The following is a 72,089-nucleotide window of genomic DNA, read 5'->3' as shown; positions in this document are numbered from 1 at the left end:
TCCACTTTCAGCAGCAATTTTTACTTCTGGGGTTCAAAGAAACATTTTGCATATATATTTAATTTAAAAAGAAAACAACAAAATGTAAATCCTACAGCATATTTTGCTCGTCCTCATTTCTCCATTCATACTCCTGTCCTGCTCTCCCTCTCCTACCAATTCTGTCAGCTCCCACCACTTATTATTGTGGTCTGCAAGCCACTGCTGACAGTGTAATCAACATAGCTGTGGTGGCCGGCTCATTATACTGGAGCTGTGCTGTGATTTGGACAAATTGCAATGAGATGTCTATGCTTCTCCAGGGGTAAATCATCAACAGTCAGAACACATGGAGCTGGATCAGGAATAAAAAATATAGTCTAGAAAAGGAAAGGAAATATTATATAATATATACAATAGAGAGTTTGATGTCTTTTAGACTTAATTTCTCGTGATTGTTGTAGAGAAGACATTTTCTATAAATTCCAGAAATCTATGTCTATTTGTCTGTCTGTAGAACAAATATCTCAAGAACCCTTTTTTTTAAATCTTCACACTTGCGTATTGTTAAGGGCTCAAGGAAGTGCAGTGTCCAATTCCAGTGTCCATGGAATTCAGGAGAATTCGGTGTGACAACACAGCAGGGAATCCCCACTGGATTTATCGTGAGCGATTGGGGGGGTGATGGCGCTTCTAAAACAGACAAAAATCTCCTGGTGAAAAGTGATCTCATTCATATATATATATATATATATATATATATATATATATATACAGTATATGTGATAAGAGCTGACACAATAAACATGATCACATGGACACGTATGTGCAGAGAGCCTCTCGCTGTGTTGTGCATGTGAGAAAGGCAGACTGATCTCCATAGCCAATTCTCCAGATTTTACTTGTAGGTCATGTTCGAAAATGATGATAAAAGGCACATTCCCAAAAGTGGCAATGAAAATTGTCTAGTTTGGGGTCTGTGTACTGAGTCAAGATTATCCTATCATACAATAAACAGGTGAACAGCTGTTTGCAGCAGTAATGGATCTGCCTCAGGTTTCTGGAGCTAACAGCAATTACTCTTTTTTAAAGAACTGAAACAAAGAATGAAAGATGTCTCCCATGATTGTTCCTTCAACTTAATTTAAAAATGTCGGAATTGCAAAGCAGAGTAATTTAACCCAGGAGTGGATGCTAATTGTATCCATTCCCATTGCAGACAAAAGGTAGATGTTGGTGGGTGTTAGTGGACAAGTGTGTATTTTTAGCGCTTTTCTACTCTTGATGACCACGCAAAGCGCTTTACAGTACAGTTTTACATTCACCCATATACATTGTATCTATTTGCAGCATGTTTCTCTATGAGAAAGGACAATTTTAGGTTCATTATCTTGACCAAGGACACTTCCGCATTCGGAACTGCTCTAACTCCTGAGCCACACACACAACTCAGGTTTTGTTATACCTTTTGTCTTTAATTAACTGGAATTTTCTGTGTATCTTCATTGAGATCTTTGCTGTGCTGTTGTCATTGTTATACGTAATTTGCTTCATAAGATACTGAGCCAAACTTGGGAGTGTAAGTGTTGGATAATTGCAGTTATATTGTGGCCTACATATAGTACAACATCCTGCTCACTATGATAAGGGTGTATAAAGCTATGGTGTAATGTCCTCAGCTGTTAGCGACAGTGTTCTGAAAACTTTGCCTGGTGTTTGCGTTTTCTCACCCAACATTACAGTTTTCAAAGATACATAGTTGGATGGAAAGTCATCCAGAGTGCAAAACAAATGTTGAATAAAAGGTTTGTGAAAGAATCCAGGGCTAAAAGTATTTTCCAGGCCAGGTCCATGATGTGGCCGATGCTGAAATCATAGGTTACAAATGGTCAGTTTGTGCTGGGCTCTTTGTGGACTGAACTCCACCCAACAAGCTTGGACACACCTCTGACCATAGCTCATCTGGCCAAGCGGCATTATCATCTTGGCTCACTCCTTTAAACACCAGATGTTACTGTGAAATATCAATTAATGTACAAACTTTAAGAATCATTCAAACCTGAAACCTGAACCTTTTTTTAAAACTTCTTTGATAGGCTACATCCACACCCTGTCAACTTCACTGAACTGCATTTTCTTAAATTAGTGGTTTTCAATTTCTATGTCTAGATTATATCATACCATGTATCAAAACATGCCTGTGGCTATAATACATTCTAGTTCACTGAGTTTGTGGTTTTCCTGATGGATGAAAATGTATTAGCCATGTCATAATAGCTCATGTTATCATATCAAAGTAACAGTTTTTCTCTTATTTATTATGTATGTTAAATGTCTGTAAGGGTGGGGACCTTTAACCTTTAATGGTCATGGACTTTTAAGAAATGATATCAGTTAATGGGGACTGAAAACAAACTATCAAATATCAAATAAACAACAATATTGTGACATTGTGTTGGTAGTTACATTCCAAGATTAAATTAGTCATTTGTGCTATTAACATTTTTAAAAAAGACTTGTTTGACTACAAATCTCTATAGACGAGTGTATACAAACAAGTCTGATTAGTCTGTTAGCTTACAATGACCCATAACAACACCACATAGTTTTTTCTGTCTACTTCTGTATATTTAAACAAGAGTGAAGCATCTGACATAGTGTAGTTTGTAGATACATTTCAAGGCCGTTAAGTCATTTGTGCTATAAAGAATTTCAATGCCTATTTCAAATGTATAAGAAAAGACATGTCAATAAAACAAAAGACATACAACTCTATAGGTGAGAGTATACTAACACGCCTGTTGTCAGTCTTATAGTGACCCATAGTTATATTGTTTATTATATTATATTGTAATTACAATGGTAATGAAGAAGAAAATCAGGTGGTCATATTAAGAGCAAAATGTTCACAAATCTCTGGACCACACACAACAATGGTGTTTGTTTACCATTTTAAACCAGTAAGCAACATTAACTACAACTACATTACATTAACTGCATGTTTATTATTATAACCATGATGACTATGCTGCTATGGGAAGCAGCTCTGATTCTGAGAGTTGGACACGAGAGGTTGGCACTCCAAATCTCTTTTACATTTGTCTTTTCTGAATTTAGCCGCAGAGTAACACGACATCCATTTCTCAAAAAACATGACAATGAAATTCCTCACATGACTAACATTATCTGGTCTAAAAGATAAGTACATTTGCATATCACCTGCATACAATGACAGGAGACTCGATCAAAATTACTGAATAAATGCTTCCTAAAGGAAGCATATAAAGGAAAAAAAAATTGTACCGTGAATAGAACCCTGTGGTGTCCCACACATCAGTGGCACTGACAATTAAATATGAATATTAGTGATTGCAGATTGCAATTATAACCAGACTCGTCGTTAATCCATAGGTCATAAAAATAACAATTCTGATTATTAGTCAATTCATTTCAATATGTAATTAAAACCAGCCTACTTAAGCGTAATATGTTACCATATTGTTACCAGAAGTGCCATGACTCATGTGTTTTGTCCTCTTATGAAAAGAGAGTTTTAATTTCTATTATTATTATTATATCTGTGTCTACCTGTGTATTTCTTATGTGTGGATTTGTGTGCTGAGTATTCAGTTTTATGTTGTAGCTTTGTTCCTGGTGTGTTTTCCTTGTCCCACACTGTTTCTCTCTCTGTGTCTCTCTGTGTCCCTCTGTGTCCCACCCTGTGTCCCACCCTGTGCTTCACCCTGTGCTTCACCCTTTGCTTCACCCTGTGCTTCTCTCTGTTTCCTGTTTTATTTTGTAGTTTCTGCTCCTTGTGTGTTTTCCACCTGGACTTCCTGCCCACGTCAGTCTCACCTGTTTCTGTGCCACCTGTCTCTAGTTTGTAATCAGTTCAGTGTGTATTTAAGTCTAATTTTACCAGAGGAGCCTGCAGCCAGGTGAGAAAGCAGAAACACACATTTCTGTATGAACTCACAGAGAGGTGTGAATTTGGAGATAAAAGGGATGAACACTAGAGCTGGGCAATAAAATTATAGTGGTAATTATCGGGATAACTTTTCCTCTGCAGAAATCTAAGACATGTCGATGTAACATAGATATGACTCATCTAATCCATGTTTTGACAGACAACACGAACAGCCAATAATAATGAGGCTGAAATAGAGTTACAGCCACCTCAAGTTCAGTTGAAGAACAGAGTGTAGGAGGAGCCGAACACATGCTAATGTTTGGGCATCGATGCAGTCATTGAACATAATCGATTCATATTTTCTGCTACATTCTGCCTCTGAATAATTATAACCACTGCTGCTTCTTAAGGATCAGAACAGACGCTAATTAAAGGTTCAGTCATCCTGTGTCAGAGTATCTGTTGGAGTCTTCTTCCTCCTCACTCCCCTTCTGACCTGCGCTCACTTTACTCTTAACAGATAAAAAACATCACTGATCACAAGTTATGAGAACACATACAGGACTGACATTTACTTTGTGTTTATTTGATTCTCTCTTGAGTTTATGAGACACATGTTTAAACCTGCTATACAACATGAGATGTAATGTGACACACACAGTCAGGGCATCAGGGTTAAAGTGACCGGAGCCATCAGGAATCATGATTCAACATCATCGATAAATAATTATTTTAGAATATAGGACTAAGTTGTGAATATCCCATGTGATTATCAGTTCATGTGTAAAGAGGGAGAGAGACGAGCGGACACAAACACAGTCCTGAAGACAGAAGTTCCTCCTGCAGATTATGACATAACATGGAGTTTTAACTTCATTGTTGCAGAAGAAGCGACATCCCATTTGTCCAGGACGATAAATATGAAATAAGCAGGTTTTTATAAAGATAGTTATAAATTTGAATGATTAGAAAAACGGAGCAGAGTCACTTGTTGACCTGATGAGTAATGGGCCTCAGTGCAGTGGCACTCATTTAAGATGAGATAAGATCAAATAAAACTGGATTAATCAACACAACAGGAAATGCAGTTGTTACAGCAGCAGGCATGTCAGAATAAGGTAGATAAGAGAATAAAAAAATATAAAAAAGCAAGAGAATAAAAATTTTAAATTTTAATGAAATAAAAAAAATGCTGAGTATGTACATTATATTCACCTCTTCACTGTAGTGGTTTGTATGAAATGTGAAGTGCAGAGGTACAGGATTATTGTACAAGCAAGTGAAATCTGTTTTGTGCATGAGAAAAAACATAACGTACATAATCAGAAAATAGTACTTAAACACAAATATGCAAAACATTTATTTTCTGGTTATTTGATTCATATCACGATATATATCGATATTGATTAATATGAATAAAAAGTATCATGATACAATTTTTTTTCCATATTTACCAGCCCTAACATACACATCCATAATAGACTGGTCATGGGCATCAGACCCAGGAGTTGTCTCAGAAGTTTCAGCTCACTACAGACCTCACGCTAGGTGCATCAGTCCAAGGAGGTCGCAAAGCAGATTAGTCTCCAGACCAACGCACCGGAGCTGCATGGGGCTAATGAGAATGCTGAAAGACGGCGAGGAGGGCTACATAGGAAAGTAAGCTAGGCATTAGGTTACATTACATTTCGCTGACACTTTTATCCAAAACGACTTAAAATATGTGCATTCAACCATGAGGGTACAAACCCCGAACAACAAGAATCAAGTAATCATTTGCTTCAAAAAAACTATGATACAAAGTGCTACATATAAGTGCAACTAAATTTTTTATTGAATTTATTATTTATAAATAAAAAAATATTCAAGGTGTAGTCAGAAGAGATGTTTCTTTAGTCTGCGGACGAAGGACATATTCTCCTGATGTTGTGCAGCATGTATCTACACAAGCGGGTTACTGCAGTAATGTTGGCAGTAAGGGAGAGTTGACTGGACATCCACTGAGAGATGTCAGTCAGACAGGCAAAGATTTGTGCTGCTAATTGTGTTTCAGATTAGGGAAAGGAGAGGATTAGTTGGGTGTCATCTGTGTAGCTGTGGTAGGAAAGGCCATGTGAGTGAATGAAAAGGCAGAGAGAGTTGGTGTACAGCGAGAAGAGTAGAGGACCCAGGACAGAACCTTGAGGGACCCCAGTAGTGAGAGGACAAGGTTCTACAAGATCCTTTCCAAGTTAACCAGTAAGTGGGGTCATGCAGGTAGGATGACAACAGGGAGAGAGTAGAGCCTGAGACACCCAGATCCTGAAGGGAGGAAATAAGGAACTGGTGATTCATCGTGTCAAATGCAGCAGAAAGGTTTAGAGCAGTGGTTGCCAACCCGTCAATCGCGATCTACCGGTTGATCTCGATAGTCTTCACTGTCGATCTCTGTAACTCTCTGGACTCACAGTCTGAGGTTGCGCAACGCAGATCAGCTGTGGGTCGGTTGTCTGTTGTTCACACTTGCTGTGTGTCCGCTACTGGCGGCGGAGCATCAGGTTTATATCCTGCATTTCCTTCAATACAAGTTGGATTATGCACTTAACTAAATTTCAGGACTCTACAGTATGAAGTCCTGCATCTTCTGGTCTGTTGAAAACAATCAAAGCCCTGTTAGGACAAATGAATGGATTCAGATGTGAAACGCTGGAGTGCTGTTACTTCGAAACAGGTTCAAGAAGTGTTGTAAATATGTTTGTAACATAGACAGATCAACTTTGTGTTTCACTGCAGAACAAAATGATCTTTCACCTGAGTTTGAATGTTTATCTGTTGAATTTATGTCACAAACACAAAAGAGAAGCACTCCAGCGTTTCTGTTGACCAAATCCATTCTTTTGTTTAAAAAGTTTTTTTATTGTGAAATAAGATGAAGATGCATGAATTCATACTAAAATAATAAATATGACCCTCCTAAGTGGGTTTTTTGCAAGACATCAGCGTGGTAGATCTTGGATTACGTTTTGAATTAAAAAGTGATCTTGTGCTTTAAAAGGTCCCTCCACTGGTCTGGAGCGAGGAGAGCGAGGCTCCTCTAGCAGTGTGAAATTGCTCAGAGAAAGCAAGGAGAGCAGTCTCAGTTGAGTGGCCTGCCTTGAAACCAGACTGGTGAGGATCAAGAAGGTTGTTATGGTGAAGATAGGAGGAGAGTTAATTAAAGATAGCTCACTTGAGAGCTTTGGAAAAAAAGGGAAGAAGAGAGACAGGTCTGTGGTTGATTACTTCAAATGGGTCGAGGGTGGGTTTCTTCCGGAGAGGGTTTACTCTTGCCTCCTTCAGAGAGTTAGGGAAACAGCCATTTGAAAGGAAGGTGTTAATGAGATGGGTTAGAAAAGGAAGAAGTCGGGAGTAATAAATTGGAGAATGTGAGAGTAGATGGAGTCAAGGGGGCAGGTGGATGGGCAGGCAGAGGTTACAGTGTAAGAACTTGGTTGGGAGACTGGGGAAAAAAGGAAAGAGAAGGGAATGAAGATGAAGTTGATGGAGATGTAATTACTAAGAAGTGGCTGTGGCCAAATCAGAAGTTGGTATTTTAAGCCTGACATAGATATGGGTTGATCAGAAGTTGTTATATTTATTGTTTATTAGAAAACTATAACCAGAACAGCTTTAGAATTGAGCTTCAGATCAATATTTTTGATCATAAGAGCACTATTCAGTTTTTTAAAAACAAAAAGAAAAGTACATTTAAACAGTGTGATGTCTATGTGTGTATTTTTTAGATTATAGGGTTAGGTAGGGTTGGTGAAGAAAGTGGATCATGTCAACGCTCTGTTTGGAACCAGCAGCTAATGACTGAACCTGTTAAAATCAGTCTCAAAGAAGATGCACAGCCATATGCAATGTTTACTGCCAGACAATTACCATTGCTACTAATGCCTCTCGTAAAGAATGCTGCAGCAGTTCGAAGAAGAGGGCATCATTGAAAAAGTGACATGGCCAACAAAGTGGTGTGCTGCTATGGTCCCTGTTTTAGAGGTTTGATGCTGCGCCGACCTGAGGAAAACTAAATCATACAGTGAAAAGAGAAAATTATGTGCTACCCACAATAGAGGAAATCATACCACAGCTCTCAGGGTCCAAAATGTTCACATCAGTATGTGCAGCCAGTTTATTTTATCAGATTCCCCTACACTAGTGAAGCTGCAAAATAACTACCTTCATCATTCCCTTTGGGATATATGCTTTTCGCAGACTTTCATTTGGGATAACAAGCGCAACAGAAATCTTCTAGAGAACAATGTCGGAGATGCTACAGGGGCTGGAAGGAAGAGAAGTCTACTATGAAGTGACACTCTAGTGCATGGAAAAACAGAGGAGATCCATGATAGATGTCTGGAACAGGTCCTCAAGGTGAACGAGACAGATAAATATCAGTTCAGACAGTGGCAGATTCGCTTCCTTGGGCACATCTTCACTGAGAGTCGGGTGAGACCAGACCTAGCGAAAGATGGTTGGATGGAAAAATTCCCACAACCTCAAAATGTGACAAAGCTCAAGCAATTCCTGGGAATGGTCATTTACATGGCCAACTTCATATCAGAGCTCTCTACAGCAGGACAACCACTCTATGAACTGCTAAAGACATAGGTGAAATGGACCGGCACAGCAGACCGTCTTGGCAACTGCACCTGTACTCTCCTTCTATGACGCTAACAAGCCCCCAGTAGTGTCAGCAGATGCCAAAGGTTATGGGCATAGAGGAGACCTGTTGGAGCAGTTTGGTGATGACTGGAAACCTGTGGCCTACTGCTCTTGGAGTCTCAGAGATGCAGAGACCAGGTACGCTCAAATTGAAAAAAGAGTGTTAGCAAGTCCCGGGCATGACAACATCTTCTGAAATATATCTGTTTCGATATGACAGTTTCCACCTAGCCACCAACCACAAGCCCCTGATACCCCGAATGAAAAGTAAACATTGACAATGTCCTGACTGATGCGCTTAAACGCAGAAGCTGTGTATGAGGCTGGAAAGACATAAGCTGATGCACTCTCCAGAGGCCCATGAAAAGTTTTGGAAACAAGATCTCTGGTGACACTGTGGCTTCACACATATGCTGTGTCCTGAGCCATGTTCACACAGAGGATGCAAGAGATTTAAGACCACACAGCCACAGACCCTCAGCTCAAGGTTATAAAACAGTTAATCAAGTCAGGTTGACCAGATTATGAAAAGAAAATACCAGACCAAGTTAGGGACTTCTATATAGCTGGAGGAGAGCTGTCAGTGATGGATGGGTAATAGTTAGAGGAAGTCCATTGTGATTCCCACCTCTGTGAGGACAGAGATACTAGAAAGGGTCCATGATGGTCATCAGGTTCTATTCCAGAGAGGGAGCCCACAAGGCTGTCTGGTTGCCAAGAATTTTGGAAGACTTAAAAGGTAACTCAGTGGAAGTTTTGCAGGGAGCACAAAAACACACAGAGGAAGGAACTTTTAATGCCTACAACACTACCTACCAGACCTTGACAAAAAGTAGATATAGACCTGTGTGAGGCTAAGAAACAATCTTAATAACACAAAACATCTTACTTCTAAATTCAGACAAAACTGAGGTCATTCTGATTGGCCCTAAACATCTCAGAGAAACACTGTCTGACCAGATAGTCACCTTGGATGGTGTCAGTTTGGCCTCCAGCTCCACTGTGAGGAACCTTGGAGTTTTGTTCAACAAGGACATATCATTTGACCCACATATAAAATGGGTCTCTAGAACAGCTTTCTTCCACCTGTGCAATATAGTAAAAATTAGAAACATCCTGTCTCAGAAGGATGCTGAGAAACTAGTCCATGCATTTGTTACCTCTAAACTGGATTACTGCAATTCTTTATTATCGGGACGTCCCAATGAGTCTGTAAAAAGCCTCCAGTTGGTCCTAAATGCTGCAGCACGAGTGCTGACAGGAACTAGAAGCAGAGATCATATTACTCCCGTCTTAACTTCTCTACATTGGCTCCATGTAAAATTCAGAATAGATTTCAAGATCCTGCTCCTCACATTCAAACCCCTTCATATATCAAAGAGCTCAAAACACCACATTATCCAAATAGATCACCTCGTTCCCAAAACACAGGCTCTCTTGTGATTCCGAGAGTCTGTAAGAGTAGAACAGGAGGTAGAGCATTCAGCTACCAGGCTCCTCTCCTGTGGAACCAGCTCCCACTCTGGGTTCAGGAGGCAGACACCATCTCTGCATTTAAAGTTAAACTTAAAATGTTCCTTTTTGATGAAGCCTATAGTTAGTTCTGGATCAGGTGAGTCCTGAACCATCCCTTAGTTATGCTGCTATAGGCCTAGACTGCTGGGGGAACTCCCATCATCCACTGAGCACTTCTCCACTTCTCTCTGTCTCTCTTCCCCCCCGCAGTCATTTATATATTTTAATACATGTCAATACCTATGTTTCTTTTTTCTCTCTTAGTCCCTCTCTCTCTCTTTCTCTCTCTCACTGCAGGAGAACTATTATTATTATTATTAACAACAATACTTGTTAAGTAATGAGTTACTATATGAATTGTTGCTGCTATCAATAATTATCAATAACTTCTTTACACTGTTATTGTTTTCATTTAAACTAGTCAGAGCTGAAACCTGATGGTGCACAAGTGATCCTGGTCTTTCTTGCCTCTCTCTCTCCCCCTCCTGACCCTCCCCACTATCTCTTCTCTCCCTTCTTTTTCACCCATCTCCCCTCTCCTCCCCATTTTCCTCTGCTCACCCCAACCATTCGAGGCAGATGACCGCCCACATTTGAGCCTGGTTCTAGAGGTTTCTCCCTGTTAATGAATGAGTTTTTCCTCTCCACAGTCGCCAAAGTGCTGCTCATTGTGGGGAATATTATTTTATACAAATAACATTGAATTGAATTGACAGGGGAAGCGAGGATGATGAGAATCAGAATTCCTTTATTGTCCTAAGATAGGGAAATTAGCAGCATTACAACAGCGAAAAAAAATTGATACGTTTATTAGTGGTATTTAAAAGGAATCTTGTACTGTGTTGGCTCCTTCATCAGCATCTCCCTTCACGAGAGGGATCTGAGTTGATGGAGGTGGTGAGTAGCTGGACAGTGCATGCCCCTTGTCTCCAGTTTGCAGTGAAGCTGACACCTGCTGCTGTTCCCAGTGAAGGTTTTGTGTCGGAGAATTGTTGTTTATATATAAAGGGGCGGCTGTGGCTGAGGAGGAGAACACCCTCATAGAAAAAAATGCTGCCCATAGATGCACTGTATGAATGTGTGTGTGAATTGCAAAACTGTACTGTAAAGTGCTTTGAGTGATCATCCATACTAGAAAATACAGACCATTTACCATGTTTAATATCTGGAATTAATTTTTTTGTTTTGCTTTATGAAAATAAAGTGTGGTTAGCAGGGAGTCTCAGTTGACTGGCTATTATTGGGAGAGCTCAGTGGCACTGGCAGAAGTCCCTTGCCACATTGTTGTTTTGAGTTAGATAGTCTTTCATATGCAAATAGTGGATTATCTATTATCTATCCAATGAAAGATGTTACAGGTAACCAAGTTCAGTTGGAGCAAGGCAAGTATGGAAGATACATTATTGATCAGAGAATTCAAAGGAACATTTTGAAGCACAACGTTAATTTAATCTGCTCCATGTGGTCACTGCTCACACAGGATGGGTTAAAGGCAGAGACTTAATTTCCAGCCATGTTGCATGTAGTTGTGTGCTGTGTGTTGCATGATTTGTGGGACAATAAAGCAATCTTAATCTTAATTTTAATTTAGCCTAATCAAGTCTGGACGTAACAAAGGCATAGACTCATTTTTCTGCATCTTTGTGAGACAGGAAATGCCTGATTTTTGAAATGTTAAGAATCCAGTCCTTGAAATTTGTTTTAAATAAAAATCCCAAATTAAGGCCAAAGATAACATCAAAATTCCTGACGGTTTCACTGGAAGCAAGGGCAATGCCATCTAGAGTAGCTATATTATTAGACAATGCATCGTTTTTTTAGGGCTGAATATTAGAAGCTCGGTTTTATCTGAGTTTAATAGGAGAAAATTTGGCCACAGGCAGATCCCTGAGGAGCCCTGTGATTAAATTTGGTACGAACAGATGACTTATCTTTAATTTTCACAATTTAAAATAGGATTTAAGACATCTTAGGGCAGTTACTTTAATGCCTATTAACTGTTCTCATCTCTCTAGTAAGATGTGATGATCGATAGTGTCGACAGAGACAAACTGAAGCTATGACAAGGTAATTTGTGACTTTTGTCAAGGAGACTTTTGTCTTCATCAAGGTCAACTTGTACACAATAAAAAAAGTGTACACAATAAGATGTTAAATTATTTGTATTTATATAAAGAGCTTTTTATTCACACACACATGCATACAGTGCATCTATGGGCAGCACAGTATCTTGCCCAAGGACACTCCGGCATGCAGATGAGGACTGGGGTTGAACTGGTGACCTTCTGGTTGAACGATGACCACTCTACCCCTAAGCCACTGCAGCCCCTCGCACATCTCAGGTAATCTGATGACCGAGGGAAAAAAAAGCTACTGCCCCCTCTGAGAATCTGACAGCCTAAGCCTTAGTAGGGTGGAATGGATTAATCTTTAAGATGGAATTCTCTCAACTAGTTATTACTGTTATATATAGATATGATTAACATATATATATATATATATATACATACACATATATTTTTTTTAATGTTTATTTTTCTTTTCAGCAATTGTGTAAAATATTTGCCTTTACATCTTTACAAATCAGTCCATTCATCCCTTAAAAAAAAGAGTAGCCTACAATAAGCTCACAATCTAAAAACCCAGACGTAATAATGATATAAGTGTGCATCTATCTCTCATTTAGCTGTCTAATTGCTGTATGGCGAAAATTACTTGCTGCACCTTAAAATTTGTGTTTTCTGCCGCAGTCTCTCTTAATTTGAGGTGGAGAGGATGAGTCGGATCATTGAGGATCTGATCTGCCTTTTTAAAACATATCCGGCAGTCTGCTGTAAACTTATTTTGTTTTCTAAGAAAGGACATCCTCTGTTGTAGTCTTTTAGACTCATCAATTTCCACTCCCAGATATTTATAAGTTGAGACCCGCTCAACTGATTCACCCTCAATCCTGGAAGGAATTATTGTCCTTTTTTTCCTAAAATTTATGACTGTCAGCACCACTGAATAAAACCGTGAATTTCCCTCTTGAAACCCTCCGTTGATTAATTGTCAGGTTTTAGGTCCCTGGCCACTGCTGTGTCATCAGCGTATTTAAAATATGCATGAGCTGGAGCAGACGCTTGTCAGTTATTGGTACACAGAGTGTATGATATGGGTGACAAAACGCACTCTTTGGGGGCACCTGTGTTAACTATTTTAGGGGATGCAACAACTGTTAAATAGTTGTATTGTTATTCGCTGAGGCAGACACTCAGGTCTCTCTTTTGAGCACTATTGGGGGATCTACCATTACAGGTAGTTGTGAATTGTTGACACTTGTTGAGATGAGGGACTAGTACACAATGAACTGCTGCAGGGTACAATGACTTCAAATAGGTTTTAATGTAAACTCCCTCTGCACAATAGAAGGGCCCAGGCTTGTCAAGTCACAGACACTAAAGGCCATCTTGGGTATTGAGCTGTGTATTGAACATTATTTGTTTTCAGGGTTTTGAGAGTAATAACTGAACAAGTTTGTTCCAAATTTTCAAGCAAAAGGACAGTGAATGGAGGGCCAGAGTCAGTGGTGTTGTTATGACCTGGGCTTGTTTAAACAGAGCAAAACTGCTCACCTCTATCCAACATACTGAATAATGGATTTAGGCAAACGGTTAAACTCTGAAGCCCATTCTCTTTAATTGTACAAGCAGCTTCTCAAGGTTTTACATAGAAACCCCAAGTCCTTACTGCAACATTCTTGGTAAATATGACATTCTTAGTTGGGAAAATGTTGAAACTAGATGCTAAATGGCAAGGCTCTACCACTGCTTAGCTCTTTTATCAGGCATAAAAATGCAAGCAGCAGACCTACTAGATCTGCTCAAAGAAGGGAATGTGAAATTCCTCTCTCCTTCACCCTATTATGCATCTTTGAAAGAGCATATAAATCATGGAACAACTTACCATTGAAATAAACTGTACTTCCTACCACACATTTAGTCATCGACTGCTGTTATTGTCATCCTACCAGTTGCCAACTTCTCCCATGTCTTCTGCCTGTGAAGAAGTGTCTGTTTTGGTTGGTATGTGTTATGGTTGCATCACTGCATTATTGTCTAGTGGTTTTACACTGCTGTTTTGGGCAACATAAATAAAATGGCTATGAAATCCACTGCTTTTTCGAGTCCAATATAAAGAGCCAACAAGAAGTTTTAAACATGTCACTAATGTCCTCTAGTGGCAGTTTCTGTCAAGTGCAGAAACACAAATTCCCTTTAAAACTCCTGTATGTACAAACTGTTTATCTATTTTTCATCAAGATCTGTGTAAACCAGTCTGCTGTAGGGAGTTTAATGTCAGAAGCTTCAAATCAGTTTTTTAAATTCTGGCCACAAATGACTGTATTATATTTTAATGATTTTTTTATTATTTGATTATTTGTTATTTTTCTTCTGGCCTATTTCACCTTGGACTTTTGTTAAGTTTATGGTAGGTGGTGGAACGTCCTGCATTACTTAAATGAGGGAATGTCAATAATATGCTACAGCACATTTGTTGTTATAACAAATCCTCCATACAGCAGCAAAGAGATTAAACATGTCCTCAAATGCACATGAGGATAGGATACCATTAAATAGTTAATTATCAACCTTTGAATAGCCTTACATTTCCACTTAAACCACACACACACACTGCTTTTTCACATCAAAGGCAACAGGTGGAAAATCACTATAACACTTACACATTGAGGAATGAAAGGCTGCAATCAACACGTGCTTGCCTTTAATGAGGTGAGAGTAAACGTGAATAGAGGAACACTCAGCAGAAACCAGCACAGCTCAAATGCTTATTGGCCATCTACATTAGCATACCACTATCTGTGGCGATGTCTGTAGCCCCAGGACAAGGCATTTGTGATTAACATTTACAACAGATCCAGGACTCCTACACTACCCCCACCTCATCTCTGTGAGAATGATATGGTGAAGTGGGATTTCAGCCTGTCTGATCTGTGAGCTGAGGAACCGTGGACAGTTGAGCAACAGTGGGTTATCTTTGGGGGCCCTTCTTACTTTTTTATGGATTTAATATATATATATATATATATATATACCAAAATCAAAATGCTGTACAAAAACTAAACTACATCCCAGTTTAAGTTACATCGCTTTTCCTACACATGCACACACACACACTAAACATCAAAAATCTCTTTCTCTTGTTTGAATGAACACACAAACACACCCATGGCATCCTTTTCTGTCACTTAAAATACAACTAATGTGCATTTAAAAGCTGTTTAAGTACACATATTTATATTATAACTTGCCTATTAAATATCAATAAATGAATAAAGTACCACAAAATTAAAACCAGGTTAAACCACAGCTATTGTAATGTCAGTTTCAATGTGAATGAATACAGTGCCGTAAAATTAAGGTACTGTAAAATCAATTCACCAACTGGGTTATCGCTCCTGAAGCTGACTGTCATAGATTAAGCTCATGAGCTGCAGAGTTGTCATCTTAGATGTCACTGATGTTCTGGATTTCCTCTGCCATTTCAGATCCACAGATGTCAGACTCTCCATTTCTGCTCAGCCCCTTCTTAGTTTTCATCTCCTTTTACCATTGGTTAACATTCCTTTTAAATCATTTAAGTTTGGCCTGTGACCCTTTACTTACGAGCTATGCCTACTCAAATGTGTAGACCCTTATACTTGTATGTCTATAAATTCTGCAGAATCATCTGCTATCTGCTTGCTCTGATTGATTGTTTTTTATAGGTTGGAAGAGATAAAACTGTACAGTATTGTTTAAGATAAAATGTTACACTAATTGTAAACCTGTAAACATAATACACATATGTTCTGACACTTTTCAGGGGATTTCTGGTCCGTATGGAGGTGTATTTATGTGAGGGGGAAATGTGCACAATGCAACAGAGCTGTCTGTGTAGCAGCATGGTGCCAAGAATAAAGAGAGGGTCGTAATAGCTCTGTCACAAAACACTTCCAGTCGGTAGCAGAGAAGTGCTACATTTATCAGCTATCTGCCAGAGCATTTACACATCAACACACACAATATATCAACAGCTCTGAGAGACAGAGGTTAGGACAGAGGTCAGCGCTAAGTACAGGTCTGAAGCATGGTCCGGATGTGACTTTTTGAGAGAGACACACAGAAAGAGACAGGTGTATGTTTGTATATGCAGTGCATTATAGCCTGACTTCATCATATCATATCAAGAAAAAACAAAATTCTTAAATCTGTAACCAACATGCTAAGGGAATATGAGAATAAATGTTTATTTTGATGCATTTGGGTGTGTGTACACATGTACTTAGTGCTGCTTACTTGTAATTGGATCAATCAGGATAGATTTTAATACCAGCTGTAACCTAGAGACATGAGGAAGCTGGAGTTTATGACCTGCTGGATTCAACCTAAATATTAATCTTCATATCCCTGTCCAGTTATGATGGAAGCCCTGATTATGACTCTGCCTCAAGGAAATCTATTCTTCTTGATGTGACGAGAATTGTAGCACATTATCAACAAAATATTGCATATAATTTCATGTTCTTTGATGAGTGATGCTGGGTAACTGATACTTTCTCTGAATTTTTTGCAGCTCAGGCTGTGTGTGTGTTTGTTCGTGTGAAAGGATGGCTTCATTAAAACTTTCCTGTGGAGTTTTAGACCTCTAATAAGACTATTTACGTATCTGTACATATTCAAGCAGATGCACATGCATGTGTGCCAGTGATGCACATAATTTAGGATTTACAACACTTACATTTAGTTTTGCAAATGATTTATGAGGGGGTTATTGCAATTGACAGTTGGACAGTTCCCTTTTTGACCACCAAGGGTCAGGAGTGAATCAGGGTTAATTTTGAAGGCACGTGCAAGAGAATTTCAGAGGTGTGATTTAATGTATTACATAACGCTTCAGGTAAACTGCTTTTAATCCATATTATCAGCCTCCAAACTGAGGCTTAAGCAGACATCAGGACAGCACTCTAGGAAAAGTACATTTGTATAAAATAAAGCATCTCTTATTTGATTTTTATATTACTATGTTTATACCTCACCTCTTTCTCGGGAGCTCTGTGACATTTGAATTAATAAAGGGGATTAATAAAGTACTTCAGAGCTGACCTCTGTTCAATTATTTTTATCATTTGGTGAGAAAGAAAGCACTGCTGGCAACTTGATGATGATGAACACAAGGCAACACAAAAATCTGTGGAGTGTTCAAGCAAAGGCAACATGCTACGGCCCCCCTAGGGTCAGATCGGAGAATAAAGTAATCTTATACTGTAAAGTGGTACAGATTGTTGGAGTGGCAAAAATAATGAAAACACAACTATATTATATAGTTAGAGTCTCTAATTTGATATACATTTTTCGTCATGATGCCTCTTACTATGCTCATATCAAATTTCATGTCCCTTTAATGCACAATGACTGAGAAAATTAAAGGGAAAGTCTGCAAAAATGACACAACATACGCATAATGAAATGAATGAAATTTGATGTGTTTCACAGTTATACAATATTAATTCAGTTATGTTATATTTCAAAAATGTAAAAAGGTTGCTGCACAAATGTATTCAAACAACTGGATTTTAGTTTTTGAATAGTGCACAGTACTCTGATACAGTGTGTAACATGACAATCATTACTTTTACTGCAATACACAGATGGTTAAAGATTTGTTTTGAAAAATTAAAAGGTTAGTTTATGCCTCATATTCATATGCCACAACCCCAGTAATGCTTACACCTCTTTGTAAATATATGTTGATGAAAAACTGCAGTTCAAATACCTGGAAATCGTGCAATTTATTAAAAGTGGATTTTATTTATGCATCTCTGACTGTCTTAATGTAACTACTATCGACATCAATCACAGTTTACAGACACGTGGAAGCAGTTATGAAAGCAAAAATAATGTCAGTTGAAGATTATTTATAGAGCTGTGTATGTCTCATCCATGTTCATTGTCAATGGGTAATTTTTCTATTGTTAACTGATGGCATACCCACTCTTAGGCTGCATCCACACTACTACATTTTAAGTTGCCATGTTTTCACCTGATAGTCCACACTACTCTGGAGTTTTCAAGCAACTAAAATGGAGAGGTTTGGAAACTCCAGGATTTGTTGTTGTATGGAAAGGCAAAAACGGAGAGGTTTGGAAACAATGACACCATCAGTCACATTGGTTTATAGTCATTTACCACTAACCTACCAATGGTGAAGGCAAAAGGTAAACACTTGCAGATGCACCTCATCATTTGTCCAATTAAAGAAAATCTGTGTCCTACTTCTTAAGATTGTTGTTTCTTTCTTGTATTCATGTAGTGTGATGCATGCCAACAAACGTCTTAGCGGTGAGACAGATTCTTTTATGATCTGGCCTATCCTTAATGATACTTTGAATGAGTGCAATGTTAATGATAAATATTTTTTGAAGAACAACAAAAATAACATCCAATTGTATCGGACATTGTTTGGTTTAATTTTAAAATGCCTATCCCTACATGGAAAACTAATTTCAATTGTTTATTAAAAAAAGATCTAGTTTATTACAACTTGGGCTGTCATTCCTATCAACTAAACATGGTACTCATCAAAGTAACAACAAAGATCTGGAAACATGGTGACATTGATACAATGCTGTTGCAAAAAAAAAAAAACAGCAATTTATCGAGATGAAAAGTAAACCAAGCTCTTAATTTGGAAGAAAAAATGTGCACATCTACGGGAAGTACAGGAAGTGGGCATGTAAACTGTGATGGGTTTTCTTTAGCTAACATGTTGTTTTGTTTCCAATCTGTCTGATGCTCTGATTGCTCCTTTGTCTTGTACTGTTGAACTTTAGCTATTACCTTGGTGAGTAATAATAATAATAATAATACATTTTATTTGGAGGCGCCTTTCACGTCACCCAAGGTCACCTTACAAAGCAAAGTAAAAGATTAAATATTCACAAACAATGTTAAAAAAAAAGAGAAAACATCAACATAAAAACATAAAAACAAGTGAATTGCAGTGTCAGGTTATAGGGAGTATGCCAGTTTAAACAGGTGGGTCTTGAGTTGGGACTTGAATGATGTGATGGAGTCTGACTGTGTTATGTGTGGGGGGAGGGAGTTCCAGAGCCTGGGTGCTGAGCAGCTGAAGGCTCTGGCACCCATGGTGGGTGGAGGGTCCGGGAGGGAGTGTATTCATGAAGGAGGTCGCAGAGATAAGTGGGGGCTAGGTAGTGGAGAGCTTTGTAGGTGAGGAGAAGGTTTTTGTAGTGGATACGGTATTGTACAGGGAGCCAGTGGAGTTGGATGAGAACAGGAGTGATCTGATGATTTGGTGCCGGTGATGATCCGGGCGGCCGAGTTCTGAATGATTTGCAGTCTGTTGATGAGTTTGGTGGGGAGTCCAGTGAGGAGGGCATTGCAGTAATTGATGCGTGATGTGACAAATGCGTGAACCAGGATTTCGGTGCTGGATTGGGTCAGTGATGGGCGGAGTCTGGAAATGCAGTCCGAGTGATGTTTTGAATATGGGGTGCAAGTGAAAGGGTGCTGTCCAGAATGATGCCGAGGCTCTTGACTTGGGGGATGAAGGGTACAGGGAATCCGTCGACGATGATGGGTGGAGCTGGGGTGCGTTGTGATTTGGTGAGAGTGGATTTGGAGCCGATGAGCAGGGCCTCGGTTTTATTGCTGTTCAGTTTCAGAAAGTTTCTGGTCATCCAGCTCCGGATGTCACCAAGGCAAGTGATGAGGGAAGTGGGAGGGATGGCAGCAGTGGGTTTGGAAGAGATGTAGACCTGTGTGTCATCGGCGTAGCAGTGAAAATGGACCCCGTGGTGACGGAGGAGTGAGCCCAGGAGGAGGAGGTAGATGGTGAAAAGAAGTGGATCCAAGACTGACCCTGGGGGACACCCAGTGAAACACCTGAACACCCAGACTTGTGGTTCCTTAGTTGCACGAATTGTTGGTGGTCAGTGAGGTAAGATGTGAAACAGGAGAGTGTAGCACCAGTGATCCCAATGCCAGCCAGGCGGTCCAGGAGCAGAGGGTGGAAGATGGTATCGAACGCTGCGCTGAGGTCGAGGAGGATGAAAATAGTGAGTAGTCCAGAGTCAGCTGCACAGAGGAGGTCGTTGGTGATTTTGACCAGGGCTGTTTCGGTGCTATGTTTTGGACGGAAGCCAGATTGGAAGGGTTCATGGAAGTTGTTTGGGTCGAGGTGGGACTGTAATTGTGCGGCAACCACCCTTTCAAGTGTTTTGGAGATGAAGGGGAGATTGGAGATGGGCCGGTAATTTGTAAGGACAGCTGGGTCAGCACCGGGTTTTTTCAGGATGGGTGTGATGGCAGCCAGTTTGAGAGTGGGGGGTACAGTACCAGTGATGAGGGAGGAGTTAATAATGTTGGTGATCATGGGGGAAATGGACGGCAGACAGGTTTTGACAAGGGAGGTGGGAATAGGATAGAGCTGACAGGTGGTCGTTTTGGCTTTTAGGATGAGTTCCGAGATGGTGTGCTCTGATACTGGGGTGAAGCTGGAGAGGGAGCTGATGAGAGGTTGGTCAATGGTTATCGTACAAGTTGGGTCGTTTGAGGGGGTGGAAGATGAGGCCAGTTGTTGGTGAATGGTGTTGATTTTGGAGTTGAAGAAGTCCAGGAAGGCAGTGCACTGATCGGTAGAAATGTCTGAAGGGAGGTTTTTAGGGGGCAACAGCGTAAAATAGAGTGTGACTACTACTGAGAGGAAGAGAAGCCTATGAAACATTTGAAAACAAAAAGGAAGATAAGATCAAATAACTGGTTTTGTTTTCCCAGTGAGAACATTGAGCTCAGCTAAGGTACAGAAGAGGAGCTGTCTAACTCCAGCGATGCATGTTTTACAATGCCATATCCATTCATTTTCTTCAGCTTCAGCTGGTCCCCATGGATAAGGCCTTGGGTCTCTAAGACTGCCTCCCTCTTAGAAAACATTCGACTGATCTCCATGAAGGTCTTGTTTTTGGTCTCTGGGATCATGATGTAGACATAGACAGCCACAGACACACAAACGGTGGCAAAAACCAAGTAGCAGTAAGATCCAGCAGACATCTGATCGGATGTAGCAGACAGATAAATCATTGGGAGGATAGAGAGAATAGGATAGAAACATTAGTGAGACAGTCTGAGACTAAAATAATATTTTATGAAAATGTTTATATCATTAATAAATGAATATGTTTATTCTTAAAGACATAACTGTGTCTGTATGTGTAATAACAAGACTAAGATAGGCAAATAATGAATCGCTCCGGGTCTTAATAGTGGTAGTAATAGTGCCTTGTATAAGCATGATCAACTGCATTTCACCTGTAAGAAGGGGAACATGAAGCCCACAGTAAAGTTGGACAGCCAGTTGAGTGATCCTCCAACAATGTAGGCAGCTGGGCGGTGGGACTGTTTAAACAGCTCTGCTGTGACCAGGAAGGGAACGCCCGCTGGAACAGGAAGAAAGCCAAACATATAAAAACATTATACAAATCATTCAATTTTGTTGAAGGATCTTGTGCCTAATTCACTGGTAATGGAATAGTCAAAATGGTAAATGTTAAATGTTTAGCAAGGTCAAAATATCCAGATTTTTAGTCCCCTGTATGGGATAATCTTAAAAAATAAGCGAATGCAACATGATAGTGTCTTTTTTTATGTCCACATCTTTTAATCAAAACTCCTCCAGTTTGTAATGGTGTATTCTTGAATTCAAAAATGAATTAATGCTGATGACACAACTAACATCACTAGAATTGGGTCATCATGAGGGTTATTGTGTTACAGTAATGATCAGGCTGAGCAGTTTCACTGGCTACCTATTTAAAAACATGACAAATAAAAACAGACACAGTAACCAAAACTAATTTGTTCATATAACTCTTCTGTTTATACTCTATCCACTACAAAAGATTAGGGGCCTCATTTATTTATTGCCTTCTTACAAAACAGGGTCTGCAAAAGGCGTAGGCAAGAGGAGCAATCCACTTCCCATTCAAACGTTGGGCTCTAGAAAAACAAATTTCTGGCCCATGATAATGAGTGCCTATTTAGCCAATTTTTATTCCATAGAGCTGAGGTATTGGGTCTAGTGCTGTCATGCACATTATTCTAATGAAAAATTGTATACAATATATCTGTTATGTGACAGATGTAAATCTTCAAAAGGCCCTCTAGGCCACACCTTTTGGCTTTGTCCTAAGATTGTACCCTTTCTGGCAGGATATTTTTAAATGGTGTTCTGAAATGTATGATTTATGGATTGAACCTGAAGCACTGGTTGCCCTGTTTGGCTGCTCTGTAGTTTCTCTTGCACTGCCACATACTGTACAGCAGACCCTTATGTTTGGTATGTTAGTTGCAAAGAGAATAATACTCAGCAAATGACCTAACCCTAACCCTAACCAGATCACGACTACCATAGACAGTGTCCGACAACACAACAAAAGAGCCTATTCAAATATTACAGTTTAAGTTTATATATTGATTTAATATTGGAAAAAAAAACCACATTTTTGCTACTCACTAAGCTTTGGAGTCACACAGAGACAAAGACACACAATCAAATTGTATTTGTATTATATATTCAGAAATCACAATTTGTCTCATAGGGACATCCTCTGTCCTTAACCCTCAACAAAGGGAAAAAGAACATAGAAACCTTAGAGAGAGCCACATGTGAGGGATCCCTCTCCCAGGACGGACAGAAGTGCAATAGATGCCACGTGTAATGGAGAACATCAGAAAAATAATAAAAATAAAAAATAAATATTTGCAGCTTTGGTTAGAGTAAACAGTTTGTAGCAAGATGGAAGGTAAATGAATTGAGTAATTATGTTCAGTAATGGTCGAGTATCTGAGTAGACATATTGTATATCAAGCTGTCTTGTTGTAATCATAGTCCACGATCAGCAGCTACAACGATCAGGATACACCTCGATCATGGTCCACCACTACGATCAGATGCCAGCATGATACAGGATCTACCATTCCTCTCACAATCAGTTAGCACGATACAGGATCCACCATTATGATCGCAATTTCTGATTCGCAATCCATCATCACACAAGAGAAACACTTTTAACTTAAAATATAGTGTTTTATCAAATTTACTCGCAGACCACTCTGCTCTAGCAGAACCGGACTCAATGTGGGCGGCCATCTGTCTTGACCGGGTGTGCAGAGAAAAATGGGGATGAGAGGAGAGATGGGTGTAAAAGAGGGTAGAATGGAAGAGGGGGGGCAGTGCATGATGGGAGTTTAGCAGTCTAGTCCTCTAGCAGCATAACCAAGGGATGGTTTAGGACTCACCTGATCCAAACCTATAGGCTTTATCGAAAAAGGGATGTCTTAAGTCTAACCTTATATGTAAATATGGTGTCTGCCTCTGAATTTTACAGCGAGCCAATGCAGAGAAGCTAAGACAGGAGGGAGTAATATGATCTCTTCTTCTAATTCCTCTCAGCACTTACACTTGTACAAAGTACTAGAAGGGAATGTCGACGTGCTGAGTGGAAATTAAAAACGTCGAGATTAGATAAGATATACTGCAGCAGAAAGAAAGTGTAGTATACACTACAGAAATTAAAATGGAAAAGGCAATAACCAGAAAAAAAAACAGACAGAAATTTCTGTAACATACACAATAAAAAAGAAAACAATCAACCTGCAAACAGACAATGTGCAAAAGGGTACTGAGAATAAAAGAGTGGCTTGATATAAAAAGTATTGTAATGTAATATGACCATGATATAAGTAATATTGCAAAAGTAAGTGACCATGATATAAATAATATTGCCAAAGTAAGTGACCATGATATAAATAATATTGCAAAAGTAAGTGACCATAAATGACCTCCTAATGGCTTTAGACAAAGGACACATCTCTGTACTTGCCTTCTTAGATCTCAGTCCTGCATTCGACACCATTGACCATCAAATTCTTTTACAGAGACTGGAACATCATATTGGCATCAAAGGAACCGCCTAAAGCTGGTTTAAGTCCTATTTTTTAGATCGATCTCAGTTTGTTCATGTCAATGATGAATCCTCCGTACATGGCAAAGTTTGTCACGGAATCCCTTAAGGTTCTGTGTTAGGACCACTTCTATTCACTTTATATATGATTCCTTTAGGGAACATTATTAGGAATCACTCCATTAATTTTCGTTCTTATGCCGATGACACCCAATTATACTTATCGATCAAGCCTGATGAAACCAATCAGTTAACTAAACTTCAAGAATGTCTTAAGGATATAAAAAGTTGGATGACCTACAATTTTCTGATGCTAAATTCAGACAAGACTGAAGTTCTTGTAATTGGACCTAAAAACCTCGGAAACTCTCTTTCTAGAAACATAGTTACTTTAGACGGGATCACCCTGGCCTCCAGCTCCACTGATGCTGCTATAGGACAAGACTGCCAGTGGACCCCCCCCTCTCTCTATTATCATCCCCATCTCTAAACATACATGTCTCATTAATGCATGTTACTAACTAAACTTCTTCCCTGGAGTTTCTGTGCTCTCTCGTCCAGCAGGTTCTCATGGATCATGGCTGCTCCCTGTATTGGATCGTGGTTCCCACTACTGCCATGGCCCTGCCTGACATCCACTCTTGTTATTACTATTAGTCATAATTCCATGACATTAATATTAACTTGTTTATTATTGTAGCATTGTTACATATTACCACCACTGCTAACCACTGCTACTGTAATCATTGTCTTTCATTGTAATTGTACAATATGTTTCTGTAGCTTTGTTCTGTACACGTGACATCCATTGCATGTCTTTCCATCCTGGGAGAGGGATCCCTCCTCTGTGGCTCTCCCTGAGGTTTCTTCCACCTTCTTTTCCCTGTTAAAAGGATTTTTTTTGTGGGCAAGTTTTTCCTCACTCGAACCGAGGGTCTAAGGACAGAGGGTGTCACTCCCTGTACAGATTGTAAAGCCCTCTAAGGCAAAATGTGTTTTGTGAATTTGGGCTATTGATTTGATTTAATTTGATAGTATAAATAATATTGCAAAAAGTAAGTGACCATGACAAGGCATAAATGAAATAAGAAAATATTGCAATGTGAAGTGACCATGTAGTAGTACTAGTACTATGGTAAGGTAAGTGTATCCATTATGATATAAATAATATTGTACATTGTAAGTGATTTTAGACATTGTGGACAAGTGGTAAATTTTAATATTAAAAACATTAGAAATATTAGAAATGTAAATACGGATAAATGAAAATAAAAATACAGCCATGGTGAGTAGTAATGAGTCGAGACATGAACAGGAAACTACAACATTATCAGGTGGTGCAGGTGTTGTAGAGCCTGACAGCAGCAGGGATGAAGGACCTGCGGAACCTCTCCTTCTTACACCGTGGGTGTAACAGTCTACAGCTGAAGGAGCTGCTCAGGGACCCCACAGTGTAGGGGGTGAGAGGTGTTGTCCATGATGGATGTCAGCTTAGCTAACATCCTTCTCTCCCCCACTTCCTCTATTGAGTCCAGAGGACAGTCCAGGATAGAGCTCGCCCTTCTAATAAGTCTATTGTGCCTGCTCCTGTCTCTGTCCGTGCTTCCCCCTCTCCAGCAGACCACAGCATAAAAGATGGCTGAGGCCACCACAGAGTCATAGAAAGTCCTGAGGAGAGCCCTGCACACTCCGAAGGACCTCAGTCTCCTCAGCAGGTGGAGGCGACTCTGGCCCTTCTTATAAAGAGCATGGGTGTTGTCAGTCCAGTCCAGTTTATTGTTGAGGTGAACACCCACGAATTTGTAGCTCTCCACCACCTCTATGTCCGATCCCTGGATGTTCACCAGTGTGAAGTGGGATGCTTTCCTCCGGAAGTTTACAATCATCTCCTTCGTCTTGCTGAAGCTGGTTTAGCTCACTCTAGCTGACAAAGTCCCTGATGACCGTCCTGTATTCCAGATTGTTCCCCTTTAGAAACACATCCAACAACGTCTGTGTCATCGGAGAACTTCTGGATGTGGCAGTGGGTGGTGTTGTGGGTGAAGTCTGAGGTGTAGAGGGTGAAGAGGAAGGAGGAGAGCACCGTACCCTGAGGGGCACCACGTCAGACACACAGTGATGGAGCCTCACAAACTGTGGTCTGTTGGTGAGGTAGTTAGTTGTCCATGCAGCCAGGTGCTGGGCTACTCCCATACTTTCCATCTTCACTTTGAGCAGTGACGGCTGGATGGTGTGAAAAGCACTGGAGAAGTTGCAGAACATGACCCTAACAGTGCTCCTGCTGTCCTCCAGGTGTAGCAGCGTTCTGTGCAGCAGGTAAATTACTGCGTCGTCCACCCCAATCCCAGGCTGGTAAGCAAACTGCAGGGGGTCCAGCTATGTGCCCACCAGCGATCGCAAGTGTTGCAGGATGATCCTCTCCATGGTCATCATCAGGTGAGAAGTCAAGGCAACAGGCCTGAACTGGTTAGGCTCCTTGGGGCGCAGTGTCTTCGGTACCGGGACCACACAGGAGGTCTTCCACAGAGATGGGACTTTCTCCAGGCTCAGGCTCAGGTTGAATAAGTGCCTGACCACAACACAGAGCTGATCAGCACCGTCCTTGAGGAATCTTGGGGCTGATGCTGTCGGGCCCGGGTCCTTTCTTGCCTTGATATTCTTGAGTTGACTCCTCACCTGATCATCTGTTATGGAGAGGGGGTGGAGGATGACTGGGGTGGGGATGTGGGGGTGATGAGTGGTGAGAGTCTCGGGGGGGGGAGAGCTACCTCTCCTCCAGACTGCAATGGATGTTGAGACAAAAAATCACTGAACTCGAAGGTCAGATTTCCAACCTGATGTTGACCGTCAGATCGTCTCTTGCAGAGGACCCCTGGCCCAGACCTGGAGCCAAAGGCACAGATTTGTTTCACACCCACTCCTTCGGAACCCTGGGGTGTCATCCAGGGTAACAAAAATCGATGTGGAAACTCCTACCGTGTGACATCGCCATGACCACTGTCGGTCAGGAGCCCACCGCCGTAGCCTGCAAAGCCAGGAGAGTGGTACCTGCCTTAGACCGGCAGCCTTGAGCTCCCGTGGTCCACACTGACACTCTGTAACCAGGGTGACCAGCTCCTTGTCCACAAGACAACATCCACGTCAGGTCATAGGTGACTCTATCATTAGGAATGTCAAAACAACTTCTGCAGTAACTTGCTGTGTCCCTGATGCCACTGTCTGTGATATTGAGGCTAAAGCCATTGGGATCCTGGTCAATGAAGCAGACATTCTCTCGCTCACTCGCTTACCCCCTGCCTTGGGAGACACACTGGCCCTGGCGGCGTGTGTGCTGTCGGGGGGGCAGCACGAGACCCTAAGCGTCCGGAGGTTGGACAGGCTGCTGCAGTCAACCGAGACTGAGCGGCTGTACCCGTAATGAGCCTACCGGTAAGTTCACCTACAGAAACATTGTTTCAACTTTTACTTCCTCTAGATAGTCAAGTTTGATCGTGTTGCTCTGCCAGGGCCGTGACCGACTCTGGCAGGCCGATCCAAGGACCTCACTAAACCATCCAATCTATGGTAGCGACGGGTGGTGTGTACAAAGGGCAGGGACTTAATCAACATGAGCACATTCTCCATCCATTTATTCCCTGGTAAAAAATTATCCAGGTGCTCATGCAGGACCTCAGTTCAGTCTTTATCATTCTTTCTGAAATTTGGTAGCATAACTAGACTGTGATTTTTTTTCTCTGTACCAGCTCTGTGCAGGTTGTAAACAAAAGAGGAAAATTATCCTAATTTGTTTGCCTACAATTTTTTTAATTTTGCCAATTTATCACAAAAGGAATCATGTGTCATTGAAGTTAAAAATTCATTTTTACTTTTGTACATAAGTCAGAGCCTGGACTTTCTTACTTTTACTTGAGTAAAGGAGTTGAATCAGTAGTTCTACTTTTACCAGTCTTTTTTTACACAAGTATCTGTACTTTTACTTAAGTAAGTGAGTGTGAGTACTTTTGCCACCTCTGGCAGTTATTCAGAGACTCATTCAGAGGTATTCATCGAAACTCGGGCGGGGCAAACTATTGTCAGCAAATATTTCTTTCTCTGTTACCCCCCCCACCAACTCTCGACTCTGTAGCTTACCTCGAAATGTCCATTACCTGTACTGCCTCAACAAAGCCATCACCATGGGTTAATGAATGTTTACAGTTTACTAGAAGGGGATGTCAACGTGCTGAGCAGAAATGGAAATTGGTGAAATTACAGTACCAGTTTATTATCTCGAAAGAGTGCTTACATTTTTTTTTATAACACTTTTAAAGATGAAGGGTCTAAATATTTCTATTGCCACAAATCCTCACAACCACAAGTTATTAATCAGGACCATTAACTAATGCCCCCTGATTACAATGAAGCATCTTCAATTGAGAGATGTGAGGAATTTTGGTCCTTTTTCATTGTTGTAAGTTTCCAGCATCTGAGCCCAAATTGTGGGAGAGTAAAGTGCTTCAGATTTTTCATTATTTTAATCCAGTATCACAGTGTGATCTCCTGAGGATGATGAGTAGCATGAACTCCTCCTCCTCCCCCTAAGATATTTTTCCAACATGGTTTTTAAAAGAAGTTTGTACCTTTTATTTCCAACAATATTTATCATCTGGTATAGTTCCTGCTTTGTTTAAATCTCCTGCTGTTCCAAAAAACTTAACCTTGACACAGACAAACTTAATAATTATAGACCCATATCAAAATTACCATTTCTTGTCATAGTCCTGGAGAAAATTGTTAATTCATAGCTTACTTAATTTGTCCACTCACTGGCTTTCGAATGCATCACAGTACAGAAACTTCACATTTGAAAGTTATTAATGACATTAGGGTATACATAAGCTCAGTTTAATGCTGTGTTTTCTATAATGTGGACATATATATTTTGCATGAAAATACCATCAAATCTGTCTGAAAGCTGTAGAGAACTTGGTATGTGTACATTATCATAAGGGATGAGTGAGAGAGTCTGTTTTTTGTAGTGCCACTTGCCTGGACCGATACAGAAGCCAGCGATGATGCCGACCACACAGCAGACACTGATGTAGCGCATGATTGATAAGTGAGCCTGCAGGGAAAAATATAGCCCAAACTGAAGAAATCAGTATGATCACAGTGAGCTACTTCCAAACAATGCTTCACACATCAGCCCGCTGCTATATAGCTCTATCTGTAAATCTCTGTTCTACACAGCAAAACAGGAATATTGTGCGTTTGCACTGTGCTAAATGTTGGTTCAGCTGTAAAGGACTATATGCCATTTTGATGTCTTTTTAAACTCACACAACAGCCCCAATAGCACTTTCTATTCTTTGTCTTTTTTTTTCCTGTACCCCATATCTCCCTGTATTGGTTAGGGTCACATAATTTTTAGGGAAACACACACACACAGACAAAAACACACACACCTGTAAAATGAGTGCCAATGTGATTCCAGCACTGCAGATGCCCATCATGGCAAAACCCCCAATCATGAGAGGCCTCCTTCCTAGCTTCTCTATGCTGAAACACTGCAAGAAGAGGGACAAAGTTTGGGTCAGATGTTAAATGAATATACACTATAGATGCATCAACATCTGTCTGACACAGACCTTGAGTCAGGATGCGGTTGACATGGTTTAGTGTTAAAGGTCCAGTGTGTAAGATTTAGGGGAAAGGGAACTATGAATGTAGAATAATCCTCATGATTTTTTCACTAGTTTGTTTCATCTAAATTATATGCATTTTAGTTTTATTTAGCCCAGAAAAGGCCCTTTATATTTAAATACTTTATATTTACATTGAGGGGGTCCGCTCTACAGGGGCCGCCATGTTTTTTACATTAGTCCAGACTGGACAAACTAAACACCTTTTGAGTTTTTATGACAATTTAAGGCTACCACACATTCTTTTTCATGTTTGGAATGAGAGGGTGAGGTGAGGGATGTTCAGCTGCAACATGCAATTTCAATAGTAGATATCGCTAAATTCTACACACTGTACCTTTAAGTTAGAAATGTGTCCTGAGCTGTTTCCTACTCTGTTAAATTCCACAGATTGGATTCCACATAATTTTTTTTTGTTGATTTAGTACAAACCTAATAAATAAGACAGTTTATGTCAGGTATTCAAGTAATATACCTAAATGAAAAGGGACATTTGGCAAGTGAATGAAAAAATAGGTGAATGGATAACTGTGTACCCCCTGTAAAAGTTAAAAATAGATTAAATATATAAACAAACAAATAAATAAGCTTATAAGTAGGGAAAACAAACTACATGTGTGCAACAGAAGTGCAGAGAAGCATGTCAGACTGCAACTCTGCCTCCTGGTCTCATCTCTGGACTGTCATGGTGTTGACTATGTAATGTCACCTGCTCTGGCCCCAGGAAAAAATTTAACTGTCGTCGCCGGTGGTGCTAACTTCAAGTTTCTCAGAATAGAGAATCCAATAACCAGATTTGGTTCATCAGCGGGTGTGTTAATGCACAAATTAGCCTCAGTGGATCAGATGATAGCAGAATTAGGAAAGATGCACCCAAAACATTAATACCAAATTTGGCGAAAGTTGGTTCTGTGGTTACAGATGTGGGGTGTTTTTTCATTCCCTCTATTAGCAAAACACTGAATGCTTTGCTCTGCCTATTTCCTGGACATGACAGAAACATACCTATAATGTTTGATGATGATTAGACCAAATGTTGATGAGTTATGGCCAATGTCCTGTTAAGCCCCTGGCAAAAGGTTTTGGTTGAATGTTTTCTTACCAATTTATCTCATTTATAATAGAAATGTGTATCTAACAATGTTGTGTACCATGGTGTGTTGTATGGTTAGAAAAATCAAGTGTGACATGTGACATTACTCTTTTTCAAATAATGCAAATAAGCAAAAAAATCCATCATGGCAGACTTTTATCCAAAGTGACTTCCACTTGAGAGGCTATTGGGGGTTCAACATCTTTCCCAATCTTTCCCAAATTTGCGCCAAGGCAGCAGACACCAAATAATAATACAAAACTGAAGCATACATAATAGGGTTCTGGCCCTGCTGGCTCGAACCCTAATAATAACAAACCGCAGCAAAAACAATAGGGTTCTGGCCCTTCATACTCAAACTCTACCACACTGAAACAAAAACAGTAATGTTCTGGCCCTTCAGGCTTGCTTGAAACCATATAAATAGAATAAGAAATAACTGCAGTACAGTTTAGATTTGCAGAAGTTCCACAAATGTGTAGATTAGCAGATGCTGCTTCTCCATGTTTAGTTTTGACTCTGGGGACAAGAAGTGAACCTGTTGCAGACAGGGGTCTGGATGATTCATAATTTATCAGGAAATCCGAAATATATTTTGATCCTAAACCATTCACTGCTTTATAAGCCGACAGCAGGATTTTGAAGTCAATTCATTCATAGATAGGGAAGCAGTGTAAAGATCTCAGAACTGGAGTGATGTGATCCACTTTCTTGGTGTTAGTGAGGACTCAAGCAGCAGCATTTTGAATTAGCTGCAGCTTTCTGATCAATGCTTTAGAGAGACGTGTTAACACAATAGTACAATAGTCAAGTGGGCTAAAGATAGTATATACTGTGGTCTGGAAGTGATGCTGGTGTCAGCAGTCGGTGGCGGCAGCAGTCGGTGGCAGCATTTAATAACTGAAACTCAAGATGCTAGGATCTAGGTTTTTGTTTTTAGCTGGCCAGCTTTTTCTGGCTAGGCTAGACTGTTATCCTTTTAATCTTTATCCGTGGATGCTTATCTTCTTGCTGGTGCCATTCATGGTGAAACTGAGTGTATATTTCCAAGAATGTCACCTCCTCATTTATCTCCCTTTATCAATGGGAATCAGTTACCAAAAAAGAGCTTCCAGAGACAACAACAATTGAAAGATAATACCAGCTACAGTATAACTGTATTTAAATTTGTAACTTACCCCAATGAGTCCAGCGATGATCTCTATAATTCCTGTTCCTGCTGTGGTGTACGGGATCTCTGGAGCTGGGATACCTGCATTTTCAAAGATGTCATTGGTGTAGAACCAGATCTATGGTGGAAAAAAGAGCACTTAAAGATAAATGAAGTAAAATTGATTGTCCCGGACATAGGAATATATGTTTCACAGCACAGCATATTTCACATTCTACCCCACAAACCACTTCCCATGAAACAATAGTTTCAGACTGTAGTTCTTCGTCTGTCATGTCATAATGTCATGCCTGAATGCGAGTACCTCACTCTATTGTCCCCTATCAGACCTAGTATTAACACCCATCTCAGGTGATCCTATTACAAGTGGACAGAGCTGAGTTCAGGTGCGAAGACACCCAAGATGCATTTAGTACACATTTGAGATCTGATCACTCGGGCTGTATCAGGGGATATTTTTTACTGTCTTCAATACTCATATGACTGACACATTGATTGATTTTGAGTTGTTCAGCTCCTCCTAGCTCAGCCATTCACTCTACCCCTCACACCAAAACAAGAAAAGGAACTCATTGACAATGAGCACATCTCTGAAGTCACATTGGCTTAAAACAACATCCTTGAAAACAGAAATGACGTACACATTTATTTGCATATTGAGCAGGGAAGTAAAATCTGATCATAGGTGCTCACAGGAGACACATTCTAATTCCACCGGTGAACTGATGAACGTAGAGCTTTTCACCTGTGATCAGATCTCTCAGGACAGATGTAACTACCAGGTCTGGACAGTTCACAGTCAACTCAGTGCATGGTCCACTTTGAAATCAAATTAACTTTTGGCTTTTCTAGTCTTGAAGACCACTCAAAGTGCTTTACACTACAGTTTGCCATTCACACACACATTCATACAGTGCATCTAGAGTAGCACTTTTATTGTTGTTCTATGAGGGGGTTCAGCATCTTGCCCAAGGACACTTTGGCATGCAGATGGTAAAACTGGGAATTGAACTTCTGACCTTCTAGTTGGAGGACGACTGCTCTACCCCTCAGCCACAGCCACCCCTTTTGGCATTATCTTTAGACAGTACTCCTTGTATAAGAGAAAAAAGAATACATAATCATTGTAATTGTGTGTCTAGAGGGTGTGACAATCATGGCCGATCACAATCACTACTCTTATCACAAAGAATTGTCATGTTGCAATTTCATAATGTAAAGACACACAAATGGTCTCACGACATGAGCTGGAATGGAGTGTCATAACATGGGGAGGCAGTACCTCAGTCCATAGAGACTGGGAATCGGAGGGTGGCCGGTTCAAGTCCAGCATGGACCAAAGTATGAAAGGTGGACTGGTAGTTGGAGAGGTGCCAGTTCACCTCCTGGGCACTGCCGAGGTGCCCTTGAGCAAGGCACCGAAACCCCCAATTGCTCCCCAGGCGCCTTCATGGATGCCCAGTGCTCCGTGTGGTCACTGTGTGTATTGTGTTCTGTGTGTGCTGTGTTCACACGGATGGCTTAAATGCAGAGGTCAAATTTCCACATGTTGCATGTAGTGCTGTGTGTGCATGATTGTGCAACAATAAAAAGGAATCTTAATCCTTAATGAAAACATTTGGAGGTTGAATAGTTTTGGATCAAACTATTGTGTACTAGAAACTTGTACAGACAGCATTTCCCCCCACATATCTATATATCTATAAATCTGCATCAGTGTAGTAATAAAATATCTGATGTGCGAAAATACACAAAAACCTACCCCACGGGCCCCTTACCAAGAGGAGTCTGCTTGTGTGAATGGCTGCACAAACCCCTCTGACATTTACATCTGCACCAAGCATAAATAATTCCCAACAGTGCTTGGTAACTTTATGGTTAAGGTATGCTGCTACACAGTACCTATGGTGCTGACTCAATATATATACAATATATATATATGAATTGATCTGAGTCTTACAATGATAGGGAAAAGTTAAAGTCCTTACAGCATCAATGCCAGACAACTGCATGCCAATGTTGATGACCACCACACTGAGCACTTGCCAACGGACTTTGTCATCTAGCAACAGTTTCCATACTGACAGTGTCTCCACTGATGACAGGGAGTGCTGCTCCTCCTGCATCTCTTCAAGTTCAGCCTGGATGTTACACTTGGCTCTGTACCAGTTCAGAGCTGAGAGACAAGGGATAGAGAGCAAAATGGTTATACCACACCCTACAAAGATGCAATAGAACATCTACAATAAGTCATTAGAGCTGCACCAACTCAGGACTAGTTCTAACTTAAAGGTAGAGTGTGATATCTAGTGTTGAAATTGCATGTTGCAGCTGAACACCCCTCACCTCACCCGCCCCTTCCAGACATGAAAGAGAACCTCATAAAAACTTAAAAGGTGTTTAGTTTGTCCAGTCTGGACTAATGTAAAAAACATGGCATCCTCCGTAGAGATGGTCCCCTTCATGTAAATATAAAGTATCTAAAAATAAAGGGCCTTTTCTGGGGTCAAGAAAACTATTCCTTCAATTTAGATTAAACAAACTAGTGAAAACATCATGAGGATTATTCTACATTAAATTTCTGCCAAAAGTTCCCTTTCACCTAAATCTTACACACTGGACCTTTAACAATAGAAACGTCAGAGCAGATCTGGCTGATTGCCTGAGGATGGTGATGTCGGACAGTCAGATAGTCATCAGCACCTTTAATGTTTGTGCCACAAGGGTTAATTCTTGGTCTACTCTTATTCTCTCTGTGCATGCTTCACCTCTGCCACATCACTGGTGGCTTTGATTTCACTGATCATGTCTATGATGACATGCTGTTTTATAAATGTGAAGCTACACAAAGCTGTCAAAGAACTGATAACAGAAATGTGTTTTATTGGGCCAGTTATTGGTCTAATGTTGAAATTAATGTGTCACAACACTTACCTGTTATGGTGGCATGGACATTGTGTTTCTCAATCAGTAGGTATCTTGGGCTCTCTGGAAACCATGGCAACAGCATCAACTGGATGAAGGTGGGTACCACCACAACAGAAAGAAAAAGGGGCCAGTGCTCCTCCTGTGACAGTTGCAACACAGTTAGTCTTTCACACATGCTAAAGATGTAACTCTGTTAACACTAACCCTAACACTGATGATGTATAACAATAACGTACAATAAATTTAATTCATTTTAGTAAAAGCATGGGTGGGGGGTGGACTCTTGTTGTCATGTCATATTGTCAGTTTGGGACTACTGTGGAGGCATGCAGTTTATGATCATTATGTTTACTGTGTGCAATTATCAATCAACCAATAAAATTTGATTACATTTTATTTGTATAGCCCATAGTGACAAATCCCAATTTGTCTCATAGGGCTTTAACAAGGTGTGACATCTTCAGTTCTTAACACTCAACAGTAAGGAAAAACTACTAAGAACCTTCAGGGGAAAAAGAACATAGAAGCCTCAGGGAGAGCCACATGTGAGGGATCCCTCTCCCAGGACGGACAGAAGAATAAGAGTAATTACAGCACTGGTTAGAATAAACAGTTTGTAATACAATGGAAGGTAAATTAATTGAGGAACTATTGCCAATAATGGTAGAGTATTTGAGTAGAGATATTGGGTAACACTTATATTAGGGAACACACAAAGTGAACATATCCAAGCACTTGATTGTAATTCATGTACAACAACCTCCTTACTTACCATCAATAAGCAGTAATTAGGAGGTCATTAAGAATAAGGCATTAATAGGTGCTTTATAATGACTAATAAAGAGCCAATATGCCTCTAATACCCATGCTAATAAGCAACTAGACAATGGGTGATATGTGTTCCCAAATATAAAGTGTTACCAGAAATTGTATATCAAGCAGTCTTGTTTTAATCATAGTCAATTATATGTCACAATGATCCACACGTTGATCACATGTTGCATACCATCACAGTAAAAAGTAAAGAAATGAATTCATCCTTATTATTCTTTCTTCAAGTTCAGTTCAGCTGGACATCTTTGGGCTCTGAGCTTTAAGCATACGTAATTCTTACTTCCTCAATCATTATACCTTGTATACTAGTAAATGGAAATCACCTTAAATGTACAAATTGTAAAATTACATTTTGACTCTGAGGTTTAGTAACTAATTGTAGAATTGAAGAACTCTGGCTTTTGCTACACATAAACATATGGTCACATGAACTTTGCTTCAATTCTCAGCACATGATGGCTGTTATTACAAATACATTTTTAACTACCTTTCCTAGAAGCTCATGTAGGCCAAGGATTTGGGCAGCAAAGACTCCCATGCCGATAAAGATACTTGGCACAAGACCCAGGAAGCCTCGCAGGTTCTTAGGTGCTATCTCACCCAGATACATTGGTACGACACTTAGAGAGATGCCTGCAATAAAAGCAAAGACAAACATCTATGTAACAAATGACAGACTTACCTTAAAGGTTCAGTGTGTAGACTTAAGTGACATCTAGTGGTGAAATTGCATGTTGCAGCTGAAAACCCCTCACCTCACCCTCCCCTTCCAGACATGAAAGAGAACCTCATAAAAACTCAAAGGTGTTTATTTTGTCCAGTCTGGGCTACTCTAAAAACATGGCGGCCTCCATAGAGAGGACCCACTCCCGATGTAAATATAAAGTACTTAAATATAAAGGGCCCATTCTAGAGTAAAAAAAACTTAAACAGTTCATAGAATTTAGATGATTACACACTAGTGAAAACATCACTAGAATGGTTTTAAATTCAATTTCTGCCAATAGATACGTTTCACCTAAATCTTACACACTGGACCTTTAATAAAATATTCTATGCAGAATTAACTGTAGGATTTTACTACACTATCAAAAAGTACAATTGACTGGACTAACAGAGCCAACAGTGAAACATCAAGGACAACAAGGACAACAGTTTGTGGAGGGCTAAAAAAGGCAGATTGATCCCTGGGGATTATAACAGTATATGATTGTTGATTCAAAGCTAAGTGAGATGAAAAATGATTACAGTTCTGCTACTATTAAAGGAGGTGCAAGAAAGATCATATGGAAGAAACATATTTTAATGCACCCTAGAAAATTAAAGGAAAAGTTGTATTTTAAATATGTTTTGGGTATCTACATCCAATCTGATGAGCAGAGAGACTGATTCATTCAGTTTAGAGATCAAGGCTCTGTGCAGGCCAATCAAGTTATTCCAAAACCAATCCTGTAAAATCGTTTTTATGGGACTGCCATTGTTCCAAGCTCCTAAACTCATGACAAAATTAATTTGGCCATATGGTTAACATGGACGTTTGTGTGTCTGCATATTTGTGTACCCGAGTGAATTCCAGTGATGAAGCGGCCAAAGATGACCATCTCCGGTGAACCACAAATCCTGCTGAAGCCCATGAGTAAGCCAGCAATAAACACCAGCACTGTTGTGTTCACAACTGTGCCTTTCCTGAAATCACACACAGGCACGCACACACACACACACACACAGCAGTAGGAAGACATCATATACATGTTTATACATAAGGGCATATGTACCAGAGTTTTATAAAAGAAAAGCAGCACCCCTCCCTGATGTACACACAGTCATAATGACAGAGATTTATGTCTGTTTGAGTTCTAATTAGAAAAAACACACTGTCATATTGCAAAGGGCAGTCATAAGCAAAAACTGCTTGATGAAGAAAGTGATCAACCTATAGAATCACCTGCTTTCCATTAGCATTTTAATGCCCATTGAGGTACAAAATAGTGGAGATAAATCAAGATGCTGACTTTGAGGATGAGTGCATTTCTGAAGGGCAAAGGGGTCAAAATTATGCTGGTACCATCTGAAGGATAACAGGGCACTAGAGGAGAGGGGTAGTGTTATTGGTTGCTCAGAGGACAGAGGCATTATCTAGTGCCTTTTATACCAGTGCAGGTGTATGTGTTTGTTTCTTTCGCTATGCCTCATTTCCTCATCTTGTATTATCTTAGCTATTTCACTATATAGATTTTGCATCATGTGATGACAAAATTGTGTTCCTCACTGTGCACAATGAGGTGGAAATGAATCTACGTAGTTGTTGTTTGAAAGTAAAAAAGGTGACTTCCTCCCACTATGCAGAATTTAAATTAAAAAATTGGGATGGATGGAGCCACTAGCAAGGTCGCCCCATTACATACACTCGACTAATTTGATCCCTTGTTTTGCTCCTTTCCACAGGTGTGTGCCATCTCCCCCTGATGAGTCTGTGGAGGTGCGGCCTCACCACCTCTCACCACCTCACCTGCAGCTCATTGGCTGATCACAAGCAGGATATCTACCCTGGTCGTGCTCCAAGTCATCGCCAGTTCATCCTTCAATGCTACAGTAGTAGTCACTTCTTGGCTGCTCTAAATTGTGTGTATATATATATAATTATCACTTGATTGACACGTGACATCACTGTTAGCTTGTCACTCTGGCTGTTAGCCTGTGGTCTGCTCGGCTTCACCTGAGCTAACAAGCTAATCCCCGTCACCGAGGAAGAGCGGGTCTGTGGAGGAGTTTTCACTCACATAATATTATTCGGATAAATATTATTGTTTGTTGTTCGGCTAATTGTCCTGATGGAGAAGTCGAAGATGTCCATGCTCCAGTGTCTGTGGTGAGTAAAGTACTGTCTTTTATTTACGTTTGAGTAGCATAGACTGTACATAAAGAGGTCAGTAGTGATGAGCAGGTATTATTGTCTCTGTACCTGGCTGATTAGCTTAGCTCCGCTAACCTCCAGGCAAGATACCAGCAATAATGGCGATGCTAACGGGAGCGACGGGGGTTATTAAACCGACATTAGGCGTCCACACAGCGGAGAGAGGAGCGTTAGAGTTTATGGTGAGAAATCTTTTAAACTGAAGGCGACTGTGTGTTTACTGAATATCACCAAGTTAGATATTTAACGTCATGTAAAGTTGTTCAGCTCCCCAACCTATTTGGCTTGACTACGTTAATGTGAGTAACTTCAGTAATAATGTTTTATTAGATTATTGTTTCAGAAATAACGTTAGTGCAGCTGCTGCAGTGTGAAACGTGTTGAGCTGGACTTTATTAATGAATGAACAGTTTACCTGCCAGGTATAGACCTGTTTTCATAACTTACTAACAATTAAAGCAAAGTATTGCACATGATGCATTACATTATATATGCAATACTTTTAATGTGAAAGAACTCCATACTGCACATTCATTGTAGTACACTGTTTAATCCCAAACCATATTCAAATACATAGTTTAATATCCACAGAATATAAGGACATAGACTTTGTTTGAAAGTAACACTTATCTCTGCAATAATGCCATACTTTTATGTTTCCTGTCATTTTATTAGGGACGGATTAACCTGAGGGACACAGCTGTGCTGACCCTGTTCTGTCTCTTAAGGCAAAAAAGAAAAGAAAACACTTTTTATCTAAAGTTTATCAAATCAGAAAGTAAAAGATGAACATTGTTGTAATAACATGTTAATTTTACCAACCATAATGGATATAGAAATTTACTCAATATTATTATCATGTTGACCAGCCTGAAGCTGCCGATCTCCACCACCGATCGCTGGTGCCACAGTGGATTCTGAGGACATCAGGTGTTGCAGTGCTTCATTTAATGAAATGAAAAAGTCATGTTAAAGGATGTTTTATGCTGAAATCATTGTCATATCTGTAGATATTAAGGAACATAGGAGAAACACGATTATTTACAGATACTGTACGATACAATAATTACAATACTTTTGACACATGTAATATCAGCTGTGTTAAGCAGCATGCCATTTTCGTTCGGATTTACGTGCCTCTTGCTTTAAGCTGCGAGTCTGCTGGCTATACCATGGTGCTAACCTCCTTTGTTTAATTATTTTCTTTTTCAGAGGTGCAATAGAGTCAAGAGTTGTTTGTAAAGAGCCTGTAGTACTATATACAAGATGATCTATTTGTGAGGGGCTAAAGGAAGCAGACAATTCCTCTGCTACATTGAGACATGGCATTGAATTCAATACTGAAGGAATCACTTCCTTAAATTTGGCTACAGCACTATCAGATAAACATCTGCTATAGGAGTTTCTGCCAAAAGGCTTATAGTCCAGTAATATGAACTCAAAGTTTATTAAAAAATGGTCAGACAGAAGAGGATTCTGTGGAAAGACTGTTAGATGATCAATTGAATCTAATAGAGAGATATACGCAGCACTAAGACTATCATTGTGGTTGTCCACATGAATATTAAAATCACCTACAATAATAACTTTATCTGTTTTAAGGATCAAGCCAAATGCAAACTCTGCAAATTCAGTTAAAAATTCTGAGTAAGGACCGGGAGCTCGATATACTGTAACAAATGTAATGTAATGTTTTCCAGGTTGGATGAGTAAGGCTAAGTACAAGACTTTCAAATGAATTATAATTTAGCTTAGGCTTAGGATTTATTAATAGACTTGAGTCAAATATGGCTCCAACTCCACAACCTCGACCAGTAATTCGAGGAATATGAGTATTACAGTGACTGGGAGGAGTGGATTCATTTAAGCTAACATAGTCATCCTCCTGCAGCCAGGTTTCATTAAGACAAAATAAATCAATATCATAATCAGATATGAATTCATTGACTAAAACTGCTTTGGAGGATAAGGACCTGATATTCAAGAGTCCACATTTAATTATCTTATTTTGGACTGCTGGAGATGTTGATTTAATTTTTATTAAGTCGCTAACTTCACGTTTCGTAAAATCGAGCTGCCTATAACCAGAGTTGGCCTCTCAGCGGGTGTGTCACTGAGCGGGGAAAATCTGTTAGAAACGTGGAGTGGTTGGTGGTGTACCGTGGGCATCAGTTTGGGGCTATGCCTCTTTCGAACAGTCACCCAGCCTCCCGGCTGCTCGGGGGTTGCCGGGGGACGGCTAGCTGAAGCTACCTTCGGTGGTACCGCACCGGCTACAGGTGACTTGCTAACTGTAGCAGCTACTGACTGTTCGGTGGTGCGGTACCGTGCCTCTAAATCACTGAGCCTCGCCTCCAAGGCAACAAATAAACTACATTTATTACAAGTACCATTATCGCTAAAGGAGGACGAGGAGTAGCTAAACATGTAGCACAGTAGGCATGAGAGAACAGGAGAACAGGAGAGCAGAGAGAAGCCATTGCTATAGCTAGGCTAGCTAGTGTAACTAACACACTAGTAAAACTATCAGATTTAAAGAGTTGCTAAAGTTAAGAGACCTGTTAGTGCACAAACAGAACAAGTCTAAGGATAGTCTAAAAATATGCAGATAATTGCTGATGTGAGAATCATACGAAAATCTGTTTAGGTGAGCAGCAGAGAGCACCATGGCAGTGACACCGACAACCAGAAGTGGCAGAATATGCTTACCGTAAAGCAGTGAGTAGATCGTAAAGCAGATCAGATGTGATTTTAATCTCCACACACCACTGTTGTAAACAGCGCTCATATTTATTATATATGTATCTGTTTTCACACTGAGAGAAGTTGAGGGACTTGATGTGGACTGTTATCAACAGCACTGTGAGAGACTATCACCTTGAATATTACAGATGTGGTAGAAATACATTTTATATATTTGTACAATGTTTATTTCTTTTAGTACATCAGTTTGGCTGAAATCTGGGGTGCTTCCACCTACTGAACACAGAATAAACTGTAAGTACCAGTCTTGGCTGCTTAACACAGCTGATATTACATGAGTCAAAAGTATTGTAATTATTGTATTGCACAGTATCTGTAAATAATCGTGTTTCTCCTCTGTTCCTTAATATCTACAGATGTGACAATGATTTCAGCATTAAATATCCTTTAACGTGACTTTTTTCATTTCATGGAGCACCGCAAAATGAGGACGACCTGCACAAGCTTCATCTGCACAACACTTCATGTGTTCCTCCCTCTATATCCATTATGGTTAGTAAAATTAACACTGTTATCACAACAATGTTCATCTTTTACTTTCTGATTTGATAAACTTTACATAAAAAAAGTGTTTTCTTTTCTTTTTTGCCATAACAGACAGAACACGGTCAGCTGTGTCCCTCAGGTTCCTCCGTCCCTAATAAAATGACAGGAAACATAAAAGTATGGCATTATTGCAGAGATAAGTGTTACTTTCAAACAAAGTCTGTGTCCTTATATTCTGTGGATATTAAACTCTGTTTTTGAATATGGTTTGGGATTAAACAGTGTACTACAATGAATGTGCAGTATGGAGTTCTTTCACATTAAAAGTATTGCATATTTAATGTAATGCATCATGCATTTTGTGCAATACTTTGCTTTAATTGTTAGTAAGTTATGAAAACAGGTCTATACCTGGAGTCAGTGCTGAAGTGATGACTCAGTGTTCAGTCTTGTTGGAGTCCAGTTCTGTCTCCTCATGTTGGACATCCATGGGTGCAGGATATCTGAGTCACAAGTTCACGTTTCAGTCGATCACAGTAAATCTAGATATCTAACTTGGTGGAGCTCATTCACTAAACACACAGTCGCCTTCAGTTTAAAAGATTCATCACCATAAACTCTAATGCTTCTCTCTCTGCCATGTGAACTGGTTCATGTTGGTTTAATAACTGCTGTCGCTCCCCTTAGCATCGCCATTACTGCTGGTATCTTGCCTGGAGGCTAGGGGAGCTAAGCTAATCAGCCAGGTACCAGCGCATCACTACTGACACGTAAATAAAATACAGTACTTTACTCACCACAGACCCTGGAGCACAGACGTCTTCCACTTCTTCGTCAGGACAATCAGCCGAACAACAAACGATAATATTCATCCGCCATGTGAGTGAAAACTCTTCCACAGACTCCGCTCGTGTTCGGTGACGGGGATTAGCTTGTTAGCTCAGGTGAAGCCGAGCAGACCACAGGCTAACAGCCAGAGTGACAAGCTAACGGTGACATCACGTGTCAATCAAGTGATAATTATTCACAGTTTCAAACCTCTATATTATCTAAATGAGCGAGTTAGAAAACAATTCCCCCCCACAGTTGTCATGAAGGAAGAACTTACTGATTGAGACTAAAACCGTTTTTTGAACCAGGCTCTAAACAGGTTTAATTCTGCTCTAATGTCTGGCTTTTTAACATGGGAGTCAATTCCCATTGACTCCCTCTTGGAGCCAGCCTCAAGTGGCCACCCAGTGAACTGCAGTTTTTCGCTCAGCCGGAGTCGTTGCCGTTTGCAAATAACCCTTTCACAGTTATCTTCAATAGTCTCATCCTCTAAAACTTCAACCTGCTTGCTGGACCCCATCCCTACTCAGCTCTTTAAAGAGGCTTTCTTAGAAGTCGGCAGCACCGTATTGAATCTTATCAAGAGCTCTTTATTAACTGGCTATGTACCACAGGCTTTTAAACTAGCAGTAATTAAGGCTCTGCTAAAGAAGCCCAGTTTAGATGCAGGTATCTTAGCAAATTACATACCTATATCAAACCTCCCATTTACTTCTAAACTTTTAGAAAGAGCCGTTGTAAATCAGCTGCTCGATCACCTCCAGAGAAATGACCTGCAGGAGGCCTATCAGTCTGGATTTAGAATGCACCATAGTACAGAGTCAGCACTTTTAAAAGTTTCAAATGATCAAAGATTAGAGCAAGAGGTTGGGATTGGAGGGACAGCTTTAAACTGGTTTAGTTCTTATTTATCGAATAGATTCCACTTTGTTAGTGTTAATGATGAATACTCATCATACACTAAAGTTAATCATGGAGTCCCACAAGGTTCGGTTCTTGGTCCAATACTCTTTAATTTATGCATGTTACCATTAGGCATTATTAGAAAACATAACATTCTTTTTCACTGCTATGCAGATGACACCCAGTTATATTTATCTATGAAGCCAGATGAACTGAACCATTTAATTCGATTTCAAAACTGTCTTAAAGACATCAAGGCCTGGATGACCCAGAATTTGTTGTTAAACACATACAAAACTGAGGTCATAATCCTGGGTCCTAGGCATCTCAGAGAAACTCTGTCTAACCAGTCGGTTAACCTAGATGATATCTGCCTGGTTCCAAACTCTACTGTGAAGAACCTAGGAGTTATCATTGATGAAGATCTGTCATTTACCCAACAAATTAGTCAAACCTCCAGAATAGCTTTCTTTCATCTGCGTAATATAAAGAGAATTAGACACATCCTGTCAAAACAGGATTCTGAAAAACTGATTCATGCCTTTATTGCGTCTAGGCTAGACTACTGCAACTCCCTATTATTAGGATGTCCGGGCAGATCCTTAAGAACCCTTCAGTTAGTGCAGAACGCTGCTGCACGAGTACTGACAGGAACCAGAAGACGAGATCACATTACTCGCAAGACATCTTGTCTCAGAACCTCATTTATTGACCAATTTCTTTACAGTACTATCTGCCTAAACCCATTGGCTACACATGGGTGAAGCAAACAATACACAAAGCTTGAATTCCTGATACGAAAACAACATCAGCCAATCTCGGCCCATCAGTCTCCTCAATGTAGAAGGTAAGATCTTCTTTGGCGTCAGAACCCAGAAGGCTGACAAGCTATCTTTTGAAAAACAAGCTGGTGGATACTTCGGTCCAAAAAGCTGGTTCTCTGGATGTTTTGAACACACTAGCATGATCTGGCACAAAATCCAATCAGCCAAAAGTGAGAAAAGAGATCTACATGTCATCTTCCTCAATGTTGCTAATGCATTTTGGTCAATACTACATAGTGTTCTCTGGGCTGCTTTCAAATTCTTCAAAGTGCCAGAGCCCATCATAAATTTGATTGAAGCCTACTTCAAAGATTTACAATTCTGCTTCACAACAACAGATTTTGCCACCATAAGGCAGCGTCTCAAAGTGGGGATCATGGCATCTCCCTACTAGCATTCACCATGGTGATGGAGGTGATTATCAGAGCTTCAAAAAAGTTTGTAGGTGGCGACAAAAGTCAGGGATCCAATTAACACCAGTCAGGACCTACATGGATGACATGACAACACTGACCACAACAGCACCATGCACAAGACAGTTGCTAGGGAAACTTGAAGAAAACATCACATGGGCCAGAATGAAGATCAATCCATTCAAATCAAGAAGCATCTCAATAAGCAAGATCAGATCATAGCTTCTATATTAATGGAGAACCCATTCCAACAGAGTCTGAGGAACATATAAGAAGCCTTGGACAATGCTATGATGCAAGCCTCAAAGACTGTGAACAGGTCCAGCAACTGAAGCAGGACATCAACAGCAGCCTTAGGAACAACGACCAGTCCATGCTTCCTGGCAAAGGGATATTTAATATCTAGTCCTCATATTCTAAAATGACACAAAATCTGTACTTCTACTTGAGTAAAGAATGTGTGTACTTTTGCCAATTCTGCACAAAGTTAATTGTCTTGTTTTTCAAAAGAAACATGGTGGGAACTATAACTATCATTCAATCTATCAATAACATTTATTTTTATCGCCCATATTCATAAATCACAATTGGTCTCATAGAGCTTCACAAGGTGCATCATAGAGCTCTGGGGCTTAAAGTTTAATCTGTTCAGCCGAATGATATGGCCACTTACAGTAGTAGACGTTCCCCTCACAAGAGTTCGGAGAGAATGATCATCTCCTAAGTGAGAAAGTGATAAGGAGTCCCAAAATGTTTGAGCAACATCAGCCTGTGTAGACACAGCATCCTCGAGCTGCCTCACTCAAGTCTTGTAGAGGACATTTAAAGCACCAAGACAAGCCTGGAGATGACTCTCTCAGAGTCCCGAGTTGGACCATCACTGAGAACAGGACAGATATGGAAACCAAAAGATGCAAATCAACAGGCAAAAGCAACACTCCAGCCAGGTGACATTGTGGGCCAAGTTCAACAGGGAAGAGGAGGTTTGGACCTAGGCCAGAGTAGACCCCTGTGGAACAAAGCAACTCCTTCAGAGCGGCAAAAATGTGCTAGTCCTAGAAATTCAGCATCAGGAAAAGGCAGCAAGATGTGCAAAGTCTGTCACTTAAGTAAAACTAGGGGGGCAGTGGATGAATTGGGAGAGAATAGAGAAAAGAAAGATCTGCTGGAAGGACCTGTGAGGAATGGAAGCAAGCAGGATAAGCCTTCTGCTTAGAGTAACCTATGACGTTCTTCACCCAAAAACCTACAGCAGTGGCTGAACGAAGATCCATCCTGCCCACTATGCTCAACTCCAGCTACCCTCAGGCACATCCTAACTAGTTGTAAAATAAGTCTCTCCCAAGGTAGGTATACGTGTAGAAACAACCAGGTACAACCAGGAGAACTTCTACAAATGCCTTGCCATCCAAAACATCAAATGCAGTTCCAATGACAACACTTGCCTGTAAGGGGGAACAGGGACAGAGAGGGCCTCCTCCACTGACCAGGAGTGGTCGGTTGGAGCAAGCCGATACTGGGAGATGTTGATGGATATGGGCCAGCGACATACCGTAATGGAATGTACTTACATTTCCATCAAGCATGTGCATCCACTGTCTAGCATGTGACCCCACTGTCTAAACATGTGTTGCAGAAGTTGATCCTGAGGTCACCTGAATCAACAGTGACCTTTTGCTGGTTGAATTCTGTTTATCTGCTCAACTGACATCCTTACCACAGATAATATGACTTCCTCTCGAACATGGACAATCTATAACTCATATGTTCCAGACACAGAACACTACATTCATACACCTGCATTTTTTCAGTCAGGGCGTAACCCTCACAGAGACACTTAAATATGAGCACAGACACCTCACTTTTTCATCACGTACAACATCCACCTTGCCTGTGTGATCCTTTCTGCAGAAAGCTTTTACAAATAAACTTACAAAGACATCTTGTCTCAGAACCTCATTTATTGACCAATTTCTTTACAGTACTATCTGCCTAAACCCATTGGCTACACATGGGTGAAGCAAACAATACCCAAAGCTTGGCGCAAAGCTGGAGGATTCCTGATACGAAAACAACATCAGCCATTCTCGGCCCATCAGTCTCCTCAATGTAGAAGGTAAGATCTTCTTTAGCGTCAGAACCCAAAGGCTGACAAGCTATCTCGTGTCCTATCACATATTGTCATTATAACCCTAAGAACAACCTTTGTCTCCTTCCGTAGAATTCAAAGCTCCCTAGGAGGATGCCGTTGATGAAGCCTACATGTATGAGAGGAAAAAGTTGGCAGCCTGAACAGATCCATATGTCAACATTACCTCGGGTACATAGCACCACCTACTGATTCGCCATGAAACAGTAAATTGTTAACTCAAATTTCTTGTGCTTGATCAGAACCCCGTCCTGAACAGTACAGTATTTGTCTGCATTTAGTCATAGACATAGCGCCACCTACTGGAAACTGGTAGGATTACTTTCTAAATATTCGATTTTATATGACATTTTTATGGTGTGGTTTACACTTAATGGCGTGGGCCATAATGCATGATTAGGGGGTTAGCAAAACACAAGCAAAGCAGAGCCATTTCGCCTGGTCCGTGTCTGGTCCTTGCCCTGTGGCTGCGGCTAACCAACGCTTGCAGATGCAATGGCCCACAAGTGCTTCTTGCAGCCCGAGTTCACATTGTTATGTAGTTTTAACAATGAACACACAATTCAAAATGTTAAGCTGGAATTACCTACACCTAATTTTGCATGTTGCAGCTGAACACCCCTCACCTCACCCTCCCCTTCCAAACATGAAAGAGAACCTGTGGTAGCCTTCAGTTGTCATGAAAACTCAAAAGGTGTTTAGTTTGTCCAGTCTGGACTATAATAAAAAACATGGCAGCTGCCGTAGACCCCCTCGATGTAAATATAAAGTATTTAAATATAAAGGGCCTTTTCTGGGGTAAAGAAAACAACAATTCATACAATTCAGATGAAACGAACTACCGAAAAACATCATGAGGATTATTCTACATTAAATATCTGCCTATAGTTCCCTTTCACCTAAATCGTTCTTAAATGTAGAGGCCCTCAAACCAAAGGCTCTGTCTCCTTTGGTTTTCAGCCTAGACTTTGGGCCAGTAACTCCCTACCAAGAATCTCAGGCTGTGCATTGTCATAGATAAAAGGTCTGAAAGGGAAACTATCATTTAAATATAAATCCTAAAATAAACAGGCAGCCAGAGCAAGTATGCTAAAACAGGGGTGATATGGTTACATTATTGGATTATGTTAGAAGCCGAGCTGCAGCATTCTGGACTGACTGTAGACAGTGGAATGATTTCTGAGTTAGACCAAAATAATGGGAGCAACAGTAATTAAGGCAAGGGGAAATAAGGGCATGAATTAGTTTTTTGGGGTCTGTATGTGAGATAAATGTTAACCCAGTTAACCAAGCTTCTTAATTTGGGGTTTGAAGCATATTTTTTAGTCAAAGATCACTGCCAGATTTCTGGCTGACGACTAGGTTAATCGCGTTTGTAAGTGGTTTTTCATAATTTAATAATTAAGTATTATTTCATGAATACTTGAGGTGGGACCAAAGGTAATTACAGTGAATTTGGAGCACTTTCGATTAGTTGGAGAAAGTTTTTGACATTCATTGTTTAACTTCAGTGAGGCACTTTTAGAGAGTTGCAATGTTTGATTGGTCATGAGGACTGATAGGAATATAGAGCTGTGTCATCAGCATAGCAGTGAAAGTGGACATTATATTTGCAGATGATTTTGCAGAGGGGGAGCATATTGATGGAAAACAGATTGGACCTGTGGGGACACCATACCGAATGCAAGAGGGGGATGAGACTAAGCCGGTCATAATCACTGAGAAATGTTGGTTGGAAAGGTAGGGCCTGAATCAGTTTAAGGGCATGTGGGTGATTCCTGCCCACTTTTCTAGTCTGTCAATGAATATGTGGTGGTCTACAGTACTGAAAGTAATGCTGAGGAAGAACTAGTATGGAGGATTTTTATCAGCATCTTCACTCAAAAGAAAGTCAGGAGGATATTACTCCCTAGATCATCAGAGACCCACCACCAAACCGGTCATGCTGGATAATGTTACAGGCAGCATAATGTTCACCATGGCATCTCCAGACTCTTTCATGCCTGTCACATTTGGTCAGCGTGAATCTGCTCTGTGAAGACAATGTGGCGCCAGTGGCGGCCTGCCAATTGTGGTGTTCTCTGGCAAATGCTAATCGAGCTGCATGGTGCTGGGATGTGGGCACAGGTCCCACTAGAGGATGCCAGGCCCTCATGCCACTCACACGGAGTCTGTTTCTAATAGTTTGATCAGATACCAGCGGAACACAAAACTAGAGAAGAATGAGTCAGGAAGGATAAGGACAGAGCAATTGTCTGTGGCATCCACATGCAAAACTATTCCCTTTTTCGGGGTTGTCTTGCTTTTGCCTCTCCATTACACCTGCACCTGTCACTTTCATTTGCACCAAAGTAGGTGAACTTGATTCACAATCACTTGTGCTTCCTTAAACGACAGATTGATATCCCTGAAATTTAACTGACTTGGTGTTATACTGTGACCGTTACTGTTCCACTAATTTGTTGTGTATAAAGAATATGCCCTCCCATATACAGTAGATGCAGGTTTTAGAAAATTGACAGAACATGGACTCATTATTATACGCCAGCTCCACCAGGAGGGCAGCCTAAAATCATTGGAATAGTAATGAAAATAATGTATGCTTCCAAACACAGACTTGTACACATATCTACAATTAAGAAACTTTTTGACAAAACATAAGGAATGGGATTAAGTATTGGGGCCCAGCTTCTACTGCCAAAGACAAAGGGATGCAGACTTACATATATTCACATGGCAAGGTTGATTGAACACAGGAGAAACACATTAGGAATAGATGCAGAAGGTCCCAAGGGCGATAAACAGGACAAAGGCAAGAAATAAAGCAGGAGACACACTAAGAGCATAATTTCTAAATAAAAGAGGAAATGTAGAACACATCCAAAACAATCAAACACAAGCACAATGTCCATAATCAAAATGTGTCCAACAAAATCCCCCAAATCTTTATCTCAGAACTCATGGCCATGACAGATAAAGATGATAAATGCAGGGCAGTGGATGGCTCAACAGAATAAAATTGTTGAACCCATAATACAAAATGTATTAGATGTTTACTTTGACTAGTTTGGCTCGTATCCCATTCACCAACACAGACAAGGAAGGAGATATTTGTTTTCAATGCACAAACACATGCATACACTCACTAAAACACTGACATGCAATTTTTGTTCAATAAAAAGTAAAAGGTTTACTGAGAAATGTATCACTCCAACAAACAAATAGAGTTGTAATAGTTTGTTGTTTCAAATATTTTTATCGTGAAGCAGACAGTATATCAAAAATACATCGATCTCTGGTTTATGCAATGCTTGTCACAGTCAGTCAACCATCCTCCCACTTCTCAGTCAATCTCCCATCCTTCCACCTCTCAGTACTTTTCCATGGACTCCGCCTCTGCTTCATCTGCCAGCCAAGCCACACCCTCTCACCAATCCAACACAGGTGCTCCTCATCACCTGCAATCAGCCCAGTATATATTCACCAGCTCCACTCTCAGTCAGTTGCCAGATTGTTCTACGCCTTCATGCAAGACTTTCCAGCAGTTATCTCCGGACTGATTCTTTGTTGCCGACCCTGCCTGTCCCTGACTAACCTGCCTCGTCCGAAACCTGGTAATCACCTCTGCCTTCCGTCCCTGACCAAGTCTTCTGCCTGTTGCTGTCTGTATTGCCTGCCACCTGATCGGCTGAGAGCTGAGAATAAAGACTGTTACCAACTGTCCATGCTTGTTGTGCTGCATTTAGGTTCAAACCATACCCATTACAATCCTTCATTATTTTGTAATATAAGTAACAAAGGTGTCCTACAAATAAGTAAATAAATGAAAAACAATAAATGGGAGAAAAATTTGAAAAATATACAAAAATACGTAAATAAATACATTTATTAAAATAAAATAAATAAATAATAACTCCCTCCCTGACCCACCCCGTCCCGCCCACACAGTACTACTCAAGTTGTCCTACACCCTGTTTCAAGAAAGAAATAATTGGAGATCATAGGATAAAAGGTGGCGCTGCATATTCTGTAGGTTCCCAGTACTCCCTGATGTCCCTAGTATAACCAAGAGTGGGTCTGGTCGTAACATAGTCTTGAAGACCTTTGAGAAAAATGAAAACACTGTTGTCCAGAATTTTTTTTTTGTTTGGGTCATAGTGTGTAACTGTGAAGTAGATTTGCCTCCGCTTGGTTTCATTTTTCACAGATATGATATTTCTGGGAATATTCTATGTAATTTTACTCTTGAGTAATGCAGCCTATGCAGCATTTTAAACTGGTTCAGGCGGTGTCTAGCATTCAGGGAGCAAGTGTTGATATATCTCAGGCTTTCCTTCCATATATCCTCCGCTATCCCCAAACCCAATTCTTTTTCCCAGCCTTCCTTTATGTATTGCGTGTTTACCTGGTCTAGCTCCTGAAATGAATCGTATAAAACTGAAACTGCATTCCTCTCCATCGTGCAATCTCTGAGACACCTGTCTAGCTTGTCGGGGTTGGAGTTTTCAAAATGGTTCAGATGTGTCCTTACAAAATGTCTGACTTGGAGATATCTAAAAAATTAACTTTTTGACAGACCATATTTCTCTTGTAGTTATTGAAATGACACGAATGAACCACTAACATACAGATCACCCACACTGCGCAGTCCAAGTTCTTTTCATCTACCTAAGCCTCCATCTACAATATAAGGGGTGAATGATGGATTTGCTGATATTGGGAGTGTAAAGGATAGCTTCCTAAGTTTGAGTTGTTTTGATATTTGACTCCAGATTTGAAAAGTGCTGTGTATAATTGGGTTGTAGCTAAAGTATGATTTTTTAGGGTGGGTGGGAGACATCACAATAGTACCGATCGCATAGGGAAAACAATTCTTTCGCTCCATGTCCAGCCAACTGTCTCATTAAGCCAGTGGGAGATGCTGCCCAATGATACCGGACAAAATCTGGGAGGGCCAGCCCACCATTTGTTTTACTTTTACATAGATGCCCTTTTCTGATCCTATGTGTTTTGTAATTCCAAATAAATGAAAGAATCATAGAATATATTTTTTTAAAGTAGGTTTTACTAAGGAAGATGGGTACGTTTTGAAAGAGGTAACTGAGGGAGACAGACCATTTTGACTGCATTCACTCTACCGATCAAGGAAGTAGGGAGGGTTTTCCAGAACTCCAGTTTGTTTTTAAACTTATTTAATATAGCCACATAATTAGCCTCAAATAATGTATTATATTACTTTGTAATTTCTAACCCCAAGTATATGAATTTCTCCCATGCCAATCTGAATGGGGTTTGTTCTAGTGCACCTGGATCACTGCATCGCACTGGCATCAGCTCACTTTTTGTCCAGTTCACTCTGTATCCAGAGAATGAGCTGAATTAATCAATCGTCTCTAATAAAACAGGTATTGAAGTTTTTGGCTCTGTAATAAAGGTCAAAGTGTCATCCGCATATAGCGATATTTTATTTGTGGTGTAATCTGTGTCATAACCATGAATCTCTTTATTTGTTCGAATGGTCGCCACTAATGGCTCCAGTGCTAGTGCAAACAACAAGGGGCTAAGAGGACACCCCTGTCTAGTGCCTCTATATAGGTTAATTGTCTCTGACATTGTCTGATCTTTCTGGCTGGGGTGAAGTCAGCTCGGCATCTTGCAACTTCGGGTGGCAGGTCTCTGAAGATCTGTATCCGCTGGCCCTGGTACATTAGATCTCTGATGGACATCACCTTCTGCATTATATCTTCATAAGCTTGGCAGTAATGCAGCCTTGCAATAAAGTGCCGAGGGGGTTCATCATTGCCAGATCGTTTCCTCAGAGCTCTATGGGCTTGGTCTATAACTGGTGCCTCTGTGAGGTTTGACACTTCTTTTAACAGCTGAGCTACAAACTCTCGGTTTTGGGCCATTTTCATTCCCCTCTTTAATTCCGTCCACTCTCAGATTCTGTCGTTTCGAACTGCCTTCTAGATCAAGGCCTTTTTTTTTGAAAGTGCTTCAACTTGCCCAGAGAGTCTCCTAACTTTGTCTTTCAACTCTTGTATTGTGTCTGAAGTGTCGTTAGCAGCATCGACTAGCACCTTCAAAGCTTGGTTTTGTGCACCCATTTGGGTATTAAGCGCCGATATTGTTGTGTCACTTTCGGTTCTCAGCGTACTTATCTCCCCTCTCAAGGTGGTAGTTACCTCTGAAATCTCCGCCTCAATCTTGTTACAGATGTCTGACTTCACACGTGCTAGCTCTGCGTGGGAGTGACGTTATGGCCTTAAGCACATCGTTGCTATCCGCGTGCTGGGCACTCTCGCCGGCTCTCGTCTCCACAGCCGAGCCCGAGGCTTCATGCAGGCCTGTCTCCTCATCCAGGTCATGTTTTGCATTAGTTTTTCTCTGCATTTTTGACGTAGCCGTTCTCGTATAAAGTTCTCAAACTGTTACTGGGTAAATTTCCCAAAGTTTCAATCGTATGGCTTTGTTGACATGGAGTTTTAAAATCTGCGAGAGCCACTGAAGAGTGCATCCTACTCGCTCATCGCTCGACAGAGTTGTAATAGTTTAATTTATTTGGTTCACAGTCTGCAGGAAATGTGTTTTACATAACAACAGTGCATGGTTAAGTTAATAACTCATTGCTATGGAGAAGCTAAAACTACAGCTAAATGGTCTACTCAATGGTCTACTCAAAGCATTGTCATTCACCTATTCAACACAGACATTTGTGCTGTGCATCTATGTACAGCACTTTCTCTATCATATATCTCTCTCACACTGCTGCCACTAGTGAACTGAACTGCCGGATTCAGTATCTTGCCCAAGGACACTTCGGCATGTTGGGAGACTGGGATGTAACAGCCGACCCTCTGGATAGTGGACGACCCGTTCAGCCTACCTGTCTGATGTCTGTCTGTAGAGTAATTATTTACTTAATCTATTTACTATATGAAACTACTGTAAAGTGCTTTGAGTGGTCATCAGGACTAGAAAAGTGCGATATAAAAACGGACCATTTATTTCCTCCGGAGAAAATAAAGAGGATCTGTGGAGTCCAGTGCATGTTTTAAAGCAGCCTATGTATCATGCTCAATGCTGGCTGTTCTATTTGTGTTACTTATAATGGACAGAGCTGGTAGCCTGGATAATTATCACAATATAACATGGTAAATGGTAAATGGTTTATATTTATATATAAAGCTTTTCTAATCTTGATGACCACTCAAAGTGCTTTTTTTTTCTCTTTTGGGCTTTTGTATGTGCTTTCATCTATGTTGTGTTGTGTTTAATCTGGGACCTGAGTCTGAATAATAAGTCACCATCATGAACATCATCTTCAACATTATTATTCATATTAAGGATAGCATACTTTTTAAGTAGATATGAAGCTGGGATAGAGCTTTAAAAGGACATGAAAACTATCTTCTCATGATTAATGTGAAACAAAGTGAATGTTCTCAATTTTCTACTTCAATCTCAGTTTAAATAATTCACTGCATGTTTACTATCATTTAGAAAACTCATTAAAGTATATGCAATAATGATGATCAGTATGTATAAAGAAAGCCCTATTAGTCTGCCTTCTCTAAAATAACTGAGCAAAACATATTGTTTAAGGGCCAGAGACTTAGGGTTAAATAAAAATTATCATAACAACTTCATTTTCAATTTTATGTACAATTTCAAAAGCTTTCCAAACACCTGTGGTCAACGTTCTCCATAAACTGAGATACAACTGACCACCATCTCTATCAGTGCTCTTGCCAGAATCATAATCAATCTGTACTAATTTTGGTCCAGTATTTCTTCTCACCCCTGTGTTTGGTTGTGTAATGGTTGCAAGAAACCACAATTCACTGTTGCAGAAATAGCCTACAACCCAATCCTCTCCTGAACAATCTCTGTAAACGTATCTTACCTGCCAAAGCGAGTGACCAACATGCCCACAATGAGGGAGCCCAGCAGACCTCCAATTGCGAAGACAGATACAGTGAGAGAGTACATGAGGGTCAGGGTCTCACCACTGAGTCCTGTTCCATTACGACTCAGCACTGTTTTGTTGTAGAAGTCCTTTATGTACTGAGGGTTTGAGGGAGAGTAGAAATAAGATGATCAGATGAGGACTATATTAAAGAAAGTGGCAGAATTACAGAAAAAATATGATGTATGAATAAACTAGATTGGCACTCCGTGGAACGCATACATCCACCAAAGGTCCCCTTAACTGGAGAGACACAGTTTAAAGAATGAAAAAATAAAGAAGGAAACTGTGTTCTCTGAAGCTCATAGGCTTAACAGTGTTTTTAGGAAAATGGTCAATTGTCTTCATTTCATGAAAGCTCTTCACAGTACAGTTTTGCCGTTAACCAATTCACACACATGCATAAAGTGCATCCACATGCATTACTTTTTCTATTAAACATCATGCACACTGTGCTGGCAAAGCACTATAAATCACCCGGTTAAAGGCTAGCTAACTTCAGCGGGCTTATAAGCAGCCTCGGAGCTAGCGTTAGCTTAGCGAACCGAGAGCGAGTTGTCTTCCTGTTTAATCAACAAACCGGGTGAATACGCCCAAGCACCAGGACACAGCTGCTTTAAAAAAATACTGTACTGTAAAGCACCTGATAAGTATTCTGTCATGTTGCGCAAAACTAGGAGCTGCAAACTACGTGTAAACAAACACAGCTGATCGTCAGCTGTCCTGCGGCTGCGTGCCTCGGTGACGTCACGCCAGTGTAAGCCCAGGATGTAAACAAAGCAACTTGGACTCACAGGGGACTAATGCTGGCGATTCCTAGTAAATAAAGAGTTTCGCGGCAGATAATGCGTTATTTAGAGGCTGTATTGTGGATGCCCCAATCCCTTGCATTGCATGGATATACGCCAATCGCGTGTGGATTGAAAAGCGTCCGAAGGACTCCAAGTTACTCCAAACCTTTGTGGGTAAATAGATCTACATACCATATGCTGGAAATAAGGACCAGGTTGAAAAAAACCGAACTTCTCCTTTAATGCCCTTCTGCTGCTATAATTCCACCAGTATGGGAAGTCTATCTTATCTTATCTTACTGTTTCAATACCTACTCTAATTCTGTCATAATTCAAGTTCAATATGCCTTCAATTCACCTCAAGTTGAGATACCTTAAATAAAGTTTGAACTCGTCAGAATAGTGTTGTAGATATCTGAAGTACAGACCATAAACACAATAGATAGGTGGTAGTTCAAAAATGTTAATTGCCCAATTGGTTGGAGCTGGAGGGAGTTGGGGCAGGTAGTGGAGACCAGAAGGAAGGTTGGTGGTGTTCAAAGTGGAGGGAACATTCAGGTGTTCATGCGCACAAAAGCCATTTTTTGCACTGTTTTATAAATGAGTCTACACCTCTTTAAATTGAAAGCGATAAAAGTGTAGGATGACAAATCTTTGTCAAGTTTGAGTGCAAGGCTCTGATGCACTTGGTCCAACTTGGGGGGCGAGTCATGGATCTCTGTACTGAGGGCTGCAAAAAGCAGTTTGGAGAAAAAGGTAGATGAGGACCTTCGCAAGCTCTGATTCATCTTGAAACAAGGTCATTTCCACCGTGTTTTAAGCATAAATGTCCACCAGAAGAGGCTAAGCTAGCATTTCCGACGGTCCCTGAATGCACCTCGTTGGAAAATATCAACAGACATTTAGGCTTTAAAACTTGATGTAAATGACTGCTGCTACACTGTTTACACCTGAAACTCCAAAAGTGTTTCTTGGACTCAAACACTTTACTCACCCCTCCATCGGCATAGGGGTAAATAGATAATGAGTGAAATATCATTTTTTCGGTGAACTATCCCTTTAAAATCTGCTGTGAGAAGCACAAGAGCCACATTTTGTATGTCCAGTAATAAGTAAACGTTGTCCATAGTTAGGCTAAAAGTTGTTGAAGATTCCCTATCTTTTTTATAGCATTTTCTTAATGTATTAGACCTGGCTAGATGAGCTGTGCAATTAGAACTGGCTCATTATAGTATTGTAACCCATTTATGTCCGGATTGACAAGGTTTTTTAGAAGAAAGAAGTGTTTAAGTGAGAGCAGGTGGAACAAGCATCTAGTCAACACATCTCATGCCCCTAAGAAGTACAGATGACAGAATTCTAAATTTCTGCTAACGTACCATCCTGGTTCAAGTAATGTTAAACTACTGTACATGCACTCTACAGCATACATGTGTTAGATTAATCAAATTGCATAACACCATTCTTCATTTTGATGCTGCAGTCACCTGTGACATAGCGTCCATGGCTAAAGAAGCGCAGCATGAGGATTTTTTTCCTGACAGGTCATTCAAGCACATCCAAGTTTGCCTGTCATCCTGAAGTAAGCCATTGAGGCACATTTAGTGGGCATTCATGTATCCTAATACTTGTGTCTATGTAGCTGCATGTATGGTTTGTACCCTGCCCTGCATCAAATCTTTATAACTTTTTTTAAATTTAGATAAATGGCTGTATTGGACTGCAACTAATGAACAGATACAATTATGACACCACCACTGAGACAAAAATCTAATGTTTCCTTTTGAAATAAAATATATCTGCCAATAAAGTGACCATATAGCTCATTTCAATGAAGGGTAAATATAATCACTGTACAAAAAACCCTGGGGCCATCTAATGTATATCATGCTTCAGTACTTCAAATTCCTTAGCAATTAGGTTTAGGTTAGCGTTATTTTTGCTGATTAAGGTTTGGGTAAGAGGCTAAGGAATGCAAACGTGTGTATGTGTGCTTGCATGCATGTCTTACCACAGCAGGGGAGTTAACCACAGCCAGATTGTAGCCATAAAGCATGGAGCTCCCAAAGGAGGTGAGGAATGCTACGGCCAACAGAGAGCTGGTCAGGTGCTGCAGACATAGGGAGAGAGAAGTCTGCTCAAAAGTGCAGAATACTAAATTCAGCTTTAATCAAGAGACAGTGGGAGAAACATTTCTGGTTCTAACTATACCTAATGAGACAATGATGAAGACTGGTGGCTCACACCAGGTATTTAGTGTGTAAATGTTTCTCCAAAATTAATAGGAAATTATAATGCCACAAATAACATTTAACATTTAGGAGAAAAGAGTAACAGCAGTTCATCAATTTTCTTAAACAAAGAAATACCTCCTTGTGTGCTGATATTTTCTTCCCTGTATTTGAGGAATGCTTCATTCATTAAAATGGCATCAAAAAGTCGCAGAACTTTATGAGGAAATTTACAGTGTGTTTCAATCTCCAAACAGGAATCTGGAATTGAACCAGATTAGTGGATGACATGTTCCTGTGCCTGGTCCTAGATGGAGATTGGACAACGAGGGTGGACCAGGGTGGCCTACCAATAGGAATGAGCAAGTATCTGTATCTGTATCTGTTCAACCAACTAAATTATCCATATCCCTACTTGGAAGGGGCGTGGCTTAAATCGGAAGCAGGAATTCAACCGGAAGTTGGTATTTTAATTGATATGAGTTGATCAGAAGTTGATATATTTATTGTTTATCAGAAAACTATTTACAGATCAGCCTTAGAATTGAGCTTCAGATCAATGTTTTTGATCACAAGAGTAAGATAACTATTCAGAAGTATTTTTATAAACTTCAGTGAATAAATGAACACAAAACGTAGTATTAATTATAGGTATTAAGTAAAATGTAGGTTTTCATACTCAACTCAACGAGTTTTCCACCTAAATTTTCTTTTTTTTTTTTTTTTAAATTACATTTAAACAGTGTGATGTTTGTGTGTGTCACATGGCTCTTTTGGGGGGGGGGCTGTTTTTATTTCTACACAAAGTAAAACACAATGTTTATCATGTGGTGTGGGTGTGTGTGTGAGTGAGTGAGAGAGAGTAGCGCTTACTTTCTCGGCTGGTGGAGAGGAGCGCTCGCTCCGTGTGCGTCTTGCCGGCCTTTGCGCACCGAGGCTCGGCCAGTGCAGCCCCCGCACTCCACCTAGCTCTCACTCACTCACTCGGCTGGTTTAGAGGAGCGTTCGCTCCGTGTGCGTCTAGCCAGCCGTTGTGCACTGCGGCTCGGCCTGTGGAGCACCAGCACTCCGCCAGGCTCTCACTCACTCACTCTGCTGGTGGAGAGGAGCGCTCGCTCCGTGTACGTCTAGCCGGGCTTTGCGCAGCCTGGATCGGCCAGTGGACGCTGCGAATATATGATCATAGATAATGATGTTACACATTAGTGTCCCTGTGGACAGAGTGGCGCTGCTTTCGCTGCAGCAGGTAACTTTTTATAGACACTGTGTAGGGAAGAGCTCTGTGTGTCGCTGGTCAATCAAGGAATGATTTGGACACAGCTATCCAATGAGGATTTTTATTCATCACGAGTACGGACATTTCACAGCTCTGTAGAAACATCCTTCTGCCTATAGCAGCATAAGCACCATAGTAATGCTGCTATAGTTCTACACTGGGAAGCCCCATCCCTTGTACATATAAGAACATCCATTTCTGATTGAAGTAGTTTGTTTGATTATTAATCATAGAATATATCATATCACAATTAGATTTTCTTTATATTAGTCAATTTCATGTCTACTGTAAACAGTTCCCACAGTTCGACTCCAAACAAACAGTAAGTTCAGCCAACATCAAGAAACAGACAGGAAAATGTGCATTATCAGTAAAAATGTAACAGTTTTACTAGGTTATCTTTATCAAAGTAGATTTTATGAATTTTAAGCTTGGCGATTTCCTTCAAATACCTCATAAGGTGTTGTTGGATGTAGCCACTTATACTTTCTCCCAAGTTCAGGGCTACAAGTTTGAAAGTAGTTAATATAGTAGTGAATGAGGATGATGACCCTGACACTGTATCTGACTGGATTCATCCAGTCTCAACTTACCGCTGTGAATTTTCTTGCTGATGGAATTAAAACCTCTTCAGCCATTTAAAAAAATTGTCAGATAGTCCCAAACTGCAGATTTTGCTCTCTCTAAACTGCAGAGAATCTCATTGCTGCAGCAGCAGGCGTTGTCAGACAGGTCAAAGTGCCCTTGAGCAGTGTGTAGGCCAGCAGTCTACAGGCTCCTGATAACAAGCTCACACAGTGTCATCACATGACAGAGAGCAGCGTGATGGACTGAGAGAAAAGCCTGCTGGAAGCAATTAGTTTTAAATGAATTTATAAAGAGGCAGAGGAGAGGACACAAATGGACTGCATTTATACAGCAGCGTTCTGGTTCCGAACAACCACTCCAAGCACTTTACACTACAGGTCACATTCATAGATTTATTAAATATTGCATCCAATTGTCCTAGCTAAAATCTGAAACTGTATTACAATAAGTAAATACCTGTTTGAATTTCATGCAGTGGCAGTTAATTAAGGCAGGGTTTTCTCGTGTTTCCACTTAGTGTACATAATCTCTTAAAGGTTTGTAACAATATAAATTCAGACACAATTAACATTTGTCAAAATAGAGATTAAACGTGGCCCTAAAAAAGTGAGTTATTTAGTCATATTTTGGGGTTGTAATGCTATAAATTACTGCTGTGTATAGATGTGATTTTTTTGAAGCAGTTCTTAGGCGTGCTTCATGACACTGCACGCAGTAGGGTATTGTTTCCACCTATGTGTGTGTCTATTGCTTGGAAGTGTATCTAATGATTAACTTAACTTTTTGAACAGATTGGTTGAGGGTAGGAAAGATAACACCCCTGCAGTATATATTTAGTGATATTTGTCAGTCCCTGTCCCCCTCCATTTACAGCTAGGTTCATAGGTGCTTCTCTTACCAAGATGTGGCTAGACCAGAAGTCCAGGATGTATATCACTCTATATCTATATGTAGAGATATATAATATAGATATATATGATATATATCACGACTCTTCTGGCATCAGAGAAATAGGTCTGAGCCAAAAATTCAACCATGTTATTGACAACCAGAACTCTCCCCTGATGGGATAACTGGGTAGCAACCATTTACAAAATAAGTCATTGCTGTTGATGTGAATTAAAATCCCACTATATTTATGTTTAGCTTTACCCAGCAGCTTCAGTTTGGACTAGATGTCGTCCCCTCTGGCACCTGGCATGCAATTACCGAATGTAACCGGATGGTTGTTTACAGTGCATTTCTTGCATTTTGACTGTGCCCCTCAGTCTGTTTATTTTAGCAGGCATGGTGATCGCGCCAGGTGTGTGGCACGCCCTTTTCCTGTAGTGGAGCCGCGTCATCGGCAGCGGACCTGTATATATACTCCGCTGCGGTTTAGTTGCTCTCTCTCCTCTGCCGAAGCGAGTGCGGGTCGGTGTTCAGTTCCACCGAGCCGTGGTGTACTGGCGTGGTATGTGTCGTGGGTTCGTTCTCCAGGTATGTAGCACAGTCTCATGACGCTGTGAAGTTTTTATAAGATGCCGTGTTGACAGTTCTTTGTTGTAGGTTGGCGTGTTGAGACGAGATGGCGTGTGTGTGTGCCCCTTCCGGTTAGCCGCCGCCGCTACCTTAGCTGTTAACGGCCAGATTATTAATGTGTGCAGGCTGCAGCTAATCACACATATAAACAGTGCCGCAACCATAGCGATAGTTCGTCTGCTCGTGTCTATGTGTTGTACCCTAACAGCCGGCTGTGTGTCTTCCCTGTTAAGCCTAGTTTATGCTTCTGCGTCGTGTCGACGCCGTACCTACGCCGTAGCCTGACGTGCGCCTCCCAAAAATCCTAAAGCTACAAAAAAAAAAAGCGAGTATTCGGCTATAACCACACAAACACACAGCTACACCCCCTAGCGCCATGGCGGTGAATTGCAGAGCAACACGTTCCCTCGATGCAGAACTTCGAGGAAACTTCAACGACTGCGTCACGTCACGCCGTACCTACGCCGTCGACGCGGACCCCTACGCCGTAGCCTGACGCGCGCCTCCAAAAAATCCTAGCTACGCGTCGCGTCGACGCGGACCGCAAGCGCTGTGATTGGTCCGCTCAGAACGTAAGTTCCGGCAGTTGCTTTTCCGGTCTTTCTTCCTTGTCGTAAAAACCACCTCCTCAAACGTCTTCTCTGTCGCCCGTGCTTCAACATTTGCAACATAAGCATTTGTTCTTCAATATTGATGAGCTCCAACAACAAATACAGCTGCTCCACCTCGGTCGCCATTGTTTACTGTTTACGGAAGAAAAAGTGAGGATTCGGCTATAACCACACAAACACACAGCTACACTTTACTTCCGGAGCTTGCCTCTTTACTCTTTACTTCCGGAGCTTGCCTCTAGGTTGTTTATTTCTTGGTGCCTCGCTCATTTATGCTTATAGACGCACTGCCCGCACTGTTTAGACGCTCTGCCTTCATGGTTTAGACGCCGTTTTAATATTTAAGTACTATAGTTCAAGACTAACCTCAATCAGACCGTGACTATTTGGTGGAAGTTAATACAGCATAGTGATGGACCTGTCGAACTGATGCATGTTGCATGTTTTCTTTCTTTATGATTTGAGTTTGCAGTTGTTTTGTATATAGATATTTTGCTTGGTTTCTGTCTTTTCCTTTTGTTTGATTATTTTGGAGCAGTGACCTCCCGTCAACTTTATCAGTTACCACACCTCTGTGTCATGAGTAAAGGCTCACTATTGGATTGTGGAAAGCAAGAACTATGGAACTAGTTTTAAAAAGAAACTTAAATTAATAAAGATATTGTAGACTATTGTGAATAATAAAACTTGTTAAATGACTCTACATCGTGCCTGTATTCATTTGTGTATTTACCTGGACATGGGTGGTTTTTGGGAAACCCTCTCAGAGAAAGTAAAGTGAAATTTGATTCTTTAGGTGCAAGTCCTAAGGTGGCGTTGTTGGTATTCAATTCTCTAGATCTGCCACTTGCAGTTCAACTGATATTGCCACACTATGGTCGCTGGTGTCCCTAACCTTACGTTTCTTAATCCTGAGTCTCCAATGACAAGAGTTTCGCTGCTCAACTGCTTAACATTAGACACTCAGAGCAGGAGAGAGCAGCGGAGTAGCCAATATATTAGCCTGCTTGCCTACGAGTGTGAACTCAAAAAAAAAGTCCTGTGAAACACAGATTGAAAGAGAGTAGGGAGTGAAAATGTGAATGTTTAACTTTAGATTGGAGATTAACTGTAGTAATATGGAAAATATCAGAGTTAGCAGAGGGGGACAATCACCATCGGCAGGAAAACAGGAAATTTTGCAATACGCTTACCATAGCATGTCAGCACGTTCAAAATTACAAATGCTCATCATGTCAGATCTTAGATTGATTGCCACATTTTTTTTTCACAATTTGAGAAATAAATTTGTCCTGCAGCTGATAAAAGTTAGCAATAACATTAGCTAGGCGCAACTTGAAGAAAGACTAGCAGGGCAGTTTTTGTTCTAGTTAAGAATTTCATAGTAAGTAGTAGAGCCTCCGAGTGTGTTTTCATTTGGTCTTTTTGAACCGAGTTTTGTTTTCCTCCTTAGGGAGTGTTTTGAGTGTGTAGTTCTTAGCCCTTATTTTGTTTTCCTCCAAGTGGAGTGATTTTCTGTTTCATACATTTCTCTTTGTTTTTCTGTTTTGTTTTTCCCTGTGTCACGGAGTGGGTTTGTGTTTATTGAAAGAATTATCTTACTGCCTAATTTTGGATAATTCTTCATTTTGATCTGATAGCTTTGTTTTATAGCCTGTTATTTTGGATCACTCTGTCTTAGGGGTCAAAGAGGGTTCACAATAAAGCTTGAATTAACAGTCAAACCTCTGCATCTGAGTCCTCCTTCTAGTCCAGGCCTGACAGATTATTTCTTATGTTTGGATTTGTGTTAAGTTTTGCTCCCTGTGTCCCCCTCCTGTGTCCCCCTCTGTGCTCCTCTCAGTGTTCATCTCAGTGTTCATCTCTGTTTCCTGTTTTTTTTTTGTAGTCTCTGCTCTTTGTGTGTTTTCCCCCTGGACTTCCTGCCCTTGTCAGTTTCATCTGTTTGTCCTGTGCCACCTGTCCAGTTTGTCATTAGTTCAGTGTGTATTTAAGTCTTTGTGCTTCCCATGGTCTTTGTCAGTTCGTTGTTGTACTATGGCGTACCATGTCTTCCCATATGTTGTTTCAACACTCGTCATTGTTTCCAGTAAGTTCTCTAGTTCCCCTGTTTCTAAGAGCTATTTTGAGTTCACTGTTTTTATTTTTGATTTTGTTATTATCTCCTGCCATGATTAGGATACCTGGATAAGATTGGATGGTCCAACTAGCCACTTGGCGTGCATTATGCCAATGACCCCTGTGTTGAAGTAGAAATTCAGCAGAAGTATTAGAAACAGGCATAGCCTTCTGTTCTTAAATTAGGCCAGGTATCATTTCTTTGGTAGCAAGGACAGACAATCAATCCCTGGTGCCAGTCCAGATGCCATCTGGTTACAGTTTTTCTGAATTGCTAAAACACTAATTCCTTTTGTGTGAATCAATTGCTCAGTTGTCTAAACTCATTCACTGAATTGAGCATCATTTTGACAAAACCATAAACTATCTTCACCCAGTAAAACACTATTTGTAGGTCTCAGTCCTTCCTTTTGCAAAACTCTAAACACATTCTCATGCAATAAAACACAGTCGTCACTGTGATGCACTTGTGACGCATAATGGTAAAAACCAGTGGCAAAATATGAACACAAATGAAACACATGAATCATCCATTGAACACAACGATTCAAAATTGATCACACTTGTTTCTCATCATGTCATGACAACATGACAACCAATATAAGCCAGTTCAGAGTGCAAGCAGGTTGGTCCTGCAAGCTCATGACAACAATGGATCAGAGACACAGAGGACAAGTGCGTGTAAGAGGAGGAAGATAAGGAGTGGCAATTTTTTATTTTTATTTTTTTTGTTCAATCTTTTTTTATTGAGGTTCAGCAGTCCACATATTGTCCTTTACATATAGTTCCTGCAGAACCATACTTTTTTATACAACAAAAGAAAGCTTACATATAAACATACACACATAAACATAAACACACCACCAGATTGACACCCAATTCTAAGCTATGTCAGCGACATCCATGTTGCATCACTTATTGAGGAACATTAAAGCTCAAACCAGAGGGGTCCACAACATCTAAAACAGGTTGCCATACCCTTGCAAAAGCTCCCATGTTGTCATGAAGGGTATAAGTCAGTTTTTCCAGAGGGACTATGCTCATTACCTCCTTGTACCAATCGTCCAGTGTAGGAATGTCCTTACGAATCCAAAACTTGAGAATAGTCTTTCTTGCCATATACAAGAGTATTCCGATGAGTTTTGCATTATGATGATTTCTCGCGTTCGGCACTTTAGCTGCTAAAACACACTGAAGAGGTGATAAGTCGAAGTTATGCCCAATCAGAGTGTCTAGCTCTTTCTTCACCTCCGTCCAAAACACTTGTAACTTTGAGCATTTCCAAAACATGTGTGCATAAGTACCAATTTCTCTATCACATTTATTACAGTTAGAGGAACTGAGACCAAGCCTGCCTCTCAACAGAGGTGTATAGTGGAGCCTGTGCAATATTTTAAATTGTCTCTCTCTGTCATTATTACAGCTCAGGATGGTTAATGAGTTTTTTATGATTGTAGTCCAAGTATCCTCATCCAAATCAATTTGCCATTGTCTTCGTATATGGTCGGTGGAATAGTTTGAATTTACATCAAAAGCTTCATACATACAGGATAAATCTTTTTGGCAAAGGTTGAATAAGTAGATTTTCCAAAAAGGATGAGCTAGAGGTTTGCATGTTCTTGATTATATAATGACAAATTTGTAGGAATCGGAAGAAATGGGACTGCCGCAGAGAATATTTAATCTTCAAACTGTCAAATGGCTCCATTATTCCTCCTGTAAATACGTTGGCAAGCTGGTCTAGTCCTTTTTCCTGCCATTCCTTAAATGGTGCATCCTGACATGAGGGCAGAAAATCTGGATTTCTCCATATAGGAGCCAGGAGTGAAAAATGTTTTTTAAGTTTGAAATTAACCTTAATTTTGTTCCATGTATCCAGTGCATTCAAAACAATGAAATTATTTTGAACCTCCTGTTTTGCTTTTTTATGATTCACAAAGGGGCACACCTTCAACGTCAGTATACCACAGTTTCTGGATTCAATGTCAATCCATGTATTAGTTACGTCTGGTTTTACCCATTCATAAATATACCTCATTTGAGCTGCCCAATAATAATAGCGTATGTTCGGGACCCCCAGTCCACCATTATCTTTATGTCTCTGCAGCCTGCCCATTTTCATCCTGACCCTTTTACCCTGCCATATGAACTGTGTAAATAATTTATCCAAGTTGCTATGGCAGCATCTGCAGTGGGTACAACAACCTGGGTAAAATATTCATTTTAAGTACGTTTATCCTACCCAACCAAGATACTGGTAAGGTTACCCATCTGTGCAGGTCTTCCCTAATGCGCAGTATAATTGGGCTAAGATTAAGCTTGATCAATTTTCTAAGGGAGGGGCCAATTTTAATTCCAAGATATGTTATCTCCTTAGGTGACCAGTGGAAAGGGAAGCCACCAGGTGGGGCAGAGCCTGCTAGAGATACCACAGGCATGGCCTCAGTTTTAGTTAAATTCACTTTAAAACCTGAAACGTGTCCAAACTGCTGCAGACAGTCAAGTAGAATCGGAATTGTAGTGTCAATGTCGACCAGGTACAGAAGTACGTCATCTGCATACAGAGAAATTTTATGTGTTTTACCATGGACCAGAAAACCTTTAATTGCTGGTGTTGACCTTATTAGCTCAGCTAGGGGTTCGATGGCGAGAGCAAAAAATAAGGGACTCAGAGGACAACCCTGTGGTGTCCCACGTCCCAGCGAGAAAGAGCTCGAGCAATAGGAGTTAGTGGTTACAGTTGCTCAGTTTGCTCCATAGCATAAAAAAGATAGGGCCATTCAATCCTATCGAAAGCCTTTAAAGAATCCAATGAGACTATCAAGCCATGCATTTTTTTGTCGCTGGCCATCTGAATTATATTCAAAAGCCTTCTTATGTTATCAGAGGAGGTCCTCCCTTTTATGAAACCTTTTATGAAGACTGTATTAGTGGTTCAAGACTCAAAGTCAGTACTTTAGCCAAAATTTTTGCATCCACATTTATAAGTGATATAGGCCTATACAACGCCGGATCTTCAGGATCTTTGTCTTTTTTCAAGATAAGACAAATACTGGCTAATGACATAGTTTCAGGCAGATGATGAGCTGTGTTAAAGCTATAATTAAAGGTCTTAGCAAGGTATGGTGTGAGTCTGTCTTTATAGGCCTTGAACCATTCCACCGGCAGCCCATCAGGGCCTGGGGACTTTCCGCAGCGCATCAAGGATATTGCTTGTAATATTTCAGTCTCCTGGATGGGTTTTCCCAAGTCTCTTTGCTGTTCCTCTGTCAGAGTTGGTAGTTGGATTTTAGAAAAAACTTATCATGTTCATCCTTAGTGCTGTTATTGTCAGATGTATGCAGTGTTTTATAAAATGACACGAAAACAGAATTTATGTCCTTTTTATCAACATGTTTTTTCCCCTTTGTATCTCTAATTCCTGCTATTGTATTATTATTTTGTCTCTGATTGAGTAGGCGTGCCAAATATTTACTAGGTTTGTAACCGTTTTCATACAGCCGTTGCCTTTGATAAAACAATGACCTAGAGGCTTTTTCATTCCAGATTGAATTTAGCGCTGCTCTAACGGTCTGTACTTTAATAAGATTTGTTCTAGATGGGCTAGACTTGTGAGCAGATTCTGTTGTTTTTAATTCCGCTTCCAGCTCCCTTTGCTTAAGTGACAACACTTTTTTACATCGCGCCATATATGAAATGGTGACCCCTCTGACATAGGCCTTTGCAGCTTCCCATAAAAATTCTGGATTTGTATCCCCGTTATCATTCTTATCAAAAAATAATCCCATCTCCTCCTTCATCTTTTTCTTGAAATCTTTGTCATTAAGAAGATACGAGGGGAATCGCCATCTCCGCGGGCCCTCCATATCATACCTTAGAGCCATTTCTAAATAAACTGGGGCATGGTCGCTAATATGAATAGAGCCTAAATTACATGAAATCGCCTGTCCTATAATATGTGGTGGTATGAAGAAATGGTCAATTCGAGAGTAGGACCTGTGCGGGTTGGAGTAAAATGTATAGTCCCTAGCTGTTGGGTTCAGAACTCTCCATATATGAATCAGATTTATGTCGTTTAGCATTTTAGCTAAGAAGGTATCTGAGATTCTATTTCTGTGTCTCTCTGCTCGGGATCGGTCCTTGCTATCATCCTGACAGCAATTACAGTCGCCACCCAACAGTGTGACAGAACATCTAAACTCCTCCAGTTCTGTTGCTACCTTGGTCCAAAATGAAGGAGGAGGTGGGTTGGGGGCGTATATGTTCATCATTGTAATATGTATACCGTAAATTGTACCATGGACAAGGATATAACTGCCCTCAGGATCTTGCTAACATGAGCTAAGTACAAATGGAATAGCCTTGTGAATCAAAATCGCAACTCCTCTGCTATTGGAGGAGAATGACGAATAATACACTTGGCCAACCCAATCTCATTTTAGCTTAATGTGCTCTTTATCTATTAAATGGGTTTCCTGTAAGAAAGTTATCTGCACCTTGTCCTTTTTTAAGAAACGTAAGAGTTTTTTCCGCTTGATTGGGTGGTGAATCCCTTTTACATTATATGTACAAAACTTAACACAGTTTGGGTCTGACATTTATACTTTCCTCATTCTGTCACTGATGAGCACTGTCCCTTTTGTATCACAGACAACTCTCTCTGGTGGTGGTGGAGAAAAATAACACTCAACACAAACAGCAGGGTTAATTACAAAGAAAACTGAACACTCCTGCTGTGAACTTAACATCGCTATGGGGCACATGTGAGACTTCTTAGTAACCAACCTAACTTTCCCCCTTCTAAGCACCTAACAAATCACTCGTAGGATGAAACAGAGCTCTCCAGATTATGCTATACCAACCTCCCTGGGACAGCAAGAGGCCGCCAATCCCCACACAAAATTATAAAGAAATTAAGTACTTTGATTTGTCAAACCTTATAATCAAACGTTAGCATCTTGGTTGTAGATTATAATGCATTTGTCCATCATCTCTTTTCTCTCTGTACCTCCTCAACATACCTCTGTGCCTCAGCCACAGTTTTGAGAAGTTGCACCTTGTTGTTGTGTGTGACGCGCAGCGTAGCTCGAAACATCATCGGATACTCGACCCCCAGTGCTTGAAGAGATTTCTTCACCTCTGTGAACTTGCGTCTTCTCTTCTCTACCGTAAAGGAGAAATCTTCGAAGAAATGGATGCGGCTCCTGGAGATGGTGATCTCGCCCATGTTCCGTGCCTTTTGCATTATCTTCTGTTTATCCACGAAGTTGTGGAGACGGATGTGTATGATCTGCGGTCTGGTAGAGTCTGCGCGCCGCTGCGCAGGCGTCCGGTACATCCTGTCGATCTTGATCCGGTCATTTTTCACCGTAAGATTTAAGATTTTTGGCAGCCACGTCTTGAAAAACTCCCTGGGGTTATCACCTTCAGTGCGCTCTGGTAGATTGATAATCTTTAGATTATTACGTCTTGACCTGTTTTCTTGATCCTCCAACCTGTTACAGTTTTTCTCGATTGCTTAAGCACGATTTTCAAAACAGGGCCCGTGTTTTCAAAACACTACACACAATTAGCACAACCACACACCCAATTAGCAAAACACTACAGATCCTTTGCAAAATTAAACACTCTTGTAAAAACTTAAAAAAAAAAACTTTTTAAAAACCACACTTTGTTACTATATGAAACACACACTTTTCACATTACTATACTCTGTTTGCACGAGTTACACTCTGCTGTGATAAACCTAAAACACTTTTAGCACTTCTACTTCCCTATGATTAGAGTAGGCTACTATCAACAAAGTACAAATATAATGTAAATTCACCAAACACTACACAAGACCAATTTTGCAGACTGAAGAAACTCATTTATTTGTAAGTTCAAATAACAAAAAAAAAAAAAAAAAAAACTAGACATTGTCTCTTCGCCTAGCTGGATCTGGCCAGAGAATTTCATCAACATCGCAGGCAATGTTTTCATTAGCAAGACACCTTGGAAAGAACCGTCTTGAATGACGAATCCATCCTTGTATTGCTGCTACCTCCATCTGGTCACAGGCCTCCTCCATGGCTTGGATGAGGGGTACCTCAGCCTGGAGACGGAGATCATATACCTTCCACCGCCATGCCGAGAAAAACTCTTCTATAGGGTTGAGGAATGGAGAGTATGGTGGAAGATATAGGACGGTGAAATGTGGATGTTGCTGAAACCAGTTCTGAACCAGAGCAGAGCGGTGGAAAGACACATTGTCCCAGACAACAATGTATTGCATATGATTGATTTGATTTGCTGCTGTTATGTTGTGCAATTGGTCCAAAAATGTAAGTATGAGTGCTGTGTTGTAAGCGCCCATATGGGCATGGCGGTGGAGGACCCCATTCTGTGTAATGGCTGCACAGAGTGTTATATTACCCCCACGTTGCCCTGGGACATTGACTATAGCCCTGTGGCCAATGATGTTTCTTCCCCTCCTTCTTGATCTCGTCAGGTTGAACCCAGCCTCATCTATGTAAATGAACTCATGCTGGATCTCCTCTCCATCCATTCGTAAAACTCTCTGAAAAACAGTGTGCGGCAAAATTGTGTAGTTCAGTGTAGATCTAGTATACATATTACAGTACAGTAAAAAACTGAGACAGTATGCAAGATCACACTGCTAAAGTGAATACATACCTCTGCATAATCATGCCGCAGTCGTTTCACCCTTTCGGAATTGCGCTGGAAAGGCACTCGATAAATTTGCTTCATTTGAATATGTCTATTTTTTAGGATGCGTGCCAGTGTTGATGTTGAGACCTGATGGATATCGTTGAAAATGAAGGAGTTATTGACAATGTTAGCTTGGAGCTGCTTGAGTGTTATAGCATTGTTGGCCAAAACCATGTTCATTATCTCCCTCTCTTGCTGTTCTGTGAACATAGGACGCCTTCCCCCTTGTCGTCCCTGACCCTCAATCCTATGTAGAAAAAAAACAGTATACAATAGTACAGTAATTTCACAGGAAAAGGTAACGGAAGTGCATAGAATACAGTACTGTAAGCAGTGACTGAAACCGTGCAGATGTTTTTGATATGATGATATTTTTACAATACCTATTTTCCAGTCGAAATGTTCTCATCACACTTGCCACTGTATATCGGCTTAGATTTGGCTGTACTCGCAGTCCAGCCTCCCTCAGCGTCAGGCCGTGGTTGACAACGTGGTCAACCAGTGTTGCGCGGATCTCATTTGTCAGATTCGGTCCTCTTTGAGCACCTTCTTGTCTTCCTCTTCCTCTTCCTCCTCGTCCTCCTCGTTCCCCTCTTCCTCCTCGTTCCCCTCTTCCTCGTCCTCCTCCTCGTTCCCCTCTTCCTCGTCCTCCTCCTCGTTCTCCTCGTTCTCCTCGTCCTCCTCGTCCTCCTCCTCGTTCTCCTCGTTCTCCTCGTCCTCCTCGTCTTACTCTTTCTCTGACTCTTTCCATTGTGCTTGGAGAACGATGAACTCACCTACTGCTTTTTATAGTGCTTATACACCTGATTCTTGTGTCTCCAATTAAGCAAACAAGTGTTTGCACACCTGATGACTGTGTTGAACCAATTGGTTGGCCGGTGTGGTAATTTGACAGTCAGTGCTTTGGTATTGCAAGGACGTGACTTCATGATAGATTTTTGTGTGTAATGTATGTTAAGTGTGTTTAGTGTTTTGCAAATCACTGTGTGTAGAGTTTTGCAACAAGTGTGAGGTTGACAATGTGCTTATAGTTGTGCAAATATGGGCTGATGTTTTGCTTCTTGAGTGTAAGGTTTTGATAATAGTGTACTACTTTTAATTTTAGTGTGTAAGCAATCCAAAAAAACTGTAATGGCGTCCCTCAGCCGAGCCTCGCTCTGGTCAATGTGGGAT

At 40.5% G+C, this 72,089-nt stretch overlaps 1 protein-coding gene across 2 annotated transcripts; it reads right to left on the bottom strand.

The window, feature by feature from the left end:
- Positions 1–17,917: 17,917 nt before the first annotated feature.
- On the bottom strand, positions 17,918–60,125 carry slc2a15a (solute carrier family 2 member 15a). Of its 2 annotated transcripts, XM_069538849.1 has the most exons (13): positions 59,961–60,106; positions 58,965–59,257; positions 57,872–57,970; positions 55,007–55,167; positions 37,379–37,503; positions 36,305–36,450; positions 34,990–35,122; positions 34,044–34,231; positions 32,063–32,173; positions 29,555–29,656; positions 29,139–29,214; positions 21,457–21,584; positions 17,918–21,198 (listed from the first exon to the last, which is right to left on the bottom strand). In XM_069538849.1, the coding sequence occupies exons 3-13, from the start codon at positions 57,914–57,916 to the stop codon at positions 20,944–20,946; spliced, it is 1,470 nt and encodes a 489-aa protein (XP_069394950.1). In that variant the 5' UTR covers positions 57,917–57,970; positions 58,965–59,257; positions 59,961–60,106; the 3' UTR covers positions 17,918–20,943. The 2 variants fall into 2 exon arrangements, with proteins under 2 accessions (XP_069394950.1, XP_019959093.1); XM_020103534.2 differs by lacking the exon at positions 58,965–59,257 and having other exon boundaries at positions 59,961–60,125.
- Positions 60,126–72,089: the final 11,964 nt, after the last annotated feature.

This window comes from Paralichthys olivaceus, chromosome 14, assembly GCF_024713975.1.
Source record: "Paralichthys olivaceus isolate ysfri-2021 chromosome 14, ASM2471397v2, whole genome shotgun sequence".
Classification (NCBI taxonomy): domain Eukaryota; kingdom Metazoa; phylum Chordata; class Actinopteri; order Pleuronectiformes; family Paralichthyidae; genus Paralichthys; species Paralichthys olivaceus.
Note: the sequence above shows the minus strand (reverse complement) of the source record. Positions and strands in the feature narration are given on the sequence as shown.

Excerpts from the sequence above, each read along its gene's own strand:
- slc2a15a (XM_020103534.2), bottom strand. The coding sequence starts at position 60,005 with ATGGCTGAAGAGGTTTTAATTCCATCAGCAAGAAAATTCACAGCG. Across the intron at positions 21,585-29,138 it reads TGGCTTCTGTATCGGTCCAG|CGGGCGTTCCCTTCCTGGTC; the intron begins GCAAGTGGCACT and ends TTCCTGTTCCAG. Across the intron at positions 21,199-21,456 it reads TCATGTTCCCCTTCTTACAG|ATGTCTGCTGGATCTTACTG; the intron begins GTGAAATGCAGT and ends ACATCCGATCAG.